General features: G+C 31.5%; 7 protein-coding genes and 1 non-coding gene across 8 annotated transcripts in view; 4 read left to right on the plus strand and 4 right to left on the minus strand.

The window, feature by feature from the left end:
• Positions 1–9,477: 9,477 nt before the first annotated feature.
• Positions 9,478–18,296, plus strand: LOC137820056 (NADPH--cytochrome P450 reductase). Its single transcript, XM_068623836.2, has 18 exons — positions 9,478–10,698; positions 11,645–11,704; positions 11,903–11,979; positions 12,068–12,125; positions 12,247–12,333; positions 12,408–12,444; positions 13,045–13,114; positions 13,255–13,449; positions 13,532–13,624; positions 14,359–14,584; positions 14,792–14,875; positions 14,973–15,124; positions 15,211–15,307; positions 15,479–15,628; positions 16,293–16,370; positions 16,446–16,568; positions 16,647–16,760; positions 17,840–18,296. Exons 1-18 carry the CDS (start codon positions 10,402–10,404, stop codon positions 17,918–17,920), a joined length of 2,079 nt encoding a protein of 692 aa, XP_068479937.1. The 5' UTR covers positions 9,478–10,401; the 3' UTR covers positions 17,921–18,296.
• Positions 18,297–20,547: 2,251 nt separating this feature from the next.
• Positions 20,548–28,987, plus strand: LOC137821640 (uncharacterized). The gene is made up of 7 exons (XR_016515879.1): positions 20,548–20,855; positions 20,935–21,127; positions 22,332–22,418; positions 23,062–23,454; positions 25,049–25,211; positions 27,862–28,226; positions 28,323–28,987. It is a non-coding gene; the product is annotated as an uncharacterized LOC137821640 (transcript).
• Positions 28,988–29,823: 836 nt separating this feature from the next.
• Positions 29,824–30,624, minus strand: LOC137820890 (FKBP-type peptidyl-prolyl cis-trans isomerase). Its single transcript, XM_068625201.1, has one exon. The coding sequence runs from the start codon at positions 30,461–30,463 to the stop codon at positions 29,897–29,899; it is 567 nt and encodes a 188-aa protein (XP_068481302.1). The 5' UTR covers positions 30,464–30,624; the 3' UTR covers positions 29,824–29,896.
• A 2,133-nt stretch (positions 30,625–32,757) lies between these two features.
• On the minus strand, positions 32,758–37,153 carry LOC137822826 (protein NETWORKED 2A). Its single transcript, XM_068627828.2, has 3 exons — positions 36,782–37,153; positions 34,520–36,288; positions 32,758–33,998 (listed from the first exon to the last, which is right to left on the minus strand). The coding sequence occupies exons 1-3, from the start codon at positions 36,873–36,875 to the stop codon at positions 32,826–32,828; spliced, it is 3,036 nt and encodes a 1,011-aa protein (XP_068483929.1). The 5' UTR covers positions 36,876–37,153; the 3' UTR covers positions 32,758–32,825.
• A 3,089-nt stretch (positions 37,154–40,242) lies between these two features.
• LOC137820273 (argininosuccinate lyase, chloroplastic) lies at positions 40,243–43,707 on the plus strand. The gene is made up of 6 exons (XM_068624257.2): positions 40,243–40,612; positions 40,683–41,063; positions 41,660–41,808; positions 41,935–42,226; positions 42,371–42,535; positions 43,142–43,707. The coding sequence occupies exons 1-6, from the start codon at positions 40,301–40,303 to the stop codon at positions 43,388–43,390; spliced, it is 1,548 nt and encodes a 515-aa protein (XP_068480358.1). The 5' UTR covers positions 40,243–40,300; the 3' UTR covers positions 43,391–43,707.
• A 307-nt stretch (positions 43,708–44,014) lies between these two features.
• On the minus strand, positions 44,015–48,907 carry LOC137820272 (chromosome-associated kinesin-like protein). Its single transcript, XM_068624256.1, has 12 exons — positions 48,653–48,907; positions 48,186–48,296; positions 47,976–48,092; positions 47,793–47,873; positions 47,510–47,581; positions 47,322–47,415; positions 47,199–47,230; positions 46,536–46,609; positions 45,596–45,658; positions 45,345–45,489; positions 44,780–45,205; positions 44,015–44,680 (listed from the first exon to the last, which is right to left on the minus strand). The coding sequence occupies exons 1-12, from the start codon at positions 48,776–48,778 to the stop codon at positions 44,378–44,380; spliced, it is 1,644 nt and encodes a 547-aa protein (XP_068480357.1). The 5' UTR covers positions 48,779–48,907; the 3' UTR covers positions 44,015–44,377.
• Positions 48,908–52,818: 3,911 nt separating this feature from the next.
• LOC137821251 (DNA-directed RNA polymerase subunit 10-like protein) lies at positions 52,819–53,793 on the minus strand. Its single transcript, XM_068625754.2, has 4 exons — positions 53,642–53,793; positions 53,440–53,498; positions 53,181–53,275; positions 52,819–53,085 (listed from the first exon to the last, which is right to left on the minus strand). The coding sequence occupies exons 1-4, from the start codon at positions 53,675–53,677 to the stop codon at positions 53,060–53,062; spliced, it is 216 nt and encodes a 71-aa protein (XP_068481855.1). The 5' UTR covers positions 53,678–53,793; the 3' UTR covers positions 52,819–53,059.
• Positions 53,794–66,382: 12,589 nt separating this feature from the next.
• Positions 66,383–72,089, plus strand: part of LOC150025147 (uncharacterized) — a 7,365-nt gene continuing 1,658 nt past the window's right edge. The window contains exons 1-5 of the mRNA XM_090295643.1: positions 66,383–66,649; positions 66,733–66,939; positions 67,022–67,171; positions 67,514–68,017; positions 68,102–68,315. Coding sequence (XP_090151769.1) covers positions 66,383–66,649; positions 66,733–66,939; positions 67,022–67,171; positions 67,514–68,017; positions 68,102–68,315 — 1,342 coding nt within the window. The remainder of the gene's footprint in view (positions 66,650–66,732; positions 66,940–67,021; positions 67,172–67,513; positions 68,018–68,101; positions 68,316–72,089) is intronic.

The following is a 72,089-nucleotide window of genomic DNA, read 5'->3' on the forward strand; positions in this document are numbered from 1 at the left end:
GAGTGTTCCATATTGTGAAATTCAGGAAAAAAAACCATCCTTGATTTAAATTCCAGAACATTAAATTTCAAAGGTCATAAAAAATAATTTTGGAACACCTAGTATAAAAGTTTGCAAAACACTTAATATGTATTTCAAAATTACCAGTGATGGTTTTGGATTATATATTTCACTATTAGTATTGACTAAGGCATTTATATTTTGAATTTTACCTTTAAAAAATGCAAAAAAACAAAAGGTTTAGATTACCTATTATAAAAGGCATGAAATTTTTTATATTTTCATTTGTGATATATTAAATTTTGTTCACATAGTTGCGATGGATGTGCTGTAGTGGAGTAAGTTATCAGAAGAATTCGACATATTTTCGTGTGTGATTTTTTTTATTGAGTTTACTATTTTGTTAATATTCAACTAAAATCAATTAAAATGAAAAAAAGGGGTTGTAGTGATGTTTTCATAGCACATACACATTTTGAGTAATACTTACAGCATGAGATCAAATACACATGTTTGTATAAATGTTTTTATACATAAGTAAAACCATATACTTAGATTTATGATATTTTTTATAAGCTTTATTACTTGAGTCCAATAGTTTCTCTTTAAATCTGGTTTTATCTCTATTGAATCCATTATATATATATATATTATTGTTATAGTTTATGAATAATGTAATAAATATAATATATCCAAAGTAAGATAGATTTATTTATAATATTTAAAATGTACATTGTGATGAAATATGATATATAATTATCAAGATAATTGATCATTTATTTTAATTAATAGTTTAATAGGTAATGTGCAAAATCATGATAAAAGCTTTGAGTGATTGGAAGAATACACATCGTTCAATCTAGAGTAATTCATACACAACTATTCAATCTTAAAAACTTCCATTAAAATAAATAAAAAAAACATGTCAATGATCATTATGATCATAGAGAAGACATGAAAAATTCAGTTGTTGAAGGGTAGTTGCTTTTAACAACTAACTACTAACTACTATTATTAATTTCTAAATATCCTTACGGCATTGTTTGGTAGAATGCTCTGGAAACGTCGCTTTACACAATAAATAATTTACGAGTTATAAATAAAATTTGTTTGAGGCTGCTTTTTTTTTTTACTTCCATTTTACAAATTCTTTTAATAATAAAATATTATTCAATTAATAAAATTAAAATAAATAAAAATTTAAATAAAATAATAATATTATTATCCGAATGTGAAGAAATTAGACCGTCAACTATTGAAGATGGACTTGGAAAAACAATTGTTGCTATTTGGAAAAGAAAATGTTGCTGTACAAGTTGTGATTCAGAGATGTTGAAGAATACACAAAAAAAAACTATACGGGACCATAAAATTCATCACAAATCAAAGTACTGCCGTTTTATGTACAGTGATAATATATATATATATATATATATATATAATATGTAAATAAGTATAGGACAATTTTAGGATGAAGAAATGTAAAATTTTCAGTATATCATATCTTCACATGAGATAAATAATGAGTTAAAACAATTAAATAAAATAAAAATAAAAATTTAAAGTTAATTTTACTCATTTGTTTGGATTAGAGTATGTTATACTGAATGTATAAAAAAAAATATTGATATTTTTAGATGATGTGATGATTATAAGTAAATTTTTTAATTTCTTTCAAGAGTTTAAAATATAAGTTTATAAATATTTTTCTTTAAAAATATTTGAATAATGAAACATAAGATATTTTTATATAGATTTATATTACCAAGTAACTTTAAGTCTAACTCAACTCCATACAATAAAATGTCATAATCTCTAATCGATGTGAGATATCCAACAATTTAAGTTAATTAAAATTATTTTCAGATATCTTTAAATAATAATCTTTTATAATTTAATTATTTTATAATTAAAATATTATTATTTTTGATATTGTGTAAGAGTTTATTTCGAATAAAATACGAATTATGTAAAATTGTTGAAAAAAATTATTAGATAAATAAACAATATTTTAATATTTATAATAATAAAATTTAATTAAAAAAAAGTTATATTAAATTTAAACAATAATATTTTTTTATATATTTTTATAATTAAAATAATTATTATTATATATTTTTATTTTTATTAGTATATTATAATTATATTATTTTTATTAATAATATCATTATTTAAAAAAAATATTATTATTATTATTTAATATGTATTTAATCATTATTAAATTTTTAATTAATATTTATTATTATTTTTTAATTTTTTTAATTCATATTATTATTTATAATTTTATTACTATTTTAAATATTATTAATATTTTATAAAATTTAATACATAACACACATTGAAATGGACTTGCAAGTGCAATGTTGTGCATAAAGTTTTAACTCCATTAAAAATAAAAAAACAAATTTATATTGTGCAAAGTTCATGAAAAAGTTGTAACTCCATGTGGTCTATGCAACTTTCATTGCTTTTCGGTGCATGGAAGAGAGAACCCTCATAATCTACTCAACCTCAAATTCTCACCTACAAATATTCTCACACCCATGGAAACACACACCCAACTCACTCTCCCTTCCATCCTTGCAAATAGGAAAACTATGAAAACAAACACAGTGTAACTTATAAAATAGGTTAAATAGTTTTTATTCTTCTAATTTTTATATTTTTTTAATGTAGTTCCATGATTTTAAAAATCTTAATGTGATTTTAATTTTATTTATAATTAATTAATATGGTTCATTCTGTTAAATTCATGTGTGGAATAAATAAATATCCTATGTGTCTTATAATTTATTGTGTCAGAAAATAAAATGTATCATCACATTCAACATTCTTTAAGTTTGGAGGATTTTATGGGGCACAATCCACCCAAGTTTAACTAGAGAGTAGATTCGGATAAATACCTTGAAGATAGAAAGTTATCATATGTCATCTATATGCTTACCGGAGAAGTTGAGTTAAACATATGCTGGAAGGTAGAGGGGAGAATGTTACCTTGGATAACTTCAAAATAAGATTTTTGAAGGAATATTTTTCTAATTGTGTTAGATATGCAAAAGAATTGAAGTCATGCAGTTAGAACATGGAAATCTTCTAATCCCTAAATATGCTACTAGGTCCAAAAACCTAGCTAGATTATATACTTGTATCATGATTGAGGCTTGAAAATGTGAATTTTTTTAATTCAAATTGAGATAAGAACTTAAAGAAGTGGTAGTTTCAATGTCCATTAGATAATTTTTTGTTCTAGTGAAGAAAGCAAAAGTGGTGGAAATTCTGAAGAGTAGTAGTAAAGTTATTAAGCCATATGTGGGAGGACCTTATAGAAACATACCCAACTATGAAGATAAAAAGAATCCTAATTCCGCACCTCAATTCTATAGGAGCGGGAGGCCTAGTTCCTAATCACCGCCTAGTGTCAAATGTTTTAGAGGCGGTGAGACACGAGTTGTTAGGTTATGCCCTTATTTAGTGTCAAATGTGACATGTGATAAGTGTCACAAGTATGGTCATGCAACAAAAGACTGTCGTGTCTAGTTGGGAGCTCCAAATTTTGGTAGGGTGCAACAAGTAAAAAAGAAAAATAATTAGAAACCCATAGTAGCTGTCATAGTTTTTGCTATTAGTGGAGTTGAGACTTCATAGTCTTATAGCCTTGTTAGAGGTATTTGTTTCATTTTTTGAACAAAATTTGTATTTTTTATTTAGGGGAAACCTATTCTTTTATATCCTTCCATTGTGCTAAGAAACTCAAGTTACCAATATGAGAATCAAATATTGAGATGGTGGTATCTACACTAATATAAGGTATTATAATAACTTCTTCTATGTGTGTTGAATGTCTAGTGATTATATACGAGCGAAGATTTGGAGGTTATCTTAAGAATGAATTGGTTGTCTACCAATCATATTTTCATAAACTATGGTTAGAAGAAGTTGGTTTTCCCTAGATTAGAAAGAGTGCAATTTATCTCAGCTCAACAATTTGAAATAGGTGTACGTGAAGGTACACAATATGTGTTTGTGTTTTTAGCATGTGTTGTTGATGTTGATAAATCACAAAAAGATGTATTTATATTTTAATAGTTTATGGATGTGTTTCTTGAATTTATTCCAGGTTTTTCATTAATGAGAGATATAGTTCACAACATATTTAATTCATGGAGCAAGTCTTGTCAAATGCTCTATACCGAATGACACCAGTAGAGTTAGTCGAGTTAAAGAAACAATTACAAAATTTATTGGAGAAACAATTAATTTGACCTAGTGTAGTGTTTCCCCATGGAAAACTCTAATGTTATTAGTGAAAGAAAATGATGGTTCATCTCGTTATGCATAGATTATAGATAAATGAACAAGATAACAATCAATAATAAATATCCTATTTCTATAATTGATTTTCTGACGGACAAGTTCTATAGGTCAATTGTCTTTTCCAATATAGATTTGCACGCAGGTTATCACAAATTTTAAGTTAAAGTTGTTCATAAGACTATTTTTATTAATGCATGACTACTATGAATCCTTGGTTATACCTTTTAGTGTGACCAATGTTCCAATAATCTTCATGGACTATATGAATTGAATCTTCATGCACTTTCTTGATAAACATAAATGATATATTAATTTACTCTCGTATATAGAAAGAACATGTATAACATCTTAGAGTTGTGATGAATATTTTGAAAGAAACAAATTTATGTCAAGTTTTCAAAATGTGACTTCTAGATGTCAGAAATACAACTTTTTCGACATATTATCTCAACTTAAGGAATATTAGTGAATTCTTCTAAAGTAAAAGTTGTTCTTCAATGGGAACATCATAAGACTATTACAAAAATATAAGTTTTGTAGGACTAACATGATAGTACAAGAGGTTTATAAAGATTTTTTTTTTCTAAAATAGTGACTCCTTTGACCTAACTAATTAGAAAATATCATCATTTTGTATGGACTAAGCAATGTGAGAGAAGTTTTGAGGAGCTGAAGAGAAGGTTAACTAACGCCCATGTGTTAAAAATCTCTGATAAAATATAGTCTTTTGAAGTTTTTTACGATGCTTCATAATAGGGATTGAGATGTGTTCTAATGCAAAGTAAGGAAGTTATAACTAATGCCTCTCGTTAGCTAAAGGTGCATGAAATGAATTATCCAACTCATGATTTGGAATTGGCAGCAAATGTCTTTGCTTTTGAAAATCTAAAGACATTATCTTTATGAAGTTGGTTTTAATGTATTAAGTGATCATAAAAGTTTAAGATATTTGTTTGTCAGAAAGATGGATATTTTTTTAAAAAAATATTATGATTTTAAGCTAATGTATCATCATGGGAAGACATGTATTATTGTTGATGTCTTGAATTGCAAGAAGATACAAATATGATCACTTGAAATTGATTAAAAATTTCAAAAGTCTGAATTTGGAAGTTTCTATATCTTCAAATTGTATTAGTTGTAATATGTTTGTTATGACTAGTGAGTTTATGTAGAAAACGAAGAAGAAGCAATTGGATGATTCAAGATTGAAGAATATCTCGAGACTATTAGATATTAATAAAGCTAAAGAATTATGTTTGGTAGTGAATGATATTTTAAGGTTTATGAATAAAATATGTATACCAAAAGATGATGAATTAAAGCACATAGTGTTGTCTAAGGGTTATAAAAGCAAGCTCAATTAATTGCATCCATATATGATTAAGATGTATCAAGAAACCTTGTTTGTGGTCTGACATGAAGAAGAATGTAGCCAAATTTGTAACGATTTGTTTAACTTGTCAAAAATCCAAGGTTGAGCATCAATTACTTTGAGGTATGTTAGCTTAGTTGGACATTCTAGTATGAAAGTATGATAGTATCTCAATCTATTCAATTATTAAGATAAAATTGAGAATATTTTTTTTTAAAATCATTTGTAATGGATCATAACACTACAGTTTAGATATTTGTTATTCAACCAAAACTATTATCTTAGTAACCATTTTTAATTCACACAATTTTCTAAGTTTTCATCAATGTTTACTTCAAAAAGAAAAGTAACAATTTTCAATTCACACAATTTTCTAAGTTTTCATCAATGTTTACTTCAAAAAGAAAAATAACCATTTTCAATTCACACAATTTTCTAAGTTTTCATTAATGCGAGTTTCAAAAAAGAAAGTAACAATTTAAAAGAGAGAGACTCACTCTGAACTTAAAGTTTTGACTTGTTCAAACATATTTTAGAAAATTTTAGAGGAAGAAATAATAAAAGTTAATTTTATAAATATTTTAAATAATTTGTATCATTACATATTTATTTTGATCTAATTAATTGAAAATTTAAATTAAAATATTACTATAGATTATATTTTTTTAATGAATAAATAATTTGTTCGTATTATAATAATTATTTTTTCATTAAATTATATTAATAAATATTATTTTTCATGGTAATCAAATAAAAATAAAAATAATAATAATAATAATAATTACTTGAAGCTGTTTAAAAGTTAAGTTATTGGAATAAAATTGAATGTGAATTATTTGAAGATTTACATCTTAATTAAATCACTCCAATTCGACATTTCTTGTAATTTTCATTAAGGATTTTCCTTGTTTTCATTGAGTAAATTTTATAGGAATTACATAATACTATATTAAAAGCTAGACCCCAATAATTTCATATTTAAAAATAAATAAAAAATAAAACTATATATGTAATTGAAGTTTTGATTCACCAAGTGTAATAACTATGATAATTTAATTATGTAAGTTTTAGTAACATGAATTCAGTTTTCTAAGTACTGAAATTGTGCGGGTTCCTCTTTTTCAAATCAACAAGTATACCAATGTAAACATATGTGTTAAATAAAATGTCACTTTTCATGTCATAAAACCTAATATTATTATGCTAATAAACTTTATATTAAACATTCAATGAAAAATTAACTATAAACTAAAATGGAACAATTAAAATACATGGAGGTATAATTGGTGGAGTTCAAATTCAAGGAAAAAATAAAATAAAATAAAATATATATAGTCATGTAATTTTGTCACATAAGGAAAAAAAATACCTAAACCTTTTTTGGGACTGTGTTAAAAAAAAGATGTGCATAATTCAAATACCTACCAGAGAAAAGGTGCCCACAAAAATTAAAGAATGTGGCCGATTTAAATAATATCATTATTTTTTTTTCTTTGTTTGTTTTCAAAATATTCATTACATTGAGTGACATACTCTTGTGAAAAAAAAATCTTTATTTTAAATATTCTTTTATAGGTGTTTTCTTTTCTTGGAAATAGTATTATTGGAAACACAATCTGACACTAATACCTCTTCTCTAATAAATAATGAATTTTGATTCAACCAATATAATTAGTAACTAAATGCTGGATTTAACTTTGGTTCTTTCAGTTGTTTATTCATATTTAAAGTTTAAGTTTACTTTTTAGTAGCATAATGTTGGCATAAAACAATTATTATTGAAGATAACAATTAATATTATTAGAAACTTCAAACACCCATAATATAATTATGGCTTATTTAATACATGAAGTAGAATCATAAAAAAATATAAATTTAGATAATTTAAATAGAGATATGTCATTATTACTTATATTAGCCAATATTAATAATTATTTGACTATTTTAGCAACACCTAACAAACAAAGTACACAATAAAACATATAAAAATTCATGATCATCAGTATAAAAACTAATGGAAAGACTAGTTGAACTAACACAAACAATATAAATTATAAACTTAGAAATTATTAAACTTGAAAGATGAAACTGAAATATAGAATATAGATTGGAGATTAAGATTATATTTTAGTATGTATTTATTGTTTTAATTTAAAAAAAATTATGCATGTTGTGCAAAGAAACAAAACAATGTTGTAAAATAGTCGAGGTAAAATTAAATTATATTTATAAAAAAAATTAAAACATTAGTATATTTTGTTAACTTTATTGAACTAGCAAGTTTGTTCATTGCTAAATTTATTTTCATAACAAAATTAAAGTAGTTTTTATTATTTTATAAATATTTTTTCTTGATACCTTTTAGATATATTTTACAATCTTGACCACTTCAACATTTATTCATTAACATTTCATAATTTAAAACATTTTTATGTAAAAAAATGACTTTTAATTATATAATATGTGTTTTTAGGATTACTTAAATTAATCCAAAAGCCTATTCAAGAAGATTTTTTCTTTAATAAAAAATATCAATTATGATCTAAAATATACTATTAAATTGTAAATCACTGTTTTAGATTATGTAAAATTCAATATACCTATTTAAATTTTGAATTTCAAAATTTAAGAAATTTTCAGATTTAATATACCTTTTAAGTTTTGAGTTTCACAATTTAAGAAATATTCAGATTATATAATCTAAAAAGAACTTTAAGCTGAAAACAAAATAGCGATTATAGGGTTTATAAGAAAAAATGGGTGCAAAAATAAATTGTCGCACTATTAGTATCTTACGAACTACAAGGGCGACCCATAATGGGTTCCTTTGACACGTTCCCAAGAAGGTTAGAATTTCTGAAAGTCTTCATTTTGACTGACATTTTATGTATTACCAATGCACATGAATTCGAATTAAATGTTGTGGTTCGGAGTTTGGTGCATAAACCGTGTTTTAAGACACTACTCAATCGTCACCAAATTCGTGACCTTCATTTGCCAGACACTAATTACTTCCGTTGACGCCTAACACTTTTTTAGGTGAACAAGAAACTGGAAAAAAGACTTTGGAACCATTAATATTCAAGCCATTCAAAGAAACTGTAATATTCTTTTTCATGAGATATTAATTATTATGATATGGAGATATTTTTTGAAATAGGAAGGAAATTTTACAAGAGTAAAAAAATAAGAAAAATGTTTTAAAAGTTATTTGGTCAAAGAGAGAGTGAAAAGATGTATAAAATGGCATAAATATATGTATCCGTGTCTCGGTCAAGATCCCTTATCGAACATTCCTCGAATTTAGTTCTCTTATATATCCTTTAATATAAAATAATTAATTTAATCATGATTGAAATTCTTTTAAAATTAAAAAATTAATCCAGAAACTTATCTTAATCTAGTTCAATTTTAAATGTTTATCACACTAATCGAGAAAAATATTAAATAATATTTATTACACCTAACCATCTTAAATAAAATAATAATTTAAAGATTAAAGTATCATTTACATGTAAAACACGATTGAAAATCACAGGACTTATCGAACTAAAATCAACAATAGTTCAAATAACTTAAGAAAGTATCTATAACTTTCGGACCTTTTTGTAAGTAAAACATTTTAAATAATAAAAGCGTAGAATTTGTTTTTACAGCGTGAAGAGTTATGAATGAGTGTTTATCGAATGGAGTAGCTAACTATGTGGTGTTTGGTGATAAAACTTTATTTGCTAAAAGTACAAATTCACCCTTAAAACCTTATTTGGAGGGAATCATGTGACCCTTTTGTAGTAAGATCCCTCACAAAGATTCTGAAGAAATGATGTTGATACAACATTCAAACTTGGGTATTCTGTCGTTGAGAAATGAGCCAGACGTTGAAGGTGTTTGGTTTAATGCCCAAGACAAGGGTGTCAGTGAGGTAGGATTGAAAGGCGTGGAAGCTGACAGCGAGGGAAGCGTCAATTAGGCTATTGGGTGGTGAGAACAACAGAGGGAAGGAACATATGAATGGTGGATGCATGGTATCAACATTTTCATTTTAGTTTTTATATGTTATTCTAGGACAATTTTATCCGGTTAGAAAAGTAATGACATTAACTAAAATATATATATAAAAACTTACCTCTACAAGTACTAAAACATAAAATTTCGAAGTGTAAAAAATTATTAGAACGAAATAATTAATTGACGTGCATATATTAAAATCATGTAATAATCGTAAAAGCAAGAAAAGTGCGATATAAATTATGCAAAAATAATTGTATATTTCATTTGTACTATTTTGTGTTGTTGGTTTATTTTCTCGCGAGATGATTAAAAGATAAAGTAATAGTAAAAGCAAAGAGGGAAGCAGGAGAGGTTAAAAGAAACACAAAGCAAGCTTTTCGGGGTATTGTCAACGCGAGCCCGGCGATATCTCGCGCTTTAATTCTTGTTATCGTTTGGCAAAGTTGCACATTCCCACAAACCGCAAAGTAAACCCATTGACATCGATGGAAAGTGGCCCAAGGTTTCTGGTTTAGTTCTCGCGGGTCTCTCTTCTTCTCACCACTGCACCCTTCATCTCTCTCTCTCTCTGTCTCTCATTGAGTCATTCCCTGCAACTACCTCTCGTCGCTGGTTTAGCTCTCACGCGATCACGCAGGCACTCGTCACTGTCTCCTTCACCTCCCGCACCGTACTCCGAATTTGACTGAGTTGTGGACTCGATGGCTTCCAATTCCGATTTGGTGCGCACCGTTGAGTCGCTCCTTGGCGTTTCGCTCGGAGATTCCGTTTCGGATTCGCTGCTTCTCATCGCTACCACCTCCGCCGCGGTCGTAATCGGTCTTATCGTGTTTTTGTGGAAGAAATCTTCGGATCGGAGCAAGGAGGTGAAGCCGGTGATTGTGCCGAAGGATTTACTGATGGAGGAGGAGGACGACGAAGTTGACGTTGGCGCCGGCAAGACTAAGGTCACCGTTTTCTTCGGCACTCAGACCGGTACTGCTGAAGGCTTTGCTAAGGTTATATTTCTCTTTTCTTTGCTTTGCTTTTTTCTTTCAAACTGCCGGATCGAGTCGAATTGAATCGAATGTTCTGGATCTTTATAATAGAAGAAGAATATTATTCGTGTACAATATAAACATGATTTCCTCGTACTGCGAATTTGAGTTTGGTGAATGGAGTAGATAAGTTAGTTTTGACTTGTGCAATGACTTGGTTAATACTAGGTTATGATAATGATGATATTTATGGCGGAGCAGATTGTTCGGCTTGATTTTCTTTTGATGTGATTGTGTTCATTTTGTTATTGAAAACGCCGAGGAGCGAGGAATGATGTCTTGTTCTTGTTGCATGTTAGTGTCATTTTGAAAATAGTTCGCCGTGATAATTAAAAGGCGTGCCTCTCTCTGCATTGCGTGCCTTTCTATTTATTGATACCTGTGGAAAACCCTAAATCGTGCCGCAATTACGGTGACGTTGGATAGGGTGAAGTTGTCAAAAGCTTTCAAAGCGTCAGTACTGTGACTGTTTGCAGTTGATGTTTTAGGGTTTTGTAAATAGAAAACTTTAGTATTTTGCTTTTACTAAGAATTTTGTGCCTGGGTAGTAATTAGTATGGCAAATTAGTTGAAAATAGTCAAACACTGTTTTTTCTTTTTCCTCCTATTTTGTTAACGCCTCTCTTGGGTGAAGCAAATCCTGAAGTTTCGTGCCTCTTTCTTGGCTAGCTGTCCCTATAACTGTAACAACATGTCTTCATAGCTGGCTTATTTTGAGTATTCTAAATTTAGCTTGGAAATGGTTAGAGCTTTTGCACATACTTTGTGCAGAGATGATGCTAACTTCCCCTTTTCTGTAATGCCTGAAATGGTTACCCCTGGAACAACCCTAGCTTTAAATCTGAAGGAAGTTATGTGCCAGTTTTTGTATGATTCCCGTGTTTTTTATATTTATTTTTAATTGCAGGCGTTGGCAGAGGAGATCAAGGCAAGGTATGAAAAAGCCGCTGTCAAAGTTATTGACCTGGTATGTCGGATTGAAATGAAATTTTGGCAATGCCTATATTTTGGTTATAGTTATGTGGGTCAAACATCTTATTTTAAAAGTTTGATTTTTTACTAGCAGAATTCTAGAAAACTTTTGGTAAAATTGTACAGGAAGTCAAGAATTTCAATTTTAAAAATAAGTTTGGCTACTGTCTGATGTATGTTTAATTTGAACTAGGATGACTATGCACCAGATGATGATCAATATGAGGAGAAGCTGAAGAAAGAGACTCTTGCATTTTTCATGCTGGCAACGTAAGATTTATGTGCATAAAAATGGTTGAAATGTATTTATTTATTGAAATGTGGGGTGAATATGATGCATTTTGACTTGACATGACAGTTATGGAGATGGAGAACCAACAGACAATGCTGCAAGATTCTACAAATGGTTTACTGAGGTTTGTAGTTACATCACTTTTAAATAAATCCTACATCTTAGGCCTGGCTCTATCCTTTCTTTTTCCTTATTCATATGGTTTACTTAAAATGATTCTAAGTTTCATTGAACATTAATTTTAGGGGATAGATGAGAGGGGAACATGGCTTCAAAAACTTGCATATGGAGTTTTTGGCCTAGGTAACAGACAATACGAACATTTTAATAAGGTAAAATCAGATGATTTTTTTTTTATTTAACAAAAAAATCATCATTTGATTCTTATGCTATTCTTTTGATACAGATAGGTAAAGTTGTGGATGAAGCGCTTACTGAACAAGGTGTGTAATTCTATCTCCTGTATTTTCAAAAGTATTAAATAGTTTCTCTGTTTTGTTACGATTGCATAGAATCATTGTTGTTTATCAAAGCTGAGTAGCCTGATACAACTTTTTCATTTGTGTTTTTTTTTTCTGTTTCATTTAATTTTGTCCTTGTAGCTGCAAAGTTAATCTACTAGTGCTACTTTCTTGTTCTGTTTGCTTAATGGAATGGTGCCTTACATGGATAGATTCAATGTATTTGATAAGCCTTTCAAAAAGTCTAATGGGTGTATAATGTTTGAATCAAACTTTCAGAAAGTACTATAAGTCATTTATTAGGCAATCTTATTACAATTTCTTGATTCTAGATATATGTAACATAAACTCCTGCCTACACTGGTGGAATTATATTACATGATTGTAATTTGTTTAAAATTTAGGAAAACAGTCTTATTAAGTTTTATATTTATGCGGATTTGTATTAGTCTTTTGAAGTGAGATGTATATTAATAAAACCATGTTCTAATAAAGTTCTGAAGTTTGTATATTAGACTTTAGAATTTAAAGTAGTTATTGGCTTTCAATAGATATCTTCTTACTTAGTTGTGTTTGCTGCAGGTGCAAAGCGTCTTGTTACACTTGGATTAGGTGATGATGATCAATCCATTGAAGATGATTTTTCTGCCTGGTAAAGATAGTCAGTCCTCTGATTCCTTTCAGTACTGCTATCTAGCTATTAATTATATTGTTGCTACCCATAAAATTGTGAAAAGGTGTCTACTACTTTTTGGGCATTTCAAACACCATGAGTTGTCCTTGGGTTTACAGGAAAGAAAGTTTGTGGCCGGAGTTGGATCAGTTGCTCAGAGATGAGGATGATGCTAATCCTGTCTCTACCCCCTATACAGCTGCTATTCTTGAATACCGAGTAGTGATTCATGACCCCACTGTAACATCAACCTATGATAATCAGTCAACCATGGCAAATGGGAATGCTGTGTTTGATATTCATCATCCTTGCAGGTGCTTGGAATTGTTTATACCGATTATGTTTTTTTTTAGTAGTTCAGACTATTAAACAAACCTATTGTTTCACTTCTTGAAGGGTGAATGTTGCTGTACAAAAGGAGCTTCACAAACCTGAGTCTGACCGTTCTTGCATACATTTGGAATTTGATATATCAGGGACGGGCATAATGTAAGTTAGATATACTTCCTGACGATTAGCCGTATCATTTTTTCTTGGTAAACAAGAAAGCGTAGAACAATTGCATTGGTCAATTATAATTATTTTGTTTTGTATTGACTTCAAACACATTATGCTAGTAAATATTTTTTTAGATTTTTAAACTTTTATCTAATTATTATTCAATAACAGATTCCTGGTGGAATATATAGTGTTATTGAGTTTTGGTATAAGGTTTTGTACTCTTTTGTAATTCTTAGGAGATATAAAATGTTTTTTTACAGGTAAATAGAGATATAAAGTAATAAAACTTGTCAGATATCCAATTTCCCCCACTCTTCCCCAAACCGGGAAGACTGTGAAATTGAGGGTGAGATTTCCTGATGAAATTGTTGTTAATGATTTTGATCGGTGCAAATATGTCTGATGTGAAATGCATGAAGTTTCTCATAAAGATTGGCAGAGTTATTAACAGTTATTTATGGATGAGTGCCAGCAATAGAATCTCTAGTATACTCCTCTCAAAAGTCTCATTTTTTAAAAATTTGTTGAAAATCACACAATTTTGTAATTTCTAAGAAATTTCATCCAATAGTGAAGAATTTGTTAGAAAGTGTGTTCTCAACATTTCTCTTCATGGATTGAGGTTTTCTCATGCTTAAGTAGACGGCAACTTGAACATTCTGTTCCAATTATCTGATAGTAATCAATTAATCTGTTGATGGCTTTTGCCTGATATTTCCCAGATATGAAACTGGAGACCATGTGGGTGTTTATGCTGAGAACTGCAATGAAACTGTTGAAGAAACTGGGAAGTTGTTGGGTCAGAATTTAGATCTATTGTTTTCTCTTCACACAGATAAGGATGATGGCACTTCCCTAGGTGGTTCTCTCCTACCTCCTTTCCCTGGCCCTTGCTCACTGCGAACTGCATTAGCTCGATATGCTGATCTCTTGAACCCGCCTCGAAAGGTTTAAATATTTTCTTCACTTCATGTACTTACCATTTCTTTTTATTTTTGTACCTTGTACTTGTTTGGTTTACTGCCTATATGTGTGATTCAATAGGGAGTTGTACTTGTTTGGTTTTACTGCTCATAAGAGTGTGATTCAATAGGGATTTGCGCTTGTTTTATATAGATGAAAATAAAGAAATAATTACATGTGCTTATCTTTCAGGCTGCCTTAGGTGCATTAGCTGCTCATGCCTCTGAACCTAGCCAAGCAGAAAGATTAAAGTTCCTTTCATCTCCTCAGGGGAAGGTAAATTTTTTGCAGTGCTGTTTCTGTCCTTTTGTTTACAAACAGAAATTTTCTTTTTTTCCTTTTCTCTTCTGATGATTTTCAATTTTTTTTCCAGGATGAGTACTCCAAATGGGTGGTTGCTAGCCAGAGGAGTCTCCTTGAGGTGATGGCTGAGTTTCCATCAGCAAAACCTCCTCTTGGTGTGTTTTTTGCTGCAATAGCCCCACGTTTACAGCCTCGTTATTATTCTATTTCATCCTCTCCTAGGTAGTTATCTTATCTTATTTAAAGTATCAATGAACCCTTATAAGATAATTGGCAAACAAATAATATTGTCTTACTTGATTGTTCAGGTTTGCTCCTGAAAGGGTACATGTAACTTGTGCTTTGGTGTATGGTCCAACTCCCACTGGTAGAATTCACAGAGGTGTATGTTCAACTTGGATGAAGGTACCGATATGCAGTTGATACACTTCTCATGCAATCACGTGGTCCTCTTTTTTAACATCTTGGACTCTGTGCTCTCAACTAGTCGTGTTTGTGATTCTAATTTCTTGCCCGAGGGTGCAGTACCTAATTTTTTCATGTTGTTTCTAACTTAAATCTCTTATGAATTATCAGAATGCTATTCCCTTAGAAAAAAGTCACGACTGTAGCTGGGCTCCTGTTTTTATTAGGCCATCAAATTTCAAGCTACCAGTTGATCATTCAATTCCTATTATTATGGTTGGACCTGGTACTGGTCTTGCACCTTTCAGGGGATTTTTACAGGTATGTGAATATGTTATGGATGTGTGTATTTTTACAATTCTCATAAAAAGTAAGCTTGCTAGAAAACAATTATATATAATAAAGAAGGGGTGGTGGTTGAGCCGTTGAATATAAAAAGAAATATAGGTATAAAATAAGTAATTATGTACTAATCAACTATGATTATGAACTAAAATCAAAGCACCTTATTCTTTATTTTGTTACGACTGGAAAGCTCCACTTTGCTGTCTTTTTAGCATGTTTGCTGTGTTGTGGAATTAACTAAAGCGATCTTAAGCACTAAAATATAAAACTAGTTTAGTTTCTGAAGATGCATGGCTAAATTACTTTCAAGTCACACCTGAAGGTGAAAATCTTCTCTTAACAAGGGGGAAGAAAGTTCTGATTGTGGTATGAAACAAAAGTGGAAGCAGATTGTTTTTTCCAAATCCAAATTGTTTGTTTTTTTCATAGTGCTTTTATAAGCTGTATCTTTTAAGGATTTTTTTAAAACATGAATTTCACATCATTGGCAAACAGGTATACTAGTTTGTTGTAAAAACCCAGTTTACCCTAAACCAAAAATTTCAAAATTGTTGTCCAATCCATTTCATAAATGAAAGTTCAGGTGAGGCTGAATTATTATAGGAATCTACTTCTAAATTTTTCATCTTTGGTTTGCCAGGAAAGATACGCCCTCATAGAGGATGGTGTTCAACTTGGCCCTGCATTGCTCTTCTTTGGATGTAGAAATCGTCAAATGGTAAATTAATTTCTCTGTGTTTTTAAATGGATTTTCAGAGCAATTTCTGATTTGCCAATTATATTGTTTGTATAGGATTTCATTTATGAGGATGAGCTAAAGAATTTTGTGGAACAAGGTTCTCTTTCAGAATTGATAGTTGCATTCTCTAGAGAGGGGCCTGAAAAGGAATATGTTCAGCACAAGATAATGGACCAAGTAAGTGCGAATAGTGGCTTAGTAGGTATCAAATGTAACTGGACAAATTCTTTCCTGCATTAATTTTTATATGTGCAGGCTGCGCACGTGTGGAGTTTGATTTCTCAAGGAGGTTATCTTTACGTCTGTGGTGATGCCAAGTGTATGGCCAGAGATGTTCATCGAACTCTTCATTCCATTGTCCAGCAGCAGGTGCTGATTGTCTTTCATCATCCCTCCCTTTTACATAATACTTAAGTATTGATTTTTGAAGAATTTCACCAACTTAAGTATGAGAAAATAAAAGAAGCTTTTCTGCTTGTCTCTTCACCAGGAACAGATGCTAATAATAAGATTGCTAAGCAGTGAGTATAATAATATATCTATGTGATAGGAGAGCTGTGACTGATTTTTAAGCCATTTTTGTTTTTGGAATCCAAACACAGAATTTGGTTTGATTGTTGAAAAATTCGGTACCAAATTAGCGTTTGAATTTTTCAATGGAGCCATTAGGTGAAAATTCTTCATCATTTGACTTAGTATTTTTTTGTTCTGTTCTATTGGGTTTATTATTGTATTGCTGGGGTGTTTAGTACTTCAAATGTGGGAAATTTGAACATTCTTGTTTTTGTGAGGATGTGATTAAAAAAATTATAGTAAGTTTTCCTTACCATCCAATGATAGAGATAAAATTATGGACTATTTTTTGTGTACAATATTATCGAAGAAATTGGTTGACAAATAAATAGTAAGGTTGCTAATATATTTTACAAAGGTTATTTGGAAAAAAATATTGTTTAGCTTCTTTAAAAGCCGGTTGGCTCCACTACTTAATGCGTCAATTTTGTTTTTCGGTGCCATTTGGAGGAATTCTCTCTTCCAACCAGGAAGGGTTTTAAAAATTAATCTGGAAAAAACATTATCAAGTTCATTCTAACCTTATGAATGTGTGGATATCATTAGTTCTTTCTTCTTTCCTCTTTTTAGACTTGACTTTACCTTTCACAACTTTTAAGTGGGTGAGAGAGCCATACTCACATGCTGATTCTGTCATACTTGGTTATGCTCTGTCTAGACTTATGCTCTGTCTAGACTTATGTTGTGTTTTTAGTGTATGAAGGGACTCGTCAATGTAAATTTTCATCTCAATTATTTCGTTTTAATTTTTTTTGCAGATCTTTTATTTAACAATGCTATAGTTCTTCTGATATTTTTTGTTTTCACTAGCATATAAACTCCATACCTATGGAATGCAACTGTCTTAAAAACTTTGTTTCTGCATTGAATTATAGGAAAACGTGGACTCAACAAAAGCTGAAGCTATAGTGAAAAAACTCCAGATGGATGGACGTTACCTTAGAGATGTATGGTGATTTTTCTAGTTCTTCTGCTTGGATTGTGGTATCCTTGCTCTTTGGTATGCTAAATTCAAGTTTGGCTGAAGGATATTTTTGAGATTAGTAGCTGCCTTTACGGAAATTTAGGAACCGACAGTGGAGGCTAATCAGGTTTCCTTGAGAAGAAATGTTTTTCTGGACATTTGCCTTTTTCTTTTGTTTTCTGTTGTCTTTATATTATCTTATGATAGGTTGGATCCCTCTAAACTAGGATTAATTATAGAGGGACTCTGATGGTTAGTTCCAGAAATCGGTCAACACATAGAGGTTGCAGTTGATGATTATGTATCATCATTAAGTGTAGAAATTGGTAACGAATAATTATTTTTTATCAATGAAACATGTTTTTTAATACTGAGAATAATATGTTCTTGTGTTGAACACAATTTATTTAAAAAGTTTTAATGTGTTATCAAAATCTTGATCTTATGGAGCATAATGTTTTAAAAATGTTATAGTTTCGCTGGGTGTTGGGGAAATCATTGGTTCACACTTACTGGGGAAATCATAACCACCTGAACATCTTAGTAATAGAATTTCAAAAACGAGGTCTGGAACTCTCAATAAACGTTTAAGTTTTTTTAATACAAGGGTTGATAGAAACTAACAATATTTGACGTGAGTACGAGATCCATGTAATTTGTGCATATAAATAAAAACAATTGGTTTTAAAATTAGGTTACACTTTTAATTTCTCAATTAATATCCTTAAAACTCTAACATTTTTCTGATGAGTTGTTTTTCTTTTGACAAATTTGACCTAGATTCGAAATTACTTATGTCATGCAATTTCCTTTATGAGTGCCAATTATAAGTCTGTTCAAATTTTTAAACAAGTGTAGATAAAAAATATATTATCAATCAAATATGAATTGCTTTTGTATAACTTTTAAGTAATTGTTATAAGAGTTAATTAGCTTATTATAATAATATTATAGTAGGATTTGTAATTCAATGATAACGTAAAATTAATGGGTTATACCATTCAATCCCTTGAATTATAAAACTTAGATTTACTCCTAACTTATATATATCAAAAGTAATTAAAAGTTAGATTTATTTTGAAAATTTAAGAGATTTACTTCTTGTTTTGACTTTTCTTAATTAAATTATTTATTAGACCTATGTATTTCCTCATGATTTAAATTATATATATATATATAAATATTGTTTATATATATATATATATTATATCCTAAAATAGCTAATTTATTATTGGAAAACTAGTTTATTTGTGTGAAACCAAAAATTATAAATACAAATTGTTAGATTAATTTAATGACAAAAACAGAAAGATAAATACTTTAAATTAATAGTTATCAATTCACTTTACTAATTTTTGTGATTTTAATGTGGGATTTTATTATTGAAAACATTAAAACTATAGATATGAAAATAGAGTTATATACATACATCATGATATATATATATATATATAACTAAAATTTTAAAAAAATCAATAGTCTCGTTGACATTTTAAAATTGCATATATTTTTTAATCTTAACATTATAGATATTTATATAAAATTTCCATTTTTCGTGTTAAGATTTCAATGATAATCTATATTTATTAAAGAATAAACATTCTTTTATTTTTCATTTTAATTTTAAAATTAATTTTGGTTTTAATTTTTCAAAAATCTACTTCTATTCATTTTTCAAATTTATATAAATATATTTGACTAATTAAAAAATGCGACACATGCCAAATAAAGAAAGAATGTTTTCATTTTTGGACATATTAAGTAATGTCAGTTAATTTTTGCAATTTTTTTTTAAATATATATATATATATATATAACTGAAACTAAAAAAATTTAATAGTCACGTGGACATTTAAAAATTACACATATTTTTTAACCTTAACAATTTATATATATTTATATAAAATTTACATTTTTTGTGTTAAGATTTCAATGATAATTTATATTTATTAAAGAATAAAACTTTCTTTTAATTTTTTAAAGTAATTTTGCTTTTCATCTTTTAAATCTAGTTTTATTCATTTTTTTAAAATTTAGATAAATATATTTAGCTAATTCAATGCGAAACTTGTTTTACTAGATTTGTTTATATAGAAACTTTGAAACGTATTTTCAAACCAGAGTCAGAACATTCACACGAAGAATAATGTATACAATTTTATGCATAAATTTTTATTGAGTAAGTATTTAAAAAGTTCAAAAATTGAAATACAGTAACAATTGTGAAAGGACTGTTTTCATTTAATCTAAAATACATAAAACCAAAATTGTTATTTTTAAATATTAAAGATCAAAATGAATCTTAATAAATACTTATCAACAACTTAATAATCTTATTAAAGAGTAGTAGATAACATTTTTAATGAAATAATATTTTTTTATGAATTCCCATCTTAGTCTGTTATTTTATACATACTTTTATATAATTATTATTAATGAATAAGAATAAGATTAATTTTGTTTTTCCTATATCATCTCAATTAAGCATTCAGACATCTTGGGAAGTAATAATTTTTCGTCAAAGAATATCGCTAATAAATAAGATTTGAAGCTTTTTTATTTTCAAATAAACACTTGCTAATATTCTTCCATAAATAAAGTAACAACCAATGATTTTGTATTGGTGTTTTGTCTTGTATTCCACCTCTTAATTTCTTATTATCTGTCCCCATGATTCCAGTCAAGAAGGGAATAATCTCTATAAGTAATCAATCAGTCGACACAGTTTCTCAATCTCCATTCTTCTCCCACACACTTCTTCTTCTTCCGTTAATCTCTCTGCAATTCCCTTCTGTTTTATCTATCTGTTGCTAGGGATCAATTATTTTTCTCTCTTCTCTTTTCTGCTTCGACTAAGAGACGGCAATGTCAGAGAAGAAGAACAAAGTGTCTTATACGGAAAAAGATGCTGTGGCGCTGATGCAGAGGTATTTATTTATTTTTATTTTTGTTTATAATTTTGTGTTGTGACTTCAGAGACTTCAAACGATTTGGGATTTTGAGCAGGTACGACCCAACTACGGTGTTCATCTTGCTTCAAGAAGTTGCGCATTACGCTAAGCCAAAGATTGATTGGAACGAGTTGGTGAAGAAAAGTGCGACTGGGATTTCTAATGTTAGGGAATATCAAATGCTGTGGCGGCATTTGGCCTATCGGCATTCTTTGCCGGAAGATTTTGAAGTTGGGGCTGAACCTTTGGTCAGTATAATTTTTCTGAAAAATTTCTTTGTTATTCTAATTTGTTGTTAGGTAAAATATATTTTTTCAAATTAGTTTTAGGGTACGTTGGAAAGAACTTAGTTCACAACTTCTTTGAACTTATCTTACTACATAGACCAACTTGGGTTGATATGATTGGCGAGTGGCGAGTGGCGAGAGACTCACGTGGTTTAACCAAAGTGCCTGAGTTCGACTCAAACTGGTTGGGATGTTCACCTATTTGTGTCTGTCAAACCCTAAGTGAAAAAAAAGCCTTACCAGATAGGCTTTTGGTAGAGCTTATGAAATGTCCATGATAACTCTTGAAAATGGCTATAGCTTGTATTAAAACAGTTTACCTGTGCTCCCTCTTTTAAGTATAGAAACAACTTATACGTAAGTGCATACATGATAAATATTTAGGAACCCTTTGAAAAGAAGAAAATAAGAATGTAAATTGAATGAATATTCTTCCCGTTACATATTAACATATGCATAAGTTAATTTTAACCTGGGAAAAAACTTATTTCATTTTGTCTTCTTTGTTTATTCAAATGTGTCTCTATTTAATAAGCCCTTAATCAAGCTATTTTCCCAAACAGTGCTATGTATATCCATCTTAGTACAATTTTATGCTTTTATTCATGGCAAATTTACTAGTCATTTCATTTGAATATTTCAAAAGGGTTTTCGGTCATGTGTCAGCATCGAAATTCCTTATGACTGTTTAATGGTTACTTTGGCAGTCTGATAATTCTATTTGGTGCTAAATAAGGAAGAATGAATTTTGGTTAGTTCATAATATGCAAGGCAAGATCATTGTGTACATGATTTTGAAGTCCTGAACGCAACCAAGTTTTATACCGTCTCCTATGTTTGGTCTTATAGACGTGTGTCCAAATACATATAGCCAATATTAGAATACATGAAAATCAAGGTAGAAGGTACTGGCTTAATTTCAATTCATAAATATTACCGTTAGTTCCTTTTTTGGTCAAATTGACAAACATTTAATCAGATGAGTGATAATGAGTAAATAGTCACTCAACTAATGATTATAGCAGTTGAGTATCCTTTACTATTCAAATTTCTATCTCAGATTAGTTTTTCACAACATGCTGTATTATCATTTTTCACTGGATTTTTCTGCTTAGATATTTGGATTATTAGATATGTTCATACTTATTTGGAGTCTTAATTCCAGGATGATGACAGTGACTTAGAGTGCGAGCTAGAAGCATTACCTCCTGTAAGTGGGGAATCTGCATCAGAGGCGGCTGCATGTGTGAAGGTAAATGTGCTTGCTCTAGTTATCACACATTCTATCTCAATATCTTATAGATAGTTGTATAATTATTGTTTGTTAGATTTCTACTTAGAGTAACAAAAGTAATTTTATCAGATTAATAAGTTAGCTTGGCTTTACTCGACAACTAACTATAAGAATAATAATGTTGTATGTTTGTGAATGGTAGGCAGTAAAGTGCCAGCAAGAGCAACAAATAGGTGTGATAAAGTGAGAATGAATATACAAAAAAAGCATTGGATTAGGAATTGAATGTATATGAGAGGAAGTTGATGTAGCACCTATAAAGAAGATGATAGAAACTTGCCAAAGGTGGTTAGTTCATGTTTGAAGACCAGTGGAGTTTTCATTGAGAAAACTATAACTAGTTAAAGAATTTTTGATTAAAAATTGATAGGGGAAGACCTAAAAATGTATTAGAACTTAGAAGGAACCAATAAAAAAACCTTTAAATTGAAAATTTGATATTTGGTAGAATTCAATGATGTTGATTGATCTATGTAGACAATACCATGTAGTGAGGAATAATTGGGTTCTCTTTACAGTTTCATTGGTTAAATTTTCAATTGTGATATTTCTTTATATTCAATTTTGAACGGCCTGTTTTTGGGAATTGTTTATTCATCAGGTAATGATTGCTTCTCGCACACTAAGTGAATCTGCGCCTAGTAGCTCAACAATCGAGGCTCCATTGACTATAAATATTCCAGTTTGCCATTCATCTAGAACTCTTATTGAAAGTTCACAACCCTCTAATTTGATGCAAGGGACAAACATTGTTTTTCCAGTCACTGTTCAGAGACAAACATTGCCAACACACCCTGCACCATCAACAGATGGTATAGAATCTAAGGGATTAGTTGGTGGTAATCTAGCCTCCAAAAGAAAACGAAAAACATGGTCAGAGGAAGAGGACATACAACTACGAGCTGCTGTTCAGAGATGGGGCGAAGGGAATTGGGCAACCATGGCAAAAGGAGACAACTTTCCTATTAAGAGAAGTCCCACACAGTTAGCACAGGTGGTTTTCAAATCATAAAAAAAATATAAAACCAGTTTTCTTAGTAATTGTGTGAATATTTCATTGGTAGTTCATAAATGACATCATCACATTTGAAACTGGTCTTTTTCGTAAAATCCAAAATTAACAACTTAAAACTATTGTTAGATTCTTGGGATTTTGGGGGGTTTAGTCTCGTGCTTGTTATGTGATGAGTTCATTAAAAGTTCATCCTCTATTCTGGACTATTTTAAAATAATCAATTTATTAAACCATGAATATTTATTAATTTTTTTTACATTAATTAGTTGAGATCCCACATCGACCATAAATATAGTCAATATTGTCCTTATAAGGCTTGGGTAATTCTCACATTGCAAGCCAGTTTTGAGGAGCTAAGTTTTAATCCCAAATTTTAATATTGCATTAAACCTATCTTAGATTTGTTATTGGACCAACCAAATTTATCTATGCTGCAGTTTTGGGTTCGAGGGATATGTTGAGATTTCACATCGATTGGAGGTATATCATATATGTTCATTGCTGTCATGGCTTAGGCAGTCCTCACATTATTAGTTAGTTTTGTGGGATTAAGTCCTAAGCTTAAGTTCTAATTTAGTTTCAAAGTCTGTCTTAAATCTGTTAATGGGTCACCCATATTTGTGCACAAAATAGATGTCAATTCTCAGCATAGGGGTTGTTGTTATTGGAGCACTTGCATATTTCCATGGTCTAGATGTCCAATCTTGGATGTGAGGTAATGTGTTGAGATCCCACACCCTTACTAGTGTTGACAATTCTTATCTTACAAATTGGTTTTGTAGGATTGAGTTAGACTTTAATTCCAAATTCTAAGAATTAACAAGTTAAGTAATGGTGACAATTATTATTTGAAGTTAACTATTGATAGGAGGCCATAATCTTTGTTATCCCATTGATATATTGACTGCTTGATCTGTGGATGCAAAGAATGGTCTTTAGTTAGTTGAAATCTGATACCCTTATCTACCATAGCCGATTTATACCCTGCAATTTTATTATCACGATAGGATAGTTGTGCTTGATTATGCAGCTGTTGAAGTTGGGCCTGTTGAAAACGGTCTCGTTTAGGTGTACAACTTTGCATTGTGTGTTATGTGTGTCATCCCTTGCTCCCTTGATTCTAGTTTCTAAAATGGTAAAGGAAAAACATAAGTCGTCAGTTATGTTTAATTTTAATACTGACACTGAGTCTATTTTTCTTGGTTGTCCTCTAGTCAGGTAACATGTCTGGTTATCACCCAGCTTTCCTAGGTTCAAATCTCATCAATGAATTTTTTCATGTCGAGCTCTTTCAAGAACTTCTCATTTGTGATATTTTTAGTTATAAAGGATGAATCTGTGTATCTTTGTGAATATTAATGTCGTTTGATAACTGATACAGTCCATTTCACCTTTACTGTTATTTATTTTATATTCTACATATCAGCATATCCTAAAACTTGCAGAAATGGACCATTTTACTTTGTATCTTTTTGAATATTCATGTGATTTAAGCATCGTACCATTTTAACCTTTTTGTTATTTACTTTTTATTTTTTTTTAATTCTCATGGGTTATCCACAAATGTTTGCAGAGGTGGAGCATTTTACGAAAGAAAGATGGGACTGTCAATTCTGGAACCATATCAACCAGCACACAATATACTACTGCTGAACAGCTGGCAACCCGACACTCTTTATCTTTAGCCCTTGATATGCCATTCAAAAAGTTAACTGCTCCTGGAGTGTCGGATCCTGGTAATTTTTCTGGACCTTTTTCTGTTTTATTTTAATTTATCTGCATATTAATTAATTTACCTCCTATTTTTGTCATCCATTTGTTTGAATGTGAGAAGTAGGGAGGAAAGAATTAAGAGAGAAGAGAAAAAGTGGGTCAGTATTTCAGGTTGTTTGGGTTAAGAGAATAAGAAGAAAGAAAAAAAAACTTCTCTTTCTCCCCTTATTTGGTTGGATAGAAAAGAAAGAAGAAAGAAAAGAAACTATACTCATGTCAGATCACATTTTTATGGTATTTTGGTCATTACTCAAACTCTCCCCTCTCATCTTTTTCTTTGTAAAATGAAGCTCAATTTCTTTGTTATCTGCACAGCATTTTTCTTCATCTCTTCACTGTTCCCAAATGCGACCACATTTTCTTGGGAAGTGTTGTTTCCAACCCAGTTCTTCCTCTCCTAAATCATTGGTTCCAAACAAATTGTAAATCCTGAACTGAGTCTCAAAGTTCCACAATTCTCAAATCAATTTAAGGATGATTCTCAAATCAATTTAAGGATATGATTCTCAAATCAATTTTAGGTGATTTTCAAATTTATTTTAGGTGATTTTCAAATTTATTTTAGGTGATTCTCAAATTTATTTTTGGATGACGCTCTTTCCGTGAGACTGGTTATATTCCCCTGTTTCATGTTGTGTACTGTGCTTATTGATATTATTTACCAGTGTGATTTGAAATGTTCATGATCTTTTTTATGCATGGTAAGATGCAAATGTTTTGTTTTAACCTTAAAGACCATGAACTTAATCAATATATTGCTTGTGTCACATCCCCCACAAAAAAAAGCTGACTATTTTTAGATTATCTATACTTGCAATATTTAATACAACGAAGCATTCTTGTAATATAAAAGCACAAATTTGGAGTAACATTGAATGAGTTGCTGGACTTCTTACATTTCATGCCAGGAGTGGGATAACCAAATAGCTTGAATATAACTTTGTTGGGGTACAAAGTCACCAATTTAATAGATATATGTGTCTTGCCTTTTATAATTTTATTTTACTTTTACTGGTCTTCACAAGCTTTTCATGTTTATAAATATAATTTCTCTATGCCATCAATGTTATCTTCCTTCTACTATATCTCAATACTATCAATTAAAATGTATTAACAGTATTAATGTTTGTTAGGTCCGTTAATACGTTTTAATTGATAGTATTGCTGAGAGATTTAGGAAGTTAGTTTTTTATATAAGTTAGTTTGTTGGGCTGAGATAGAGAGGAATTAAGGCAGATTGTCTATAAATAAATGGGAAGGTTGAAATAGAGATAGTCTTGTCATACGAACTAACAAGAAAAGAATATAAGAAAGTTAGAAGAATTAGGAGAAACTATAAACCCATCAAAACAACCCATTGGCATTCTGGATAAAAAATCTGAACATTAGAAGCAAAAATGAAGTTCTGAGGGTCAAGAATCATGGTGGCAGAGATGACTCTGAGTCTGATGGGTTGTTTTGGGGTTGCTAAGAGGATTCGGAGAAGTCCTGTAGTTGATATGGAGGCAGAAAGCAAGGAACATCATGCTGGGTAAAACATCCCTTAAACCAGAAACAGAAACAAATCTAGACATCATGAATCAGAATCAGGTGGTGGAGAAAAAACATCAAGGAAACAAAAGAGACAGAGAACAACCTCCCTTTTGATAATGGCAAGAACAAAATTTTCTATCAATCTGGTTAGAAGTGTTGTGAATATGCAGAGAAAGAATAGGGAGGAAGAAACTGATAGGCCAATAGCCAGATGGAGAAGCAATATGAAAGGAAAACAGAGGGAAATATGCAGGTTGCCATTGTGACGACCACCTTTTGGGTTGCAGATGGAAAAGCAAACTCAGATTTAGGTAAGAAAATGGAACTGAAGATTGAGAAGGAAACCAATCCAACGGGTGGAACGATGGGGAGTAGAAAATGTTTCGGGTACTAGAAGCCGCACCACAACCGCCGGAACTTCTAGACTTGGTTTCTCCAAAAGAGGCTGATGTTTTATTTAGTAGTTGAAAAGGTCCTATAGGATGTGAAAGATCTAACATGTTCAATCCAAGAAACTCAAGAATAATAATGGAAATGACCCATGATAGTTTAGATCATCAAGAAAAGAAACAATAAACAGAAGATGAAATGACAAAACATGGAAAGATTAGTATTTGGCATCAACTAAAAAACACTGTTGATGTTGATGAAGAAAATCTTGACTATCGATGAATGAAAAATAACATAACATTGAAATTTTAGTTTCTCTTAAAATTTACTTCTTTAACAACATATTTTGTCTTTAAGCATCTCAAATTTCCCTATTCTAGCATCTTATTTTTTTTAGAATGTGCAAGGAATATTTTGAGAATATTCTAGAAAACTCTTTTAAGGAAAGATTGTATTCTCAGCATATTTTAAAATAAGAGTTACATTATCACAAAGAAGATTTGTACTGTCTAAATTATGCCTTTCCATTATCACGTTAGTAGTTTTTCCTATTTTACTAAGTTTATTAATTGCAGATTATATGTAAGATGGATCAATCTTCTTCTAGTAATGCTTTACAGTTTATTGTTCTAGCAATATTATTTCTCAATTTACACAATTTGAATAACCTCTTTTTATATATTGTTGCAGTTAAAACATCCATATCAGTTAAAAATCAAATGCAGAATAGAAATATGGTGGAGAAGGTTGTCACTAGTTTTGTACCACCTCAACAGTCATCTCAGCACCCTTCTTTGTTGGGATCTTCTGATCCTTATGTAAAACCTAAATTAGTAGATGAAAAACTAGTCCCGAAGGGTAATATAATTTCAAATCCTGTGCTAAAATCTACTACAGCTGCATCTGGGACACGAACCGATCCTCCTTCAAATCCTCCTTCAAATACTGTATCACAGTTTAAAATGGCTCCAGTAAAACACAGTGAAGACGCAAAGCCTGCAGTGAGTTCTTTGACAAAACCATCCATCTCTGCCAATTTGCCTTCTGATCTCAAGGTTCATCTATTATATAACTTGCAAATCTCTTGCATTATGCAATAGTTTGACAAATGAAAAGTTTATTCATATTATTTATTTATGTTGTCTCAACAGAATAAACCGGTTCCTCCTCTGGCTGATAAAGTTACATGGAAGCAAGGTGTTAATTCCACGAAAGAGTTTAGAGCTTTTGATCCCACCTCTGCACCAAAAGAGACACCAAAAGAGACGACACAAAAGGAACCGCCTAAAGTTACTATTGGAAGCCAGATCAATAACAATTTAGATAAGGGGAGATTAGATACAGGTCAAGGGAAGATCAAACCTATTAGTAGTGGGGAAGCAGGTTTGAAAGATAAAGCAAATCCAGTAACAGATGAAAAAAGTGCTATCAAAGCAAATGCTGAGGTGTACGAAGACGAAGGAAGTGTTAAGAATGCTAGTGATAATAGCAAACTTGACAAGGAAAGCCTAACTTTTAATGAAGACAAGAAACATTCAATTAATGAAAGTTCAAACAATCAAACCATAAATGACAAAAATGTAAATTTGTCCCTACAAGATGAAGACAGCCAAAGTGCCAAGGTGGTAAAAACTGATGGAGGATGTTGAGTGATTAGTTTGTGAAAATGAGTAGTTTTTTTATTTATTTTTACATTGAATTCTAAAATTTTGATGAATTTAGGAATTTGTAGCACATTAGTATACTGTAATTTAAAAAAGTATTTGTTTAGTGGTAAATATATTTTGATGACATGCAAGTTTACATGATTACTAAATGATATTTTTATTAATTGTTTTACTTTTATTTTCAAGAGATTGATGGTAAACGGATTCTTCTAAATAAAATTTATAATTTTTTTAGAATTTTTAAAATTTGCAAAATATTACTGGCTCTATTACATTGGAAATAAAATGTTTTTCCATTAAGAATTATAAAAAATGAATTTGTATATTTTTAAATAGCTGTATCTAGAACATAAGTAGTTTTTTGTTTGGTTTTGTTTAGATAGGGTGTTTTTAATTTTTTCTAACTCATAACAAACTTTTTTTGACAGTAGTGTCCTATTCACCTAGTCAAAAGAAGTGTTTATTTTTCTTAAATAATTATAATTACGATATGTAGTTTTGAATGAAGAGAAGTATGTAAAAGAAACTACATGAGTTATTGTTTTTAGAGAATACATAGAGATTTAGTCACCTTAAAATATTTAAGGTATATTCTATAACAATACTTCAGACTATTAACTTGAGTGGAAACTATTTAAGTATATAGATTTACTTTTTAAGTTTTTCCAAATTTACTTGAATAGTTTAGGATTATACGCATAAACTCTCTTATTCTATCTATTGAATGCATTTTCATACTTATGCAACCTGCATCCTCTGCATACAGGAAATAAGAACAATCACAACCGTGCTTAAAATAAAAGAAAAAGATTTAGAATATAGGAACATGAAATATTTATGCTTAATCTAGAATGTAGGAACAACGTGCTATAGTTTAGTTAAGAAAAGACCATCATCACAAAAGGACCTTGAATTTCAATTTATCTCAAATAAGAATGAGTGTCATATAATAATATAATACAATTGTAAATCTAAAAAATCACAATTTATCTCCAAAATAACATTCATTTCAACAACCATACAATAATTACATTTCATCAGCAAAAACAATGGAAAAATCACTTGTTTGTGGAAGAATCAGTTTGAGGCCAAACACTGATCTTCTCCTTCTCATACTTAACAAAGATAGCTCCAACCGCAGCCACAAAATAGATCTGAATCAGAATAATTGTCGGCGAGTGGTAGTTGATAACGCCCTTCCCCGTCGCCAGCTCCACCAGCAACAGCGCTGTCAAGCCCAGAATTGCAATGCGACCGTTCAACCGCTCGCTATACTGGCTGAACCCTAGCTCCACCCTCACGCCACCAGAAACCGGTTCCTTCAGCGCCACCGGCGGCAGGAACACGCTCGACCCGGATCCGGAGCTTCCTTTCTTTGACTTTCGACTCTTTCGGATCTCTGCTTTCTTGCCTGTGCCGCTGCGGTACCGGAGGCGGAGCTGACTGATGCGGCTGTCAAAGTCATCGTCGGTGGCATCTGGTTCAGGCTCGGAGGGTTCCGAACCAGAGGGTGGGGTTTCTGGTTCGGTGGCTCGGAGAATGAAAAGACGCCGGGGATTGGGTTTGGAAGAGGGAGGTGGGAATGACAGTGAGAGTTTTACATAGGGTGATGCTAACATTGCCATTTTTTTTTCTTTTCGATCTTTCTGTGTTTCTTTAGGATAACTTATTCTTTGTTTTTGTTTGTTTTTATTTTATGTGGTGCATTCTCACTTCATTTCTCCACCATAAAATCAGTAGTAATGTATATTTTTTTAAATTAATTTTATACTGTATTCTCAAATATTATTTAGACCTCTGGGGACATAAGTTATGTGGAGTCCTTTCAATAAAATTTAAATAACACATGATGAAAAATTATAAATTATTCTACCAGTTTAATTTAGAAGTTACTACCATAAAAAAATATTAAGTTATATCACAGTTAAGAAATAGAATTCAAATTTATGGGCAGTGATGTTTTTATGGTATGCAGCTTTCTTGTACTCTATGTGTTGAATTCTCTTGTTGTTTTGACATATAATAAATGTTATTGTTATTATAGTTGGATATAAAGAAAGTGTGATTGCTAATTATTTTTTTAATTTTACAGAAATATGTTGTAATTTTTTATTTAATAAGACTTTACTGTGATATAATTATAGTTTTGGTTATTTTCCTTATTTTTTAATTTTTTTGAATTAATATTTTGGTATTTAAAAGTGTTTTGACTGGTTGTAATTTTAAGTTTGATATCTTTATCTTCAAAGAAAAGATATAATTTCTTCAATAAAGATTTTAGAGAATAAGGAGAAAACTTGGTTCGTACTCCAATGATTTAAAACCAAATGGTTTAAAATAGATATTTTAGTTGTTTAGTCTAAAAGATAAAGATTTGGTTACACAAGATAGCTTTGGTTGAACTAAAGTGAGTTATTTTACATAATAGATATTTTGGTTACATTAGAATGAGTCTGTGTACATGTTACAATAAATTTAATGAGCAGATTTTATCAATTTAATAGTATGTAGATTATATAATAGAGGGGCATCTTACCAAAAATCAAATCTAAGAATTGAATGCATACTACAGACAAATGTGTTTCTCCTTCAACTTCCAGTGTTCTCCATTATCCAAAAGGAGCATGACCTTCTTTTTCAAAATATTTGCATGATGAATAGTTTTCTTGGTGGCCATTTTCATGATTCATATTGTTATTCTTTAGATTGCTACTCTTGTCATATGTAATTGTATAAATCATATATGACTCTATGTTAAAGTGCTCAATCAGATAGGATTGCATTCGAAGAACCCAAACATTATAACTTTCACCTTCAAAGGTTGGAGGTGCTAAAGTTGAAAAGGATGTTTCGGATTGCATTTTGTGTATGTATAATAAGCTCTCAATTATCACGCTCACCCCTTAAGAATAAAAGTCAGATACGAATTGTTAAAATGTAGGAATTGATATTATGGAAGAAGACTACTTCTTTATTTATCAACATGTATTAAATAAACTTAAATGACAAACTAAGCTAAAAATACCGCACCACATATTCTCAATTTAAAATATAAAACAGACTAAAAAAATTTAACAAACCTCTAGTTAAGACTTATTCAAACTTCATAACAACTAACAAGCAGCTACGGGGATCTAAATTTATAATGAGACAGCAACTTAACGAGAGCAAGCACCTAATTGGGAAGTAGTCTGGGAATCATTAAAATTTAAAACTTGGATGTCCATGCATAGGAAGATGAAGAGGAACAAGTTCTCTTTTTGTGAGTGGAGCTCTAATCCAAATATATGCTTGCATTTTGCAAATCTCTAATAGCTTTCTGAACACAAATGCTTTCTCTAGATAGGAATTGATTGATATTTTAACAAATGCAAGGGTGTTTAAGCGTGAGTTGTTAATGATTGGTAACAGCAAACCAAACTCATTGAAATGCCTGAGGTTAGAGGGCAGCCAAGGTGTTGGGCTGGCACGTATATAAGGTGTTAACTTAAACTTATTAAGAAAGTAAACTCTAAGCTTATCTTAAGCTTATAAAATCTACTTTAAATCTACTTTAAGTAAAGTTTATCCTCATTTATATCCTATTAAATGTTATAATTTTTAGTCGATAGTACATTTTAAAAGTGTTCTGTATTTGAAACTTAATTTTGTGTTTTGGGTTGCAGTACCCACCAAGTCCTATAGGTTGCCTCGAACTTTGACTTTTGCTACATTTGTATCAGCTCTCATGCATGGGAAGGGTTCCTAGTTTTTTTCTTTTTTCCCCTTTTTTGCAACTGATGCCTTGTGCAGTACCTGTATTTCATTAATAATTTTTGTCTTTGCTGACCAAAAAAGATACCAAAGGTATATATCTCAAAATGTTTTCAAAAACTAATCGTAAAAGGAAAACATAAAAATCATGATGAGATAGTAACTATACAGAAAATGGAGTTCCCCAAATAATTGAATACAAGATGATGAAAGTTGGTATATTCAAAGGCATCATCAGTTGCAACTTGCAAGATCACTGTATTGTCTCTGCTCTGTTGGACTCTCACATGCATTGACCGGTTGCCTTTGTTTCTTTATTTTGACACCAAACAGAAAAGACTTCAAGGGTATTCTAGGACGATTTGTGGATTGTTTTGTAATTTGGTCGTGATTGTTAACCCCCATTTCTTGACTCAGTTCTTGTAGCATCTTCTCAACTTCACCTTTCAATCCCTTCACAAAAACGACACCTGCATGCAATTGACTACAAACCTTGTTGTTCTCCTGCTTCATGTTGAGAACCTCACCTTGAAACTTTGCAGCCTGATACCCACTTAGGTCTGCCATATTTGATTCACAGTTTGGATTGGCTGCTCTTGCTATTTCATCTTGGAAGGTGCACAACGATGGGTGCCTACTTTGTAACTCTTCATGCAACATTTCATTGTGTTCCAGCCATAGTAGTAACTCAGTTCTTATCTCTCTCAGGTGTTTAATAATTGGTTTTATTTCAGATTGTATAATATTTGAGTTCTCTTGGGATATATTAATTTCCCTTATGTGTTTAAGATCACATTTTAAGTCCTGTATGGAATTTTGGAACTTCTGTGTCTGGTGCACTGAGGTGCTGAACATCAACCAGAACTCCAAGTTCTCCTCCAGCAATCTATCAATGGCTGAACGAAATTTCTTCTCCAAGATTGAAAGTGAATGCCTCCTGTTATGCTGGCTTGATGTCACCTTCACTAGTATGCCAATCCTTGTTTTTTTATCAATATATTGTTGGTGTTGATCTGCATCAGAAGTACTAACTGCACCTGCACCTGCATCTGTGTTTGAAGATGGATGTTCAGTGTCCTCTGTGTCTGTTTCATGAGGGGCACTTCCAAGAAGTGCTTCTTGTGACGTGTAGTTATAATCTGGGAGAGTGGTGCGAGGACTTTCTTCAGAATTACTAACTGCACCTGCACCTGCACCTGCATCTGTGTTTGAAGATGGATGTTCAGTGTCCTCTGTGTCTGTTTCATGAGGTGCACTTCCAATAAGTGCTTCTTGTGACGTGTAGTTATAATCTGGGAGAGTGGTGCGAGGACTTTCTTCAGAATTTGTTTCAGAGCAGGTCAGCTTCTGCTGTAAAATGTTTATCTCTTTTTCCTTAGTTTCAACAGTGTCCTTCAATTCCCTTACCTGCAAGTATAGATATACACATCCTCAGGATTGCAGGAAATGCTTAGTCTAATATACAACTTCAGAAAGTAAAATTTCGACACTGACCATTGCACCTATTATTTTAACTTGGCATTAAACAATTTCAGAGTAATTATAATTAGTTTATGACTAAAATTCTGATATGAAAATTAAGTGAAAACTTTTTTTTGTTCATTTACTTGTACAGGATTAGGGCCATTTGGCAAATGCTAACAATTATTCTTTGGAAGGACATTTGCTGTTACAAATTCAAAAAGGAAAAAAAATATTAAGGGAAAGGTAAAGCTTTTAGAATCCTAATGTTTTAAATGTTGCACTTCTCATATTATATATATATATATATATATATATATAAAGAGTCTTTAAGCTACTTGTAAGTGAGAGACACGTAAAATTGCACAAAGTTCAACCAGACTTTTGTTTCTGAAATTACATTGCTCATGTAAGTTATTCTATATGATAATGAAGTAGATAGATAGATAGACAGACTGGTTGACTACCTGAAGTGACAACTCGAAAATGCTGTCCCGATTTTTCTTCTCCACATCATTGAGTTTGCCCTTTACATCCTCGTAGTTCTTTAAAACTGAATTGAATTCCGACAAAATCTTTTCTCTGTCATCTAATCCACTTGCAAACATCTGACTCCAGTTAGCTTGATCTTTCTCACCAGTCGCCTGATCAAGTGATTCGGTGTCAAGATTACTCTTTGGCTCAGACAAATCATCATTATTCAGAGGAATTAACTCTGGATTGTCTCCAGTCATTAAATCAATACTTTTCTTCAAATTGTACTTGTTATCTTCATTTCTAACATCACCAAGATTCACACTATAATCTTCATTTTCCTCCTCTGTTGTCTTAAGATCCTTCATGGTTTCTGTGTCATCACCTGGTTTTTCAGACTCCTCTTTTAGTTCATCATCTGGTGCACTTCTGTTTTTGTGAAGTTGCAAGTTCTCTCCCTCCTCATCTGGCTCCACATCATTTATTTTTCCTGAAAGATATTCAAGATCAAAACTGGCCTTAGTAAAGAGTGTTTGGAGACTGTTGTCTCGCCTTTTGACTCTTTGATTGAGAATTTTAACTATCCTCAACTTTTCTTCAACTTCTTCGAGCTTCTTTTTGGTTTCTTGTGAATTTTCTATCAGCTTTTCTTTGTCCTCTTCCAAGCTGAGTATAATTTTGTTAACTTCATCTGCTTCTGATCTCAGTCTCTTAACTAAGCCAGTCTGAGAAGAGACTGCAGTTTCCAGTGTAACAACCTTATTTACAAGCTCATCAATCTTCTCAGTCATTTCTGCCAAAGTGAGAGAATTACCTGAAGCTAAATCAAGCTGTTCAATGATTGTGTCTTGCAACAGCTCAACTTCACACTCATGCATTTCTTTTTCCAAGCTAGACACCTCTTCTTCTTCCATGCTTTTTGGTTCTGCTCCCTGGTCTCCTTGACTTGTATGTTTAGAATCGAACCAATCTCTGAGGATTTTAAGCTTGCCTTGATCTTCCTTAACCATTTGATACGATTCTTCAGCCTCTTCAGATGATTGTGCCTTTACCTCTTGCAACTTAGCCAGGGTTTCCTTGCATGAATTTAGAGCAGTTGCTTCCATCAAAGCTCGTGCATCATTATCTTCTATGATATTATTAATGCCAAACTCATCTTCCAAGCTGCAAACGCTTTTCTGCATTTCTGTAATCTTGTCTTCAATTTCCCAATACTTTTCATAGGAATGCTCATGCAAGCTCCTTACAAATTCTTTCTCAGTCTGTAGTGACAAAATTTCTTTCTGAAGCTTGTCAACTTCTGCTAGTGCTTCAGCCTTTCTCAGACCTGAACTAGGACTAATGGGAGGAGATTTTGCAGAACTGACAATCCTCCTAGCTGGACCTTTCGGAGAAAAAAGCATGGATCGGCTTCTAAAATGCTTTGGGATATTTGGAGCCTTAGGAATGCCTTCTTTTCGTGTTTGATTGTTGGGGTCTTGAGATGATGACTTTGTTCCAGGGAAACTTTCTTCACCATCATCCTCATCTATTCTATAATGTACTTGTTGTGGGAAAACACTGGCAATAGTGCGGTTGGCACTTTGGAGTTCCTTTGATATATGATCATATCTCTCTGCCAATGCTCTATATGCTCGAAACACTTCTTCTACATAACCTATCAGCTGTGGCCTTTTCCTGTAGTACATTTCTGCCCTTTGGGAAAATGACTCTCCTTCATTATGAATGATCTTGAGGGTTTCAGCCACCACATCCTCCATATCTGTTCAATTTTTCCAACCCAGATTCATTATTTTACAAAGTAATGGCATAAGAAAATTGGGTTGGAGTTGTGAGAATTATGAGATTATCGTCTTTATTTTTCTGCTTCTTGTTCTTCATGCCATCAATGCATATATGTATCGGGCCATTGTAGTGTTATCTTTTGTTTCACATTACAATCATTTTGCTTTATTTTTCTAAGCTTCTTCTGTAATGGTGAACATGTAAAAAGGGGGCAAGTGTTTATATGTGGAAGGAAATGCATCATGTTTAAGCAAGCAGACAACCTTGCCATATTAGGACAAATCAAGAAATCTGCATCATTTCTAAATGATGAAGGGTTTGTGAAATCCAGAGAAATGAAAATGTGAATATTACAACATTGCTACTTTGTTGAACAAAAAGATAACATGTTTTGATAGAATTAATGATAGATAACTGAAAACTAAGAGAGAGAAAGCATGAAGCTATGTAATACTAACAGAGATACATACCTTGGAGGCTTTGTTCCAGCCATTTGGATTGTTTTGTCCTGATGTGGCTTGCCCACCACCATGAATATGCATTGGTTGCGGCCCTCTGCAACATTTTTATTTTGTGTTACAATCAAACACATTTAACCCATTGAGGTCACACCTTGGTGATGAAGATAAATGAAACCAATAAGGTGGTACATAGATTAGCAAACTAAGGAACACGAAATGTCTGATTTGAATAACTGCAATTTTATTAATGATGTTGTTGGTGGTTGAAGAAATTTAGGTAAGAGAGAAAGAAGACATGAAGAGGAGGATACTTCTCCACAATTATTGGTGTCTAATGTATTGGATCCTTTGAAGAGCAAAATGTTTGGAGGGCTTTGTTATAATATTTTCCCCTCTCACGGTGCCTTTAAGTGGTACTTAATCTCTCATGAAGCAAAATATAATTTTTAAAATTAAAAAATATAATTTCAAAAGGAGTTATAATTTATTTTCCATGACATTTCATCCTTTAGCTTTCTTAATAAAGATTTTTTTATCAAAAAATAAAAATCTAACTAGCAACATTTAATAAATTATTTTCTCTTAGATACATTTTTTTCCTTTACTAATAAATAGACCAATGATATGCTGGTGAATAATAATTATATAAAGGCACTTAATTTTTTTTAAAGAAATAAAAAAAAAAGTCTAAACATAAATAATGGAAAACAGTTTAAGTATTTGATTCAAACTTTTGTAAAATATTAAAATAAAAAGTCAGTAAAAATCACGTTATTTTACTGAAAGAATGGAGAATACCATACGAAAATCAACCTACTTATTTAACATACGAGTAAAATAGTGAAAAAAATAATTGATAAATTGATAAAACATCTTGTCTATAAAGATAGGATAAAAACATATTTATCCTATGAGTTTTAAACAAAATATATAACGAAGAGGAATATAGTTCCTAATAGAGAGCCTAAAATAAGGTATAATAAATACATAATATGATAATAACATAAAAATTAGACCAAATAATTAGAGTAAATTATTTTCATAGTTGAAAAATACGAAAGAAAATATATTGATTTCATGTGATGATTGAAATGAATATCAATTTTAACATATTTTGTATGCTTGTGAAAAATTAAGTTGTTGTCACTCATGCAACTATGTTAGTTGAATAGTTATTAGAATGATGACAAGATATTTAACTTAGTGATAAACAATATATTGTTTATTTATCTTCCAAGATATAAGAGAGTCTCTTAATAAAATACAAAAATATATAGTAAACTTATGATCAATAAGTCCACTAACATAATTAATATTAGAATAAACACACAACTCTAAGGAAAAATAATGAAAGAAAGTGAATACCCTCAAAGATATCTAAAAATGTGGAGAACAACTTTCCAATGCAAAGTAATTGAAGAAATAATAAATTGACTCACAACATGCATAACATAAGCAATATTACAACATGTAATGTTGAGATATACTAAATTGCTAATAATAGTACAATAATATAGAATGAACAAATAAATGACACTATTATATTTTGTCTTTAATTAAATAAGAGTGTCAATATATACGGTATAAGAAAGAGTTTGTACTAGAATAGTGACAATATACTTAGATTGAGATAGAAGATAAAATTTAAAAGAATATATAACAAAATTATCGAAAATAGTTGAATCCTTCATTTCAAATTATTTTGTCAAGTGCAATCTTAACTCTATAATCTCATACACATAATATCTAACTATTATCACGCCATCAACATATAAAAAAAGAATGACCATGTGAAATAAAACTAAACAAAATCCAAAAAATGCAATAAAACTTCTTAAACCAAAAATTTATAGATATTGTATGAGAACACAAGAATATCCTTTAACTTACCCACCTCATTTCGATTGTGAGAAACACCAAAAGATAATGATAAAAAAAATCAAATAACCTATAAATTACTAGCTAAAAAGCTCATTGAAGAAACTTGTATGTTAAAAGTTAAAAGCCCATAAACTACTTTAGTATTAAAATCTATTTGTACATATTTTTTAAAATTATATATATATATATGCCTTTTAATATTTGATAAACTATTTACTTATTTTTTTTCAAAAGTTTTAAAATATCTGTATAATATTTCATAGCTTATAAAGCATTACTATTCTATTTCTAAACCTTTTTTATTTTATTTTCCATGTTCTATAAACTATTTTTATACCTTTTATACTGTTGAAAACATTTTTTATACTTTTTTTTCTCAAAATATGTGTACACCTTCTCGTATAGTTTTAAACTAGTTGTATACTTTTTTTTACTAGATTTAAACTATTTTATGTTTTTTCTATACTTTTCAAACTAGTTGTACGTATACTTCATATTTTTTAATTCGAATTTTTTTAAATTTTGTTTGTTTTTTTTCATATTTCTAAACTATTTAAACTTTTATAACTTTCTAAATTAATTTTATGCTTTTTCATTTTTAAACTTTTATAGCTTTTCATATTTTGCAAATCTTTTAATACCTTTCCATATTTTTTAATCTACTTTTTACTACACCTTCTTCCTTTTTTAAAACACTTTTTGTATACCTTGTTAAATATTACATTTTTTAAATACAGATAATAGGCTAGTTATTGGAAATTGAATAGTGGTTTAACTATAACATATCTTATACAAGGATTTATAAGCATAGAATATGTCCTCAGATCCTAAATCATACCAGTCAAATATTATTTATATTGTTTTTTGTTAAGTTTTAAAAGGTTGAAGTGTAAATAAAAATGTATTAAAGTATGACTCTTATCAAATGCTTGTAAGAAATAAATTGTTTTACTTGTTAGCTTAACTTAAATTAGGTTTAATAAAGAATGTCACTAATAAAATGAATAATTAAAAACACATACATGTCACATTATTATTATTATCTATGTCATCTCTAACAATATTTAAAATTTTGGAGAACTCAAAATTTAAAATAGAATTTTAGAAAATCAAAATATAATTTAATATATATATATATATATTTAAATAAATTAAAGAGAAATTTTTGAAGGAGTAAGACCACTTTTACCCATTAAAAGATCTGTGATTGTATTTAGTTAACATGTTAACAAGTGTCTCACTATAACACCAACAAACTTATATGTATTATATTAATATCAATTATTTTTCTACAGTTATATTTAAAATGAAAATTGACCATATATTATTATATAAAAGAATATAATAAATTAATATATTATTAATATTTTCTCTACGACCATATTTATTTAATGGTACAATGAATTAATATAATTAAAACGGAAATAAAATTATAGCTTTCATTTTCTGACGAGTTTAAAGTTTGATTATAATAATTATTCTTCTTTTTTTGAGGAATAATAAAAAATAATTAGAAGTGTGAAGTGCTTTTTTGTTGGGAGTAATAAAGTAATATGAAAAAGAGGTAAAGAAATATATTGAAGGCACACCGCAGAGTGGGAGAGGAGTGTGTTACAGTTGCAAAACCCTGAAATCTGAAGTTCAGCAATGGTTTTCACAGCTACGCTGTATTCAAGCTTCACTTCAGCACCCTCTTCCTCCTCTCGATACGCGCTCTCTGCAACTCAATCCTACTGCGCATTTCCGCCACGCAGAATCGCCACGCCGAGAATGGGACCGTCTCCGGCCAAGGCCCAGGCCCAGGCCCAGGCCAAGGAGGCCAAGCTCTGGGGAGGGAGGTTCAAGGAGGGCGTAACAGACGCCGTGGAGAGGTTCACGGAGTCGATCTCCTTCGACAAGCAGCTCTACAAGCAAGACATAAAGGGGAGCAGAGCGCATGCGTCAATGCTCGCTCACCAGGTCAGTTACAAAATAAGCGATCACTCTTCCAATTCAACGTTCAACAAAACACTCACTGTTCTTTGTTTAGGGTTTGATAAGCGAGAGCGACAGAGACTCCATTATTGAAGGTTTGGAGGAAATAGAGAGGCGCATTGAGAATGGAGAGTTCAATTGGAGAGCTGACAGAGAGGACGTGCACATGAACATCGAGGCTGCGCTCACCGACATCATTGGTGAGCCTGCGAAGAAGCTCCACACCGCTCGGAGTAGAAACGATCAGGTTTTGACTGACTTTCGCCTCTGGTGCCGCGACGCCATCGACGGGATCCTCGTGAGCATGAAGCAGCTTCAGGTGTCATTGCTGACCCTGGCTTTGACGAACGAGGGTCTCATTGTTCCTGGTTACACTCACTTGCAGCGCGCGCAGCCCGTTTTGCTGCAGCATCTTCTCTTGGCTTATGTTGAGGAGGTTTGATCGTAGTTTAGGCCTTGTTTGTTTACTGCTTTGGAAAAGTGGGTTTCTATTCTCTTATATTTGTTTGTCCACTGAGCATATTTGAACATTTGAAGGTGTTTGTATCCTGAGCACTTAGGATTAGATTAAATAGAGGAAGAAGAGGATGGGAAAAATCTCCTGGCTGTTTCTGTTTTTTTATATTTAGTACGTGTTTGTTTCAGAAATGATTTTTATGACTTGATAGATTTTAGATGAGAAATTGATGTTGAGTAGTGTGGAGTTTCTTTAGAAAACAGTGTTGTTGATCCAATGTATGTGTTTCGCCAACTTTAAAATATCTCGTGTTAATAATAGGAGAGGAGAGGGATTTTAACAAATGAATGGTGTTGTTATATTTATGTCAGCACTGTCTATGTGAAGTGTTTTGTTCTTTGTTTTTTTAAAATTGGATTACCAGCCATCAGGCTTTTATTTTCTGGTTAAACTCTGCTGGAAAATGTGTTTAACATTGTAATTGTTGAAAATGTATGTTCTATCAAATTTATTCAATTAATTAAGGAGGTGATCTATATTTGGATATAGTTTTAGAACTATTATTTATTTTGCAGATTGAGCGTGATGCTGGGCGTTTGGTAGATTGTAGAGCTAGGATGAACTTCTGCCCCTTAGGGGCTTGTGCCTTGGCTGGTACAGGTCTTCCCATAGACCGATTCATGACTTCAGAAGCTTTAGGATTTACAGCTCCTTTAAGGAACAGGTATTTCACTTCATTTTATTTTTTGTGAAGTCAATCTATGTAATTAACCTACCATCTGATTGGTGTCAAGTTTTATATACATCTCTTTACGTGCTATGCTAACTGATTTTGTATTATGTTAAATAGTATAGATGCAGTTTCGGACCGAGATTTTGTACTGGAGTTTCTTTCTGCTAATGCCATCACAGCTGTGCATCTTTCTCGGCTTGGTGAGGAGTGGGTACTGTGGGCTTCGGAGGAATTTGGATTTATCACACCAAGCGACTCTGTTTCAACTGGAAGTAGTATTATGCCTCAGAAAAAGAATCCAGATCCAATGGAACTTGTTCGCGGGAAGTCTGCCAGAGTCATAGGGGACCTGGTTACTCTTCTCACATTGTGCAAAGGTCTTCCTCATGCTTACAACCGTGATTTGCAGGTAGCTAAAATGTAAAAACAAAGTGTAGTGTAACTTTTCTTGAATTGCATGTTTTCTTTCATGGTGTGTTCCTCAGTTCATTTGTTTTATTTCTGCATTGTTTTGTCTGAGATACACTAAAAAAAAGTTCCTTTGTGGAAGTAGGAAGACAAAGAACCAGTATTTGACAGCGTTAAAACTATATTGGGGATGCTTGAGGTATCAGCAGAATTTGCTCTCAATATTACCTTCAACCGGGAAAGAATACAAAAGGCATTACCTGCTGGTCATCTTGATGCAACCACACTTGCCGATTATCTTGTTAATAAGGTCAGTCCCATTTATTGGTTTGCCTTATCTGAGTTAACTATCTGTCTGCTATAAAAAATGTGACTGAAAACAAGATAATCCATCTGGTGCAATATATATATATATATATATATATATATATATATATATATATATATATATATATATATTAAAACCAATGTGCATGTCACTGTCCAAGTTTGGGTTTGAACTCATCTCTATTCCCCCATCCTAAGGTCCTGTGCTTCAACAGAAAACAGAATCAAGCACACTCCCCCATCCCCATCCCCAAAATCCAATTGAATGAAGGAAATAAATGTTTACAAATTTTACATCTTATCATGTTTCAAATACTAATTTAATAAACTACTTTGTGAAATGCTTCTCATGTCTTTATTACATGCTCCCCTGTTAGCAGTCTATACAGTTTTCAGAATTAGATGTCTAAACAACGAGGGCTATTTTTGTGTGTATGTCTCTATATATTCTGTTGCAAGTCATCGTGCATCTGTACCATGGCTGCTTGCTTTAATGTTCAACTTCAAATTTTTAAATGAAGACTTATCTTATCTCCTCTATTTGTTATGCAAGCCTCATTCTTTATTTTTCTTTCACATTACATTTCAGGGTGTGCCATTCAGAACATCTCATGATATCGCTGGAAAATCTGTTGCTTTATGTACATCGAAGAACTGCCAACTGCTGGATTTAAGTCTTGATGAGCTAAGAAGTATAAATCCAGTCTTTGAAGAGGACGTGTATGATTTTCTTGGAGTAGAAAATGCGATCCAGAAATTTGTCTCTTACGGCTCCACCGGGTCAGCATGTGTTGCCAGCCAAATTGACTATTGGATGAAAAAACTTGAAATGAAGTGAAGACTATCCTGATTGTCATGAAATTCTCATCTTGTCATGGAAAGCCAATCCCGAAAACTTGGAGTAATTACGGATGCCAAAGATCCTGCAACGCGTAATTCTGGAATCCGCCAAGATGATACTTTTGAGTATTTTGAATTGTGTTGGTGTTATATGCAAATTAGTCAGGGTTTCTGAATAGGTAGAAAACGCCACCCACACATCTTGCAGTTTACATTACCACATGTTCGACTGTAATTTCAGCGTGATAAATGGTGTGGCTTTTAATTTAATGAAATAAAATCATCTTTAGCCACCAGACGGCTAACGTTTATTTATGTGTTAGTATTTTCTTACTTTATATTTTTACCATATTTTATGAATTTTTAGAATTTAGCAATTAATATTATAAAAAAATTGATCATTATCATCATATTAAAATTATTTGCTTGAACAGACGGCTAACCTTCAGTATGTTTTATAATTAAAGTTAAATAATCTCATAATTTTTAATTTTAGTTTATTTTGCAATTATTTGTGTCCAAACAATGTATATTTTCATATTTTGTCTTTACTTCTTGTTTCACTACTTTTTTCCTCTATTTCCCTTCTCAAGTGAAACAAATTAATAATAATACAAACAGATTAACATACGAACCAAAACAAAAATATATTTCATGTAAAATGATTAAGCCTATAAAAAAAGATGTATACAAGTTAATTAAGAAATCAGGGAGCACTTGGTTAGTAAACCAAATTAGGTACTTCCGACACTCACGCTTTCACACGATAGAAAAACAAACAATGAATGTTGTAAAGGGAAAACCTTAAAAAGGCGACCAACACTAATTGACTCCTTCAATTTTAATTTCGGTGAGATCTTTTACGAAACCACGTTATGGAGTTAATGAGATCCAAATTAAAGAACCTAACCGCACTCGTCAATTCAGCATTGGCAAGATTTTTCACAACGCTCTGGAAGAACAAATGAAAGTATACTTGCAGCTGCTAGTAGCTTTCTTTCCCGACAACAGATTTGGCTTGTCGGGGTGGATTTCTTAAACGTCGAACTCCAACTGCATCAGTAATGGATGTGGCCAATTCATTTGACAGGCCAGAATTATTGTCTTTAACTGGTTTTGCCATCTTTTCAAACCTTGTTGGATCATTTTCCCGAGTTTCAATTTTGTATGTTTCAGTACTGCTGCTATTTTCTGGAGAGGAAGATATTTGGTCCTTGGTGACTAGCTGAATTACTGGTTTTCGCGCTTTCTTTTTCTTTCCTTGCTGCTTCTGATTGTCCAATCCCACCTGCAATCATATTGTCCAATGGCTTAGTAAGCTAGTCGGAAATCTAAGGAAGGTCATCAAATTAGGTAATAAATGCAAAGAGCTTTAGATGTAGAGTACCATGGAGTTCTGAATGTCACGTAATGGCTTCTTTGTGGGCACCGGGTTATCCTGGCAACTAGCAGGTTTCAGAACAAGTGCACTCTGGAGTAGTTTAGCACATTCAGAAGCAATCATACTTCCATCTTCGTCCACAGAACATTCTGTGTTATTCGATTTTAGCGGTTCCTTTCCAGCTAATTGGTTTGATTCCCTATTTGTGCACTTAAAACGTGTGCAGCCACAAGATGCTCCACAGCTCCCACCGCCGGATCGGCATTTACATTTATTAGTCTTGCACAACGACTTCTTACTGCATGAGCAACAGAGCCCCCCAGCTGTTCTCTCCGTCTTAACACTATTTTCACTTGCACTGCTCATTTCAGGTGTATCCATTTTTTTCTTGTCATTAGTCTCTTCAGAGAGATGAGACAGAACCAGGTCCCCCTGATTAGATGTCGAGAGTGTAAGAAATTAACAGTGTATTTAATAATCTTTTAATAGAAATGTCCATACTAAATTGTTTGTTGTAACTTTGCATCGTGTTATTCCTAGTACAGTTATAATTTGATGTCGATGACTCAACCTGTTTCTTATCCTTGACATCAAGCTTTTCCTTCCGCGATTGTAATTCTCTAAGAAGACAATCAAGGCTGTTCATTTGCTCTTTCAGATCTTGGATGTCATGAACTTTCTCCAGGCTGTCACACTCTTCCTCCTGTAACTGAGACCTTGAAGTAACAAAAATTTGAAACAAAATATTAAATTAGTAAGGGGACTATATTGTAGAATTCAAGTCTTCAACGCTGCAAAAGAAAATTGAGTAACGGTTTTCACCCTAATTTTTCCTGCCTAAGCATCTCAATTTCTTCCCTCAGCTGTACAATTTCTCCAGCCATCCTGACAATGTCAAATTGTTAGAGTAGGAGCTCTTTATATGCATTTCACAAAAATTATACTGACATGAATACTCTTCCAAGCAAACTATGGTGCAACATAACCAAATTATACAATTTTGTTAACATCAATCCGAAATCCTTATATTTTGAATGCTCTTGAACAAAAAAGCTATTCAGTTCTATACTGTTCATGCAGACATGAAAAAACACCCAGTAAATACTAGCATACTCCGAAAAATGAGACATGAAAAAGATTGTTTTACAAATCATATAATCAGAAAACTAGTTCATTATTATATGGCTGACTCAAAAATAGGTAGTAGCAGCATAGAATTAGGAATATTTATTATGGATGTTCCTCCTCAAACCTGAACTCACAAGGATTCGATGTTAGAAAAATGAACTAGATGGATACAATGTTTATCCCTAACTTATTTAGACATTTCAAACCAAAAAATATGCTAACATTAGAGTCATATCATACTAAAGGAATGTAAAATCCGAAACACTTGTGCTAGCTTCCATATAGTTAAATAAGTTTTTTCACTACTCAACTTCTGGAAGCTACTGTTGCTCACAGTTGTTGTTGTCATGTAAACATTGCTACCATATATATAGAAAAAGAAACATACATAAACATACATGAATTATAGAAAAAGAAACATACATAAATACACACCATTACACTAGCTTTCAAAAAGTATTTAGTAATCAATTGTCAGGTTAGAAGTACATTTCATCCTTACTAAATTTAAATAAATACAAGTGAGAAAAGTTAATAAAATATGAAATGAGCAACAGAGTTGAACAGTTGAAAGACCTGCGAAAAAGGGCATAAGCAAAAAAACAAGAGAAGAGAGAAATGACACAGGACTTACTTTTCCATTTTGGATTCATATTGTGAACATAACTTGTGTAACTTAGTTGTGATATCAAGTTCTTCTTCGGCATCCTGCACCAGCCACATTTTGATGATATTTTAGTATGTTGGGCTAACTAATAAATTAGACCACTGCTACTAAACAGTAATCAAACCCATTCAATATACATTTTCAAAGGAAGAAACCACTGATTAAGTTCAAACAATAAAAAATAATATTCTGCAGTAGAGCATAAATGGTAACTTAAAGCATCAAATCTATACAACAAATACGAAGGAGATAGAGGATGGACAAAATATTACTGGATAAAATCAACAAAACGGGTCACGAACCTTAATAATGGAGCAAATAAAGACATTATAATAAAGGATCTATTGTGAGCAAGATTCAGCCTAGGGAAATGTGTAGGAGGAAGTAAAATGTATTATATATGAACCATATAGCACTCAGTCAAATATATCATAGATAAGGACCCATAAACAAGTTTCAGGAAAACTAATAAAGTGCCTGCTGTAAGGATCTATGAGAAAGATTCAGCCAAAGTTGTAAGGAAATAAGTAGGGGTTGGTAACACATGTCATCACTCAGCAAAACTTATGAACCATACAGCCCTCATCAATAGCACCTATGAACTGGAATTTTCAATTGATTTAAAATTACCTGAATTTGTTCACCATTTCTACTTCTAGCACCTACATGAAAACCGGCAATAAAAGAGGGTATAAATGCGATGGGGCCAACACAAATAAAGTAAAAACGAAACAGGTATTCAGGTCTTCTAACCAGTTGATCTATGTGAAATAGCTTTTCGAGTTGCTATCATGTGTTTTAGAACTTTAGTAGCAGCAGAAGCTTCCTCTGTCTTCCGCTGTAATACCTGATAAAAAAAATGGAGAGAAGAGTGGTTACCGTAGCAGCGACCAAAACAAATAAAAGGACATAAAAGCAGTGAGGATAATACAAGAACCAACCATTTTAAGCCTCTCATTTGAATCCAGAAAACTTTGGATCTTGATTTCATTCCTCCTTCCGTCTTTCTTAAGCTAAGACAAAAATATTTCGTAAGATAAAAATGCTAACGGGAACGAAAATACTAAATACAACAGCTAGATCTGTGAACAATTGATATGTCAGCAAATATATACCCCATAAGTCAATTAAAAGAAAAAAAAACACCTATTTTTTTATCAATGAAATCGTAAATCATTCGAAATTTTGGACGCAAGAGAATGTAACTAAGTTCTGAATAGATACCTGAAGAATCTCTTTTTCAAGTAGAGCCTTGCATAATCTAAATTGCACAGACTCTAACTTTATCTTACATTGCAGTTGAACCTGTACGTAGACACAAGTTGATTTTATATGCAAAGCAAAGAGCGACGGATAAGAACTAAAGCAACAGTTCATAAAAGAACTCATCCACAAAAGAAATGACACCTTTTGAGCCTTCAAGCCTTGAATCTCAAATTGCAACTGCTTGGTTGATTCGTCGACCTTTTTCTTTTGAGTTGAAAACTGGGACCGAGTACCTAGTTTCATCTTCAATTCAGTAACCTGAAACAGCAGGATATTGAAACAAACCACAAATCACAGCCACACCAACAAAAACAATTCCATTCCACCACACACAAACAAATAAAAACTTACCTGATCTTCTAGCAAGTTCAACTTCTGAAGATACTCTTTCTTAAGCTTTTCAACTCCATTCTTCGACGAATCACTCCCCAGTTTTTGATGCCTTAGTTCAGCAATCTCAATCTGCAAACAACACAGCACGCGAATAAGCAACAGTAACTTCCTCTCAACATCATAACAGGCAGCAGTAATAGCTTGTCAGATTCATTAAAATCTTCTCAGATCAACAATATAATCTGTACAAAAGTTGTCAAAAATCAATTGAACAATTAACTTCCTAAAACTCGAAATATTTCAACATTAGGAACACGCTTTCCATTCCAGCGATAGATTATTACATTTCAAAATTGAAAACCATAAACCTATTCCGATACAAACGCAAACACTGATGCTAAACTCAATCAACTTAGTAAGAACAAACATCTGATAACTCAGATCCTATAACAAGCAATTTTATCGGTACTAACGAGACGACGAACCTGATATGCTTCATTTTGTGCCTCGAGGTTACGAATCCTCTCCTCGTAGATTTGCTTTTCGTTCGGCTCAGAAGATGAGGCATGGACTGGACTCGTTTGATTGGATCGGCGACTTGTCTTCTTCATTATACTCTTTCGAAGTCGAAGGAAGTAATCTCGGAAAAGAGAAGAAAGGAAGAGCGAAAATGGAATGGCCACTGCCCAAATTGAAGCTCAAACTTCTCTTATGGTTGAAACTACACATCTGCGACTACTAAAATTATAACGTTAACCTTGTCAAGTAAACAACCAATCGTCATGTGCCACGTAAACAAAACAATTGAAGATTTGCGGAGGGAAACCAAACCTGCTTGATTCAAATTTTCTTTGTCAAAAATTTGTGGTATTATTATTATTATCATCATTATTATTAATTATAACACTGTTTAAGATTAAATATTATTATTAATAATAATATGCAGCAACTAAAATAAGTTATTTCAAATTCTAATATATATATCAAATTAACTAATTTACCAAATTAAAGTATTATAATAAAAGATTTTGAGCATAATAGTTTAAAAATTATATATATATATATATATGGGAGTTTGGTAAATATGAGAGTATATAAGGATGGTAAGAATATGTATATATTTGTTTTATTATGTTTCTACATTTGTTCTTATAGTCATTTCAGTATTTGTTTTTACTTTGTATACTATTCTCTTACTTATTACAATACTTAATACTTGTTACCCATGATATTCATATCAATTTAAATTACTAAAATATTTTGATGGATAACCTATACAATTTATATTTTTTTTTTCACTTTTTGTGGTTTTATTCAAATGATGTATTGTACACTTCAGAAAGCACGTAGATAATCCTCATTAAATCAACTAGTTCCATAAATTTACAATACACGATAAAAAATTTATCTCATTTTTTTATTTGATATCATATTTTTTTATAAAAAAATATTTAATTAATAATTAATATTGTGGATATGAGTAAATCCATTGAGAATGAGGATTAACAAAAATGTGTATACCTATTAAATATGGAGAAAGGCAAGATGATAAATTTTTACTTAAGAAATAAAAATGGTGATAGAAAAATCCGCAAAGATCTTGTTGTTATTTCTAAGCCACTATTTGCATCCATACAAGTATTGTTCACTTAGATGAATTTGCAGATAAGTATGTTGTTAGTACCCAATGATGTGAATGTATTTGTGAAGACAAAAAGGTGGATAAAGTATGAAACTCCTTCCTCCTCGCACGTACATGAAGAAACGAGGAAAGAAAACTAGTTAAAAGATTGAGTATACATATATAAAAATCAATTTCTATATAGATATATGACAAAATAATCGATTATCACTTTTATATAATTGATTATGTAATATTTTTTAAATAAATAATTATTTATAAATATATAAACTAAATTGTTTATATTATTAATTTAGAATATTATTATATAATATAATTGATTTTATATATATATATATATATATATATAATTTAATATAATGGACTATATTATATAAGCAATTATATAATATTATATAATAAAAATAAAATAATATTAAAAATAAAAATATTAAATATCAACTCCTAAATCTAATTCTAACCCTAACTCTAATTATAGTTTTAATCCATACTTTTAATCTCAATCCTAAACTAACCCTAATCATACTTTTAATATCTATTTTAATTCTAATCCTAACTCTAATTCTAAATCATAATCTCAATTTTTAACCCGAACTCTAACATTAATATTAAACCTAAACTTAACCATAATTTTAACTCTAATCCAAAATTCACAAGTAATTTTTTTTTTTTTATTATTTTTAATTTTTTTAAAATATAAAATAAATTTGTAATTTTACTTTTTTATCAATTAAAAAAATAAAATTTTATTTACATATATCATAATACTCACAAATCTTACTTCTCACATTATTTAACAAACAACTTCACTTCCTCCTCAAATTCATTATCTTAAATTCACTAACAAAACATAAATAATGTGAATGAAAAGCTGAGCTATTTGATCAAACGACTGAGAATTATATAAAAAGTTTGCAAGTAATTTAATTAATATAATAGAACATTTTTATATTAATATACTTAGATAATATTTTGCTGTAAAACTAATTTTAAAAAATACATGTTAGAGTTAAAATAAAATTTATACTAAAATAAAATTTATGATAAAATTCTAATAAACAAAAAATTGCATTTCAATATAAAAACATATTAAAATAAATTATTTTTAAAATATTAAAATTTTGAAATAAGTAATTTTATATTATAATAATATAAAAAAATATATATTAATAAATTAATTTATTGCATCTTATATTATTTATTATTTTAATTCTTTTTTGTATTATACCAGTGGGAAAAAAGACACTTTATTCCTCTATGTTCAAAAAATAAATAAAATTAACGATAATAGTTACATAAAAAAATAATGATTATTTATAGTACACTGTGTATTAAGAAAAGTGTAAATAATTTATAATGTCTTGTATCGATAAAATGTATTTGCAATTAGTTCTTATAAAAGTTTATTCTTTTTTCTTAATTTTAAAATACAATTGATACTGAAATAAAAATATAAAATGTTTACATCAAAATTCAAAAATCCCTTTTATATATACACACAATATTTGGTTTAAATTTTTTTTTTTCACTTTCCACCTTCATAACAATAATTAAGAGATGTGGTGTTTTATAAGTCCTCCTCTTCTTTAAATAAAAGCTTTCATGTTAAGTATCACTATGCCACTTAAGATCTCAGCTAGGCTGACACCTCAAGTAACAACAATCATTTACCATCACATGAAAAAAAAATACAAAAATACGGAGGGACTAGACCAAAACCCATATGTTAACAAAAACGATACATAGGTAGACTATACCTATTCATAAAGAATTCTAAGAACAGACAAGGTGGAAGCCTATTATACCAAAGGAAAGGTTCTCTATGAAAAAATCATAAATTAGCCAATTTATCAGCACACGTATTTCCTTCACGAAAAATATGAGTAACTGTAAACCTAATTTTCCCACAGTAATTAAGACAAGCATTCCATCGATTACGAAGCATCCAAGGAACATTTGTCCTAGCAGTAAACACAGCACAAACCAAAGCAGTAAGCCCCATCTTTTGAGTTTCCTCCATAGCATGTATAACCCCATAAAACTCAGCAACCAAAGCAGTCTGAACTTCAAGAAACGCAGAAAAAGCTCCAATAAATTCCCCCATACTCCCACGAAAAATACCTCCGCAAGTAGCAAGACCAGGATATCCCCTAGCAGCCCCATCAGTGTTAATTTTTACCCAGCCTGGTGAAGGAAACTCCCATCTAACAGGACGTAGAACTTTACCAGTACGAGTGTTAATACCAAAAAACTTTAGCACATTGAAATCAAACATATCATTCTTCATTGAAGCTTTAGACGAATTACCCACTAGACAAGTTAAGTCTTTAATAACCAAAATAGCCCTAGAAACCTCAATCTTATCCTGAAAACGAGCATAATTCCTCATACGCCATATCATCCAAATAGAAAAAGTTATCACAACTAGCTTAGTTATAAGTCCTCTTTTATTTCGATACTTTTTTACTATTTTTGTTATATATATATATATATAAATTTCAATCTTAATATTTTATTTTATTAAAAAATCATTTTAATGGGTTAGACAACAATAATCATTTCTGAAAAGAAATAAATGCATACCCTAATAACAGTAATGAGGAAATACTAGAATGAGTTTACCAAAATAGTTTTTGCTGTTGAAACCAAAGAAAATTGTCTTAAATTTCTAAATTAAAAAGACCAATCATCCTATAGGACTGGATATAGTAGATATTTAAGAATAGAAGACTAGAACAACATCCTCTTTCTTAATTCGCATTCTCTGGTTGACTGAAATTGTGTTAAACACTTCATAACAGTGAATTTTTAATGTCCCAACCAAAAAGTATAAAACTGCTAGCTTGTGTTCACCACATTTTATGGTAGATGCTGCTTGAGCTGTTCAAAGCCAATCTGATCAAATCTCTTTTCATAAACTCATCCCCAAATAAATTCTATACGCATTGTATATACAGGTTAAATTGCAACAAGCAATGTAAATCAAATAGCAAAGTTCCTAAAAACAAATTTAGAACATGCATTGGCATCAATTTCGACATTCTTCAAAAATTTGGTCTGTCATAACAATATATAAGAAATTCACATAAACTGGGTCTTGCCATAGCCGGTCTTAAGAACAGATAACAAACATACTTGACCTGAAAACATGACCTGCTTGTAGCAAAACAATTAACTAAAACAAAAAACTATAAAACTGATACATGTTCACGGGGCACGGAATACACAGAACCATGTCATTTGTCATTCCTTAACTGGGATCGGACTTGTCCAGAGCTGCAACCAAATGTATATAGTTCAGTTCAGCAAAGAGCAAATAACAGTAGAAAATGAAGACACAGAAAAAATAAAATAGAGGGAACAGAAATTACCGTTGTAATTGAGTAGCTTCTCAATGAGATCAACATGGGTCATGAGCATGCGCCTACAACAATATCGAACCAGTCCCAATGCATCCAAAGCATCTCTGCAATCCATCATTACGTTAAATATTAATACATACACATATAAAAACTAGCGGAAATCAAGAACATACGCAATAGTAAAATGTATAATCATCACTGCAGAATAAGAATTTTGGATTAATCTTAAAAAAGAATATGAATAAAAGAGAGGAGATAGGGCACAAACCCTTCACTGTAATCTGCCTGCAGAAGGTCCAAATAGGTGTCCCATTTGTTTCCAATGACCTAAATCGGAGAAAGGGAACGAGATTGAGGGTTAGAAAACAAAACCCTAAACCCTAAAAGCGTAAAAAGGCCCAACTTGTTTAACTAATTTTGATTGAGCACGAGAACATTGGAATGAAAAGAGGAAGAAAGATAATTAATACCTTTCCACAGGTGAAGCAACGAACGGGGATGATCATCTTCCTCAGATCCTGTATCGATGCTCACACTCCACGCCCTTCTTTTCTCTTTGTATTGTTTTTCACAAACGAAAAGATTTTGAAGGTTTTGTAATTTTCGTACGAAAACAACACAGGGGACTTTTATGCTTTCATAAGTAAATGGGCTGTTCCATAATTCCAGCCCATGTTTATTTGGGCTCCTGTATTCAACGACTTGTGGATTTTCGTTCTGCACCCTATGATTTTTAAATGCACCTACATAATTTTTAAATTACCAATTTATCAAAGTATCTTAAGAGTTATCCTTGGAACATGATTTCCGTAACAAAATTTCCAAACCAGAATTTTCAGATTAGAATTTTTAAAATAAATTTTATAAAACATATTAAAATCCCTTTCAGAAACACATTACATAGGTTTCGGAACAATTTCTTTTAATAAAATTTCCAGTTTTTGGAACGAGTTTTGGAGAGTGAACTTTTTTTATGAAAGGAGTTATCTCTTCTTCTTTTTCTTCCAAAAAGTGCACTAAGAATTAGTGAAAATTATATTTTAGGAATTATTTAAATTTTATTAATTCTGATAGTAAAATAATAATGAATGGCAATTCTAAGGAATAATTTAATTATTTATTATTTATCCGGACACCAGAGGTACTATTATAAATATATTATACGTTTAAATTAAATTAAATAATAGTGCATATATATATATATATATATATATATATATATATATATAAATTGTAAGATTATACGTTTGTGTAAAAAAAATATTATTTAATTTTCTGTATATTTTATTTAATTAAATAATATAAAATTATCATTATAAATAAATAAAAATAAAAAAATATTTAAATATAATTACATTATTACTCGTTTTATTTATTTTATTAAGAATGATACAATTATTTTAAAATTAAAATGGTATTCGTTAATGAAATAAAAAATTAATAATTACATTAATAAAATAATTATATTATTATTTTATTGAAGTGGATTTTGTATTCTCGTTAACAAATCAAAATCTAAATTACTATAATATATGAATTATATTATTTATATTTTTATAATTTAAATATTTAAATAATTGTTTGTTCTCATTAATAAATTAAAATCTGAACTACTATAATTTAAAATTTAAATATTTAAATGAATTTTCTATTCTCATTAATAAATCATAATTTTAATTACTATAATATTTCAATTGAGTTTTATTATTTATATTTTTAGAATTTAAATATTTAAATAGATTTTCTTAACAAATCATGTTGGTTATTAGTTCTGATTTTATTACCCTTAAACTATTTTACCGTTATATTGCATTAATGATCATTTTATAGTAATTATAATTTTATTATATATATGATTGAGTAAATCAAAATGAATAAGATCAGTTTTGCAATTTTGTCTGCATTAGCTGCTAATACAACTTATGCGCAACGAGTAGCGCATCGTGATCAGAAGAAAGAACAAGAAAGACAATAAGGCTTTGTATCTCATCCATCAAGGGATGAATGACGAGACGTTTGAGTAGATAAAAGGAGCAACAATGGTTAGTGAGACTTGGACAATTTTGTCAACCAATTATAAAGGTGATGATACAATTTTGTCAACCAATTATAAAGGTGATGATAAGATCAAAAGGGTGCGTCTTCAAACCCTAAAACGCCAATATGAACGGTTGAAGATGGAAACCACAAATACTATTGATGTCTATATAAATAAAGTTCTTGTCTTGACAAATCAGATGAAGACCAATGGTGAAACACATTCGGAGCAGGCAAAGGTGGAGAAGATTTTGATATCTTTAAATCCCAGATTTTAAACATGTTGTTGCCGCAATTGAAGAGGCCAATGATATTTAAATAATGACAGTAAGGTTATTGTCTGGTTCTCTATGAGCGCATGAACATGAGCAGCAGATGAATGACAATAAGATTGAAAAACCAATTGAACAGGCTTTAGAAGTACAAGCCTCAATTGGTAGCTCCTATCATAAACATGTTAGCTATTTCAGCAAAGGTCGTGGTGGCCAGAATCAAGGAGGCGCTTAGCATGGGGAACGTGGTCGCGGAGGACGAGAAGACATTTATAATAAATCAAATGTTGAGTGTTATAATTGCCATAAATGTGACCATTATGCAAATGAGTGCATATCAAAAGGTGATAATCATGTTTCCAATTGTACTCAAAAAGATAGTAATCACGAACAAGATGAAGAGGATCATGAAGTATTAATGACAACTACATCAAATGAAACTTCAAACAACCAGACTTTGTATTTGGATACAGGTTGCACGAATCATATGTGTGGTCAGAAGGAGCTGTTAGCAGATTTGGATGACTCATTTCGCACAAAATTGAAATTCGGTGATGGCAGGTTTGTTCCGATGATTGGAAAATGACGACTTCTTATTACATCGAAGAATTGTGATCACAGGTACATCTATGATGTTTTCTCTATAACTGACATGAAAAGTAATATGTTGAATGTGTGGCAACTGGCCAAAAAGGATTACGTGATGCACATAGTTGAAAATAAATTCTCAATTTTTGATAAAAAAGGTAATATGATTCTTAAAACCTTTTTATCTAAAAACCGCATGCATGTTTCCAGTAGATGCTCATATGGGTGATTTCAAGTGCTTGAATGCAATAGTGAATAATGAATTGTGGTTATGACATTTACGCTTTGGGCACTTAAATTTTTAGAGTTTGGAAAATATTTCCAAAAGAAATTTAGTGAATGGTTTACCCCATATTCATCACCGTGATCAATTGTGTGAGGCTTGCATTTTTTGAAAGAATCACAAGATACCATTTGTTAAGGAGCCTTAGCGTGCAAAATTTCCTTTGGGAGCTTGTTCATACAGATGTTTGTGGCCCGATAAACATATCATCAGTTGGAGGTAATAAATATTTTTTAATCTTTAATGATGATTTTTCAAGGAAAATCTGTATTTATCTATTGAAAAGCAAGGATGAGGTATTCCACTACTTTAAAATATTTAAAGCATTTGTTGAAAGAGAAAGTGGCAGACAAATTAAGATGGTGCGTAGTGACGGAGGGGGTGAGTACAAGTCTAATGAGTTTAAGAGGCACTATGAAGAACTTGGGTTGCAGCATAACATAACATGTCCCTACACACCTCAACACAACAGAGTTGCTAAGAGAAAGAATAGAACAATCATGGACATGGCGAGGAACATGCTTGAAACGAAAGGTATGCCAAATTATTTTTGGGTTGAGGTCGTAACATGTGCGGTATATTTGATAAACAAATCACACCCACTCGGAGTGTTCCTAACACAACTCCGATTGAGGCATGGAGTGGATTCAAACCCAATGTGCAACACTTGAAGGTATTTGGATCAATTACTTATACTCATGTTCCCAATACAGCAAGATCGAAGTTGGATGATAAGGCAATGAAGACCATTTTCATTGGATATAAGCATGGGGATACAAACTGTACAATCCAATGACAAAGAAGGTGATTGTTAGTCGTGATGTTACATTTGGCAAAGATGAGGAATGGCAATGGAATGCAACAGTAGAAATGGATTCAAAAAAATGATATATTTACGTTTTGAACGATGATGTGGAAGATGGAGCAGTTCAACCTGAAGTTGTAATTTAACCTGAAGTTGTAATTCAACCTGAAGTTGCAACTCCAATTGCAACTATGATGAGCGACCAAGAAGGCAGTAGCGACAACCTGTACATCTTCAAGATTGCAAAGTAAATCTTGATGATGAAGTTGATGACAATGGAGATTTGGTTCACTTTGCAGAATTAGAGTCTATGAGACTTGTCGATGCCATTCAAAACCCGAAATAGCAAAAGGCTATGAATGAAGAATTGATGGCGATTGAGAAAAACAATATCATGACTCAAATTGGGAAGGGTTTCTTCCAAATCAGAATTAAGGGATGATGTTGGTTATTAATTCAAATTTTATTATTATTAATTCTGATTTTATTACCCTTAGACTATTTTACGGCGGTTATATTGCATTAATGATCAGTTATTCCTATTTTATAGTTTCTTGTAATTTTATTATATATATGATTGAGTAAATATCAAAATGAATAAGATCAATTTTGCAATTTTGTGCAATTACGTTCAATCAGTTGCTACAACTTTTTGTCTTATCTTATTTCCTTCAATTAGTTCCTACAAATCAAAATCTAAATTACTATAGTATATCAATTGAATTTATGAATAATATAATATAAATAAAATCACTGAAATAATAGCCTATAATTTCAAAAAATATATTTATTAATTCTGATTAATAAGAAATAAGCATTCTTTTAACATTTCTAAAAATAAATATAAATAAAATATTAAATTAGAACAAAAACAAAAACATCTAAAATAACAAAGGAAAAATCATAAAAAAAATAGAAAATCTGTAAAAAAAATGAACATAACCAATTATGTTTTGTCTTGAAAAAAACATCATAATCAATTACCCACTATTTTTAGGGGCCTACTTGACTATGTTTTCTCTTAAAAAACAAATCTAATCGATTATGTAGAATATCTAAATAGCATAGTCGATTACCCTCCTCAAAATAAATGGTAATCAATTATGGTGTATGCTTAATCGATTATCAACTGTTTTTTATGACATAATCAATTAAGTTTTATGTGTTTTTTCATGCATAACCGATTAGACACTGAAAAATCTTAAAAATATCTAACTTGAGCGTGAATGAGTGTATTTATTAATGTATTTATGATATTAATCTAGTAGTCAATGCATTCAACACACCTCAGTCAACAAGATCCTCGGGGAAATAAGGAATTTTTTTCATACATGAATAAAAAAGGTTTGTAGCTATGCATTACAATGGCATTGGCATTACCTCGGAGTGAGTGATTAATTCACAAAAAGAAATGCATATAATGAAAGGGCACCTAAGTAAAAACAATGATTTTTTTCCCACTTTATTCATGTTTCTCCACAATGATACAAGACAAAGAAAATGAGGTATCTTTCTCTTTTCACACTCTCTCACTCTTAAACATCATCTAATACAAACAGGGAAAGGATAAAAGTTTATTTTGCGATGCGCCTGAAAGAGTACAGAATGCACATCTTTATAAATAAATTAAAATTAGTTTGTATTTTATTTTTAATTAAAATATGAAATATAATTAAAGAATATTATATGTTTGAGTGTCTTTGAGAAAAAAATAGTTGTAAACTTGATTTTGAAATAAAGTTGTGTATATTTAAATTTTTTGAAAGCAAGTTAATAATAAAATTCAATATATTTTTTTATCAAGTTTCAACTCAAAAATCAAGTTTAGATTAAAAATTATTTTCTAAAAATTAACCAAATATGTGAATATTTGTCTAGAATTATATTACTCATTATGTTAAAATTTCAGACTACCAACGGGAGTTAATATATGTGTGAAAGTAAATATGTTATTGAGGTATCAAAGTGGACTTGTTTAATAAATCTCTGTTGTAGCAATCTAACTCATATTTTAAACTGAGTAGTGATTTTTAGGTCTAGTTTTATTCAGACCAACATACTATTTTGGTCTATATTTTAAAAGAAACCAAATACTTTAAACCTTAAAAACATTAAGTAAAAGTATGTGCTTTTAAATTTAAGTTACATTAACAAAATTATTTTCAATAAATAGTACTATTTTTAACTTTTTAAAGTATGATTATTATTTTACCAGACAGATTGATCCATACGTTTATGAATAACTATACCGATTAAGGTAAAAAAAAATTCAATTTAGATTAAAAAAAATTAACCCAGTCTAAATTAATTTTCAGATCGATCTGTTAAATAGTTATCGACAACCAAATACTAAAATTATTTTTAAAAGTTATATAATTTAATTTAGACTACAAAATTTGTTGTGACAAAATTCATTTTACAAATTCATCCATAATCCTTGCTAACTAAATATTAAGATTATTTTTAGTTTAAAACCTACAAATAAGCTAATAATTTAAAAAAAAAATGTTGTGTTTTAACTTGATAGATATTTAACCATCAACGAATAAAATAAATATATGATTGATATCCCTTATGTAAATTACACGCAGGGTCTTTATTTATAGATAGAATATAATAACAAAATCAATAACATAATAATTGAATAATATAAACTATGAGGTTAAGTCCGTTACATTCAACCGTATATATGTATATAAGATTTAACTATAATTAGTATGACCTTAAGTGTGTGTTTGCTTTTGGAGTGATACTTTAGCCACAAATGGATTTGAGGTGTCACCACTTTGCTTTAAGTGACGCATGAGAGAGAAAGTGAGTGGAAAGGGAAAGTTTTGTGAGTTTTTGTGCCTCTCATTAGTGAATCTCATTGGTAAAGGAAAAGTTGAAGGGGAGAAGAGAAAGCAATAAACTTCCACAACTTACATTTTTACCCTCAATATATAATAAAAAATAATTAAAATCATTTAATTTTTTTTAATTTTATTTCAAATAAACGGTACATGCCCAAGTAAATAATAATAATAATATAAAGTATTATTAATACTAATAATATAACTATTATAATAATAGTAATATTTAAAATTAATTTATAAAATAATAATAAACTTATAAATAATAATATTAACTAAAACAATGATAATAAATGTAAATCAAATAATTTTAATAAATAATAATAATATTATTAATTTATTTTATTTATATTAATTATTAGTAATTTTATTAATAATAATATAATTATTTATATAAAATAAATTTATATAATAATAAATAATATTAATCGTCTAAAATACTTAATTAAATTTTTATATATTAAATGAATTTGTAAATTTTAATTTTTTTTCAACCACAGTCATCATATTATTTATATTTTTTATGACAAAATTTTATTTTTTAAAAGGACTTGTATTTTTTTATATTTTATATTTTATTATTTAAATATTTTAAAGATAATGGTAAATGTTTTTGCCGGTTGACCCAGTCGTCGTTGAATTCAAAGGCAACGGTGACTCCTCTTATTTTTAGTCGCTTTTTGTGCTCACACTTGGATGTTGGAGAACGGCTCCATTGAAATAGAGGGGGGTCTACCTGTTGATTGCACTCCGACAATCAAGTCAGTATTGGGCTAAAAACAATGAGTAAGTAAAACAGTTTCAGTCTTAAAAACAACGTACCTTTACAAGGGTTCTTATCACCCTTTTATAGGTTGTTTTTAGGTTAACTTACTGTTCCCACCTTTCTCTCACCAGAGCCTTACCTTCTAGTGAATTTAGGTCTACGGGGAGGACCTTCCCTTTTTGGAGTGCGGAATCTAACATTATGGCTGCCAGGGTACCAACTCTTGCGGGATCCATCTGTTTTATAGGTGCCCTAATTCTTTACGTGCCATGCATGCAGCTTTCCCTGGAAACCCTGCGCTCATGGGCTTAGGCACCTTCAAGGAATACTTACTTATGTTGCACCCGAATGTGCTATACACACCACGTGCATGAACTCTCCCGTGAATTAGGTCTTTCTGATATATAGGTTTCAACACATACTATTTTTTGGGCCCCGCTTACGTGGCCCATAATCACGACCATACCACCGATGTTCGATGTCGATGTCTGATGCCAATCTCTGATGTCGATGTTTGATGTCGATGTTTGATGTCGATCTCTGATGTCGATCTCTGAGGTCTGGCCAGTACCATAAATTTGTAAACTTACATTTTTACATATTTAAAAAAATTAAAATTTTATCACAACCATCACATCACTCACAAACTTCAATAAACTTTCATCACACATCCACTTTAACATATCCCAATCCAAACACCCTCAACTTTCTTCACACTTTCTTTTTAAATCCTCACACTTCCACTCTCCCACACCCTCAACTTTCCACCCCCACACCCTCTAATCCAAACACACCATAAATGGGTGGTGCATGGCCCTTCATGACCCTTCATGGGTGGTGTAGGAATATTTAAGGTGGTATTAGGCCTTGGGTGACAATGATAAACATGATACCTCACTTAACAGAGGTATCTTGATTTCACCATTGTCTAGTCATGTAGATATGATTTTAAGCGGTGAGAAGTGAATGAGAATTACACTAGCCTTAATAAATATACATGCATATGGCTTAATATAAGATATACCCTGATATCACTAGTACAAAATTTGAAAACAACGACCATTTATTTAGTGCGGCTTTGCGTTTAAACGCATTTGTAAAAAACGCGGTGGCATTTTTGTAATTAAATTGATTTACAAATGCGGTTCTAGGGTAAGACCGCATTTGTAAATCAATTAAAATGAATTACAACTGCGGTCATAGTAAAGACCACATTTGTAATTCAATTCAGAATGAATTACAAATGCGGTCTTTAGTATGACCGCATTTGTAATTCAATTCAGAATGAATTACAAATGCGGCCTTTACTATGACCGCAGTTGTAATTCATTTTAATTGATTTACAAATGCGGTCTTACCCTAGAACCGCATTTGTAAATCAATTTTACCCTAAAAATAGAAGCGCGCCACTGGTTTTCACTTTCACTTTCGTCTTCTCCGCTCTTCGTTTCAACGTTCTCAGCTCTCTCCGCTTTGCATTGTAAGTTTCAGCTCTCTCTTTCAACGTTTGTTTTCATTTTCGTTTTTGTCATTGTCATTATTCACTTCCTTGGCATTGTCATTTCGTTTCCTTACTCGTTTTCTGCATATAGGTGGTTACTGTTCTATTGGTTCGCTGGTTTTTTCTGCTCCGCCACCGCCTTCGCCTACGCCTTCGTCTTCGTCTCCGATCACCATCAACCTAAAGGTTGGTATTGTATTTATTTAATATTTTGAATTTATATTTAAAATTTTGAATTCATATTTAATATTTTGAATTTTTATTTTTCTGTATTATAATATATATTTAATTAATAACTAATACAACTTGGAATGTATAACTAATAACTAATAATTTATATATTTGTGTGTATTTTGAATTTTTGTATTATATAATTTCTATTTTCTTAAATTTATATTATATATAAATTCTATTTTTGTAATTATTTTTATTTTTTGCACTTTCTCTTTGCATATCTTTCTTTTTTTCCCTGGCATCATTTATTTTTTATAATTGTCACTTTAAACTACTTTTACTCAAATAAAAATGAATATGATATTAATCTTTATGGAATTATAATTCTATAGTGTATTAAACTTTGTTTTAGAATTTTAATTTTAGAAGTGACATATTTAGTTAGTTGTTAATTACATTTTAATAAAAGTTTTATGTTATGTTAGTTATTGTTACTTTTAGAATAGAAATATCGTGTTTGGATTGAGTCCGGGGGTGTTCGACCCTCGGCAAATGTGTGAGATTGAAGAGAATACTAATTATTAGAAAATCCTAACTATATTCCAGAATATATAATGGATCGAAGTTGGATTAATGTTGTTCGTATAAGTGATGAGTACGAAAGGGGAGTAGAGGAATTTATACAATTTGCGCAGCGTAACGCGATTATTAGTGGTCATGATGGAGCAAAGATCAGGTGTCCGTGCGTTAACTGTTTGAATGGAAGGATACTGGATGTGATTATCATGAGGGAACACCTGCTATGTGATGGGTTTCTTCGATCTTATACAACTTGGACATGGCATGGTGAATTATTAAATTTACCACGTGTTTCCGTAACTGAAGAATATGTGGGTTCTACCATGGATGAAGCAGTACACGATGATGGAGATGATGATCGATTGGAGGACATGATTCGTGATGTGGGAGCTGAGTGTTTTGCAAAAGCGCATGGATATGAAAGTATGTCAAAAGATGCAGAGACTCCTTTGTATCCTGGATCAACTAACTTCACACGGTTGTCGGCGGTGTTAAGATTGATGAATTTGAAGGCAATAAACGGATGGACTGATAAAAGCTTTACGGAATTGCTCCAGCTGTTGAAGGATATGCTTCCAGAGGGAAATAGTCTACCTAATCGTAATTACGAGGCAAAAAAGATTCTTTGTCCAATGGGTATGGAGTACAAAAAGATACATGCATGTCCTAATGATTGTATATTATACCGGAAAGATTTTGAATTGTTGAAAAGTTGTCCGAGGTGTGGGTTATCACGTTATAAGTTGAAACAAAAAGATGATGATTCTATTGATGACATGGAAAAGCATGGACCCCCAATGAAGGTTATGTGGTATCTTCCCATCATTCCAAGGATGAAGCGTTTGTTTGCAAACCCAGACGATGCTAAGAATCTTAGATGGCATGCAGATGAGAGAAAATGCGATGGCATGTACCGACATCCAGCTGATTCTATTCAATGGAAGAAATTTGATGATGACTTTCCAGAATTTGGTAAAGAATCAAGAAATATCCGACTTGGTTTAGCTACAGACGGAATGAATCCGTTTGGTAATATGAGTACAAATCACAGTTCATGGCCTGTATTACTAGTTATTTACAACTTACCTCCTGGATTGTGCATGAAGCGAAAATACATGATGTTGTCTATGATGATATCCGGTCCGAAACAACCAGGGAATGATATTGATGTTTATCTAAGTCTCCTAATTGAAGATTTGAAGTTAATGTGGGACCAGGGTGTCGAAGTATTTGACGGATTTGCTAATGAAACTTTCAAGCTTCATGCCATGTTATTTTGCACCATCAATGACTTTCCGGCATATGGTAACTTATCAGGTTATAGTGTTAAGGGTCACAAAGCGTGTCCAATATGCGAAGAAGACACTGCTTCTCAACAATTGAAACATGGAAGGAAAACAGTATATCTTCGGCATCGGAGGTTTCTTAGAAGTCATCATCCTTACCGGAGGTTGAAAAAAGCCTTTAATGGACACCAAGAGGGTAGTGGTCCACCAACTCCATTAACCGATGTTGAGGTTTACGAAAAGGTAAATAACATAGACCACACCTTCGGCAAGTCCAAAAAAAAGTCATCTGTGACAAATATTTGGAAGAAGAAATCAATCTTCTTTGATCTTCCGTACTGGTCGAGGTTAGAAGTCAGACATTGTATAGATGTAATGCATGTTGAGAAGAATGTGTGTGATAGCTTAATTGGTACACTTCTTAACATTAACGGGAAGACGAAGGATGGTCTAAATGCTCGTTTAGATTTGATTGAGATGAACATACGCGGCGAGTTGGCACCCATACAAATGGGTAAGCGTACATATTTGCCCCCAGCCTGTTACACAATGTCAAAAGATGAAAAAATTAGTTTTTGTCAATGTCTAAAGGGTGTGAAAGTGCCACAAGGACATTCCTCAAATGTGAAGAGTCTAGTGTCAATGCAAGATTTGAAGTTAATTGGGTTGAAGTCTCATGATTGTCACATCTTGATACAACAGTTGTTGCCGGTAGCTATCCGTGGGATCTTACCAAAAAATGTTAGACACACCATAACCCGTTTGTGCTCATTCTTCTCTTCCATCTATTGTAAAGTCATTGATCCATCAAAACTAGATGAACTTCAAAATGAAATTGTTGTTATCTTGTGTGAATTGGAAATGTTTTTTCCTCCGTCTTTTTTTGACATCATGGTTCATCTAGTGGTGCATCTGGTAAGAGAGGTTAGATTGTGTGGACCAGTGTACTTAAGATGGATGTATCCTGTTGAGCGGTATATGAAAATTTTGAAAGGTTATGTGAAAAATCATTATCGTCCAGAGGCTTCAATGATTGAAAGGTACATAGCTGAAGAAAGTATTGAATTTTGTTCAGAGTACATGACAAAAGCAAATCCAATAGGTGTTCCAGCTAATTCATGGCACCACAGGCGTTCTACAAGTAAATGTTTACGTGGTGTGAATATTGTAAGCAAATCTCGATCAGAAGTCTTGCAAGCACATTTGTACATATTGAATAACACAGATGAAGTTGTACCTTACATAGAAGCTCATAAAGCCATTGTGAAGGCAAATAACCCAAGACAAGCAGAGAAATGGGTCTTGATGGAACATAATAGAACTTTCATGCCTTGGTTTAAAGATGAGGTGTTCAAGGATTCAACGGCATCAGAGACCTTGACTTGGTTGGCTGCTGGATTGAAGTTTGATGTCATTTCATGTACAGCGTACGAAGTGAATAATTGTATATTTTACACGAAGTCCCTGGATGAAAAGAGTACAGTTCAAAATTCTGGTGTTACTCTTGAAGCCGAGTCAATGCAATTTTCGACTTCGAAAGATACAAATCCAGTACTTGGATCAATGGCATACTATGGGTTTATAAAAGAGATATGGGAGATTGACTACACTAAGTTTTCCGTTCCAGTTTTCAAGTGTAAATGGGTTGATAATAAAAGTGGGGTTAAAATTGATGAATCAGGATTCACACTAGTGGACTTTCGAAAGATAGGGTATCGAGATGAGCCATTTATAATGGTTCAACAAGCATCTCAGGTTTTCTATGTGAAAGATCCTACGTCAGAACATTGGTATGTCGTTTTACACGGGAAAAAACAAGGGGAAGCCATAGATGATATTGAATATGGCGAAACTCGTTCATTCACACCAATGATAACTAATAAAGATGACGATGTACTTGATGATGTACATGCAACCCGTAAAGACCATAGTGAAGGAATTTACATATAAACATTCAACCCACATGCAACATGTAAATAAACATTTAGAATTTTTTGTATTATTTTTATATGATTTTAATTCGATGCACATTAACTAATGTTTGTTACCTAATTTTTTTAACAGAGACATGAATGACGACCAGACTCCACACAGACCTCGATCTGGACGAGGCAGTAGAGGACCTACTAGATTGAAGCGTCTTGCATTGAGACGTGCTGCTGGTGAGAAGACACATGTTGACATTGACGTCAACACTGGAGTGGCTTTTGGTCCTAAGGCAGATGAGTTTATGAGCTATCTTGGAGTTGTTTCTCGTGAGAGGCTCTCCATTTTGATTAATTCATGGGATGAGGTTTCAGAGGTTGATCGGAACATGCTATGGGAGGATGTTCTGGTAAGCTTTACATTATTATTGTTATCATATAATGCTTTTTAATATTGATTAATTAATTTTAATTTGATGATGTTATTTTCTAGGCAAACTTTGACATTCCTGATGTGGAACCGCTTCGATCAAAGATATTATCCAATATCGCACTTAAATTTCGTACCTTTAAGTCAAGACTGACTTCGAGATACATTTTTGGCGACCTTAAAGACGAAAATCCATGTTTAAAGTACCAACATATTGATGAAGAGACATGGCGTCTTTTTAGAGAAAGCCGTGAAAATGAGGCTTGGATGGTAAGTGAAGTAACTTTTTTGTTTATATAACATTAATAAGTTTATCTTATTTACTTCAGTTTGTTTATTTCAATTATGACAGGATCGTCGGAAGAAAGCTCAAGAGATAGCTTTGAAGAATCTTACCCCGCACGTTATGTCTCGTTCGGGGTATAGAAAACTTGAGCAAACACTGATGGTGGAAAAGGAGAAATCTCAACAGGGGACGTATTCTGAGAATGTGGAAACAGGGGTCACTTCTCCTCCACCACCTTTTCACCATGAAAAATGGAAGAGGGCCCGAATTAAAAAGTCGGGTGCACCAAGTTCCGAGCAATCCGGGGTTATAATCGAAAAAATTGTAAGTTATTTTTGTTATTTTCAATTTTTTTAAAGCATTAATTATATTAATGATTGAAAATATGATTTTTGTGTACTCTTGCAGGATTCCTTGGAATCCGACGATTCATTTGTTGCTGAAGGTCGTCACGATATCCTGGTTGAAGCAATTGGACGACCTGAACACTCTGTTCGTGTTCGTGCCGCTGGACAAGGGGTCGGAATTAAACTTTATTTTGGAGTTTCAGAACGACAGTCATCCTCCTCCTCCAAGAAGGAAACTCAAATGAAGACTAAGTTACGTGAAGAAATAATGGAGGAGATGAGAAAGGAGACTGATTTGATGTGGCTGGAGATGAAAAAGGAGAATGATCGAATGCGACAAGAGTTTCTATCGCAACAAGTTTGTGCTGAGCCGATTGAACCCCTTGTTAGTCCCACTCCCAAGAGCACAAAGGGGAGTTGTGCGGCTCCTCCAACATCAGGGGATGATATCAATGGGCAGACAGAGGATTGTGAGCTACTGGTAGTGGGCGGCAAACTTCCTCGGGTGGTGGCACTTGGAAAAGTCTATAAAAACGCCACCACCTTACATAACGTTCCTCTCTCCCCTGATGTGGCGAAGGTAACAGTTGAAAAAGTACGATTTCCTGATGCTCGTGTTCCACTACCTTCAGATGAGGTAACCACTGTGGCCGATGCATTTCAGACATTCGTTGCCTGGCCCAGAGAGCTCATTCGATCTATGCCCGAACCTCATGTAATAATTTCGTTTCATTATATTATTTTTTATTTATATTTATATATTACATATAATTTAATACAAATGTTGTTTATCTTGTAGGAACCTTTTCAGCCACCAAGTCCGAAAAAGAAGCGTGAGGTTCCAGTTGACGATCCTATGGCTTCCCTACGTCTCATTGCTAGTCAGATTGGCAATGATCCTTTTCCAGTTCCGTGGGATAATACATTTTTTCAAATCAACACTGAACTGCCACTGATGATTTACAACACATATTTATCAGAATTTATATCTGGGAAACAGGAGCTCAATATAAGTATAATTCAATTTTTTATGATGTAAGTATCTTTACCTATTATTCAATTTACTTTAAGTTAAATTATTATTGATTATGCTTTAACTAAAAACTTGTAGGTTTTTGCATAGAGTCTGTATCACTGAGGGGAAGGAAAATATGTACCAAAAAAAAGAGCACTATTTACAAATGCGGTCATTTACCAATACCGCATTTGTAAATGTGAATTCGCTATTTACAAATGCGGTCTTGGTAAATGACCGCATTTGTAAATAGTGATTTATGAATGCGGTTTTTACCAAGACCGCATTCATAAATCCTAAACCCCAAACCCACTCCCTAATTCAGAATAATATACAAATGCGGTTACCTAAAATGACCGCATTTGTAAATGTGATTTATGAATGCGGTCATAGGACCGCATTTGTAAATTCCAGATTTACAAATGCGTGTTGATCAAATGCGGTTCTATGACTGCATTTGTAAATTTAAAATAGCCGCATTTGTTTAACTTATCTGCACTAGTGTATCGAGGACTTTGATCCGATGTGTGTTTGGTGTTAGTCTTTGTTGGGACTTGATTATCATAGTTAAAGTATTTTAGAAAATGTCTCATATTTAGTTATGACTTGTTGTGTGACTAAATTTGGGTTCATATGTGTATCGTCCCGAGGCGTTGACCAAAAGTCAAAGTCAAAGTCAACACGTGGTGGTACCGCTCGAAGGCCCCAAAGAAGGGAAAGAAAGTCAACAGGTTGACCGCTTGGGACATCACCAGGTTAAGGCGTCGCCTCACAAAGGCGTCGCTAGGTAAAGGCGTCGCCTAAGAAAGGCGTCGTCAGGCTAAGGCACCGCCAGGTTAAGACGTCACCAAGTTAAGAAATAGTCAAAGTTAAGACATCGACGGTGTTACCCCCCGATACCCATGGGCAGGAAAAACCATGGAGGGGTAATACCGTGAGGAAGTCTCGGGCCCCGGAGGCTCAGAACAACAATGAAGAGAAGAAAAAAGGTGGCTTCAAAGCCACAAGTTCTAGTACCAGCAGGGGGTAACCTGACTCGTGAAGTACCCGCGCCACCGCTGGGAAACCCTTGGACAGATACGACCCATGAGGAGGCCACGCCTAGGGGAGAACCACGTGCATGATACGAGAGAAAGGTAGATACCCTCCCAAGGTGAGTGACTAGAGGTTGGGGTGCACGAGTTGGCACCTAGGAAGTCACCCCACGCGCCAGAAGCACTTCGAGGAAAGAGGGCTCACACAATGGAATAACCCTAAGTTGGGTTGCGGCGCTGAGGGACCCTCTGCGTAGAATAACGATCAAGTCAGAAGAGCACGTGGCAATAAGTACGTGCTCATTAAATGTTTTAGTGAAAATTTGCCAAGGTACGCGCTAATTCAATTAAGATTCGAACATTCCAAGGAATATTTTTATACGCTTTCAATGCGCTTTAACGCGTTTTAAACACGAGAGATGTATAAAAAAGGACCTTGGGGCATTTGAAAAGGATTCGAGTTTTGACCTAATTATCGCAGTTTTACACAGAGCACAAACCCTAGTTGTTTTCGCTGCGCACCCACTGTGTGCACAAGGCAATTAGGGCAACACAGTTTCAGTCACTCAGTATAGTTTTCGACCACCTTCAGAGGGTGTGTCATCTTTGATGTTTCTCGCTAGCTGACTTGATCGTCAGAGTGCAAACGGCCGCGAGGGCGCCCCTTTGTTCACTTCTTTTCAAGTATTCACAGACGGAGCAGAACGAAGGTGCCCTAGCTCGTGAGGACAAGCCATGCACAAAGACGACCATGTCAACCGGCGAGAACAATATGCATGATAAATGGGACATGATATAGATATATATATAGATGATGATATATGAGGATGATAAGGATAATGTATATAATGGTATTTGCATGATCATAATCTTCAAATTAAATATTTTTAATGTTTAATATTTATGCAAAATTTATAAAGTTCATTTTTCATTCGTTATAGGGTAACATGAACAAGATTCTCTTTATCACACACGCATATTGTACCACCCTTATTGTACATGAACATAAAAAAATACATCAAGCTTAATCACTAACAACATTGACTATGTATTTATTCTCAAAATAAGAAATGATGGATTTAGATACGAGATTGGAAATCGAGACTTCCCAATCTATTAAGATCTGTAATTGAATATGAAACTATTTTTACAATACAAATTCAAATATTGAAAAAAGTACTATTTATATAAAATATTTCATAAATTTAAATAAATTAAATATCATACTTAATAAAAACAAAATTTATATCAAATTCAAATATTTATAATTAAATTGGTTGATTTATTCTACAATTCAAACACAAATTATAATAAATGACAAATGTTGGTGTTTATTTTTTAAAAAAATAGATGGCAATGTTTAGATCCATTTTTGTAAAAAACTCACTTTATAATATTTGTAGTATTATTTAAAAATTATTTTTATTAACATTTTAGAACCGTTTTTACCGTTTATTGTTTATCCTTATTAATATATATTTTTTTAAAATTTTATTATTTATAAAATTAGCATATAATTTTAGCATCCTAAAAATTAACAAAAAATATTAATTTACAATTTTTCATAATATTATTTATTTAATATTCTCAAAAAAGATTAGACACATATATAAGTTTGTTTCTCCTAATAAATGTTATATTAATAATAATGTTAAAAATTATAATTTCATGCAATGATAGTATAAGTGTAAGGAATTAATTTATGCAGTGTATGATAAGCTTATTGATTATTATAATATTATTTGTTAAAATTGTACCAAATATGATTTTCACTTAAAAAATGTATATATGTCTGTTAAATTCAATTAGGGAGGGTAAGCTTGATGATTAGGTAAATTTTTATTTTGTATTACAGTAAATCCAATGATTTATTTATTTATTTTAATTTATTAAAATTAAATTTAACATAATCAATTTAATAAAAAATAATACAATCTATTCACTATATTTTTTTTGTCTACGAACTAACTACAATACGCTGCCACATCAGCAATTAAGCACACAAAACACATTTATCCTCATGTCATTCTCAGTGTATAGGGACACCTTCTAGACCATACGATTAAGATCCAAATTATCCACTCAGAATATATTTTATTTAAAATAAGAATGTATATTTGAATTATCTACTCAGACAAGTTGATTTTTATTCCATTTATAATTGAATTATTTAAAAACTTTAGATTACTTCAACTCTTATTGTATTTGGAAATGCGTTATTTGATTAATACAACCTCGAGTAATATATTAAAAAAACTTTACAAATTAATTTTAATTTATAAAAAAAATTCTTTTATATTTTCTCCTTGAAAATCTTTATGGACTCTTGAGAATATTAACCTTTTACTTTTACTCTTTACTATTCAACTTTTTATATGATTTAAAACAAAATAGACATTTTAATATAATTATTCCATTAACTTATTGCTTATTAATAAATTACATATTATTGTTTTCGCCTGCTAAATATTGCATGTGTTATTTTATTTTTCTATGATTTTTTTTAAGTTTGACTTCAATTTTTATAAAATTTGAATTTTGATAGTTAATCAACTTATCATATATATTTTTTTTAAAATGGTTAACACAATTCTCATTTAATTTCACATTCATCACACCAGCTTAATAAATAAAATATTATTTAAAAATAACATAATTTTAAATTATATGTAGTCTTATTAAATAGTTGATCTAAAGAGTGAATAGTAGCTTAAAAGTCAATAATATATATTGAAACT

The sequence above is a fragment of the Phaseolus vulgaris genome, chromosome 9 (assembly GCF_051622355.1).
Source record: "Phaseolus vulgaris cultivar YP4 chromosome 9, ASM5162235v1, whole genome shotgun sequence".
Classification (NCBI taxonomy): Eukaryota; Viridiplantae; Streptophyta; class Magnoliopsida; order Fabales; family Fabaceae; genus Phaseolus; species Phaseolus vulgaris.

Coding starts and splice junctions, on each gene's coding strand:
- LOC137820056 (XM_068623836.2), top strand. CDS start 10,402: ATGGCTTCCAATTCCGATTTGGTGCGCACCGTTGAGTCGCTCCTTGGC. Junction 13,625..14,358: donor ATATCAGGGACGGGCATAAT/GTAAGTTAGATA, acceptor GATATTTCCCAG/ATATGAAACTGGAGACCATG. Junction 14,876..14,972: donor TTTCATCTCCTCAGGGGAAG/GTAAATTTTTTG, acceptor TTTTTTTTCCAG/GATGAGTACTCCAAATGGGT.
- LOC137822826 (XM_068627828.2), bottom strand. CDS start 36,875: ATGTTGCAGAGGGCCGCAACCAATGCATATTCATGGTGGTGGGCAAGC. Junction 36,289..36,781: donor GCTGGAACAAAGCCTCCAAG/GTATGTATCTCT, acceptor AAAATTGAACAG/ATATGGAGGATGTGGTGGCT. Junction 33,999..34,519: donor TTTTCGAGTTGTCACTTCAG/GTAGTCAACCAG, acceptor CTATACTTGCAG/GTAAGGGAATTGAAGGACAC.
- LOC137820890 (XM_068625201.1), bottom strand. CDS start 30,463: ATGGCAATGTTAGCATCACCCTATGTAAAACTCTCACTGTCATTCCCA.
- LOC137820273 (XM_068624257.2), top strand. CDS start 40,301: ATGGTTTTCACAGCTACGCTGTATTCAAGCTTCACTTCAGCACCCTCT. Junction 41,064..41,659: donor TCTTGGCTTATGTTGAGGAG/GTTTGATCGTAG, acceptor TTTATTTTGCAG/ATTGAGCGTGATGCTGGGCG. Junction 41,809..41,934: donor ACAGCTCCTTTAAGGAACAG/GTATTTCACTTC, acceptor TATGTTAAATAG/TATAGATGCAGTTTCGGACC.
- LOC137821251 (XM_068625754.2), bottom strand. CDS start 53,677: ATGATCATCCCCGTTCGTTGCTTCACCTGTGGAAAG. Junction 53,499..53,641: donor GTTGCTTCACCTGTGGAAAG/GTATTAATTATC, acceptor TCTCCGATTTAG/GTCATTGGAAACAAATGGGA. Junction 53,086..53,180: donor GAAGCTACTCAATTACAACG/GTAATTTCTGTT, acceptor ATTTGGTTGCAG/CTCTGGACAAGTCCGATCCC.
- LOC137820272 (XM_068624256.1), bottom strand. CDS start 48,778: ATGAAGAAGACAAGTCGCCGATCCAATCAAACGAGTCCAGTCCATGCC. Junction 47,874..47,975: donor AAGGCTTGAAGGCTCAAAAG/GTGTCATTTCTT, acceptor GTCTACGTACAG/GTTCAACTGCAATGTAAGAT. Junction 47,231..47,321: donor TATTTCACATAGATCAACTG/GTTAGAAGACCT, acceptor GTTTTCATGTAG/GTGCTAGAAGTAGAAATGGT.